At 38.3% G+C, this 72,089-nt stretch overlaps 1 protein-coding gene, 1 long non-coding RNA gene and 2 other non-coding genes across 5 annotated transcripts; 1 reads left to right on the top strand and 3 right to left on the bottom strand.

The window, feature by feature from the left end:
- Positions 1-16,286: 16,286 nt before the first annotated feature.
- LOC132091892 (uncharacterized) lies at positions 16,287-18,119 on the bottom strand. Of its 2 annotated transcripts, none has more exons than XR_009422157.1 (5): positions 17,746-18,119; positions 17,322-17,387; positions 17,081-17,146; positions 16,771-16,843; positions 16,287-16,727 (listed from the first exon to the last, which is right to left on the bottom strand). It is a non-coding gene; the product is annotated as an uncharacterized LOC132091892 (long non-coding RNA). The 2 variants fall into 2 exon arrangements; XR_009422156.1 differs by having other exon boundaries at positions 16,287-16,488; positions 16,803-16,843.
- Positions 16,584-16,706, bottom strand: LOC132092961 (small nucleolar RNA SNORA26). The gene has a single exon (XR_009422337.1). It is a non-coding gene; the product is annotated as a small nucleolar RNA SNORA26 (small nucleolar RNA).
- LOC132092960 (small nucleolar RNA SNORA26) lies at positions 16,915-17,035 on the bottom strand. Its single transcript, XR_009422336.1, has one exon. It is a non-coding gene; the product is annotated as a small nucleolar RNA SNORA26 (small nucleolar RNA).
- A 256-nt stretch (positions 18,120-18,375) lies between the features above and the next one.
- LOC132092532 (ubiquitin carboxyl-terminal hydrolase 46-like) lies at positions 18,376-41,485 on the top strand. Its single transcript, XM_059498809.1, has 9 exons — positions 18,376-18,740; positions 28,466-28,546; positions 31,590-31,803; positions 36,056-36,297; positions 38,554-38,630; positions 38,740-38,823; positions 38,972-39,169; positions 39,509-39,587; positions 40,150-41,485. Exons 1-9 carry the CDS (start codon positions 18,705-18,707, stop codon positions 40,249-40,251), a joined length of 1,113 nt encoding a protein of 370 aa, XP_059354792.1. The 5' UTR covers positions 18,376-18,704; the 3' UTR covers positions 40,252-41,485.
- Positions 41,486-72,089: the final 30,604 nt, after the last annotated feature.

Raw genomic sequence — 72,089 nt, 5'->3', positions numbered from 1 at the left:
CTTATATATATTTGTGCAGGATCTTCATCTTTGTTTTATAGTCTCAGCCTTTAGTGTTAAGAAGCTACACAGCCTTTCAAAATGAGCTTGCTTAGCTGTGGGAGATCAACAGATGAGCTGTTTGTAATGATTAACTCCTCAATCAGACAAAAGAAGAGATGCTGCAAACAGTTATGAAACAGTATCCTGCTTGACTGAGATGTCTGCAAAGGATAATATATCAATAATTGTCCATAAAGTATGTTACTGTTGAAAATTTTGATGTCGGTATAAGGTTTTTAAAATGTTATTGAATGAAGTCTCTTGTTTTCACCAAGGCTACATTTGATCAGAAATATAATAAAAAAAAAAATAATGTTGTGAAATACTATTACATTTTCAAAATAAATATTTTCTATTTTAATATATTGTAAAATGTAATTTATTCCTGTGATGGCACAGGTGATTTTTAGGAGCCAGTCTTAAGTGTCACATGATCCTTATGAAATCGTTTGAATGGCTGATTTGGTGCTCAAAAACATTTCCAGTTACTATCAGAGTTGAAAACAATGTTGCTTAATATTTATATAAAAACCATGATACATTTTTTATTTTTATTTTTTGTTTTCATTTTGGTTGAATAGAACTAAACATTTTAAAAGAACAGCATTTAATTGAAATGAAAAACTTATGTAACATTATAAATGTCTTCACTGACACTTTTGATCCATTTAAATCAACTTGATAATATTAATGTATTACCATTTATATTTAAATGGCAACTTATGTTATTAGCATTACACTTCTGTCACAAAAACATAAAGCACAGAGACATTTTCTGTTTATGTAATCACAAATTTAAAGGCATACTTCACCCAAAAATGCCAATTCTGTCATCATGTATTTCCCCTTGTCTTGCTATGCTGCAAGATTTTTTTATGCACTTATAATGAATAGTGACTTTTTTTAATTTAAAGAAAACCATCATAAAAGTGGTTCCTTCAACTCATGCATTAGTGAAAAAGTGAAAGTCGTGACATTTGCCAAGTATGGTAACCCATACACAGTGAGTAGGGAACACACCGTGAACACACACCCGGAGCAGTGGGCAGCTATATCCAGCGCCCGGGGGCAACTGGGGGTTCAGTTCCTTAATCAAGGTCATTCAGCCGTGGGTATTGAGGGTGGATGAGTGCTATTCACAGAAACCTGGAATGACATGAATGTTAGTAAATAAATAATTACAGTTTTCCTGTTAAAGCATTTTGTGCTCAAAAATCACGATATGCATCAATTACTTTAGATAATTCATGATAGTGTTGTGGGGATCGGTCAAAGGTTAGTGACACACATTAAGATATGATCAGAGAGAGCAGTGACAGTGTCAATGGGCTAAACATTCGCACATGATCTGGAAGGGATAGTTCACACAAAAATGAAAATTCTTTAATCATTTACTCACCCTCATGTCATTCCAAACCTGTAATCAAACAGTTGGTGGTTCCCTTTGACTTCCATAGTATTTATTTTGCTATTATGGAAGTCAACGGGAACCACCAACTTTTTGATCACCAGCAATCTTCAAAATATCTTCTTTTATATTCAACATCAGAAAGCAATTCATACAGGTTTGGAACAACATGAGCGTGAGTAAATGATGACAGAATTTCCTTTTTTGGGTGAATTAATGTAAAAACATTCTGAGCACTTTATGTTTTGATCCTTCTTTATTTTCCTACTGTTTGCTGCTTCTTGTGAATGAAAATAATGGATAAGATGCTACACATCTTGAGACACACATACCCACACAACAGTCTGCTTGGTTTCTGGGACTCATACTTGAGTGATGTTCTGTTTCAGACATACTTGTCATTTGCCTCAGTCCTCAGGAGTTGATCGTCTAGCCTGATTTTACTGCTCTGGCTGCCGAGAGAGAGCAGAAGGCTTTAATTGTAGAGGTTTGTGAGCTACAGATGAGATAGTGTGAGATGAACATGACGTGGGGAGGGGTTGTCTTTAAGGAGGTTGATGATGATAAAGAAGAAATAAAATGAGAGCTCATATGAAGGCAGCATGAAAAAAACTACAGGTATACATACATATTTGTGTGGTATGTGCCCCTGTGTCAGGTAAACACTTATGTGCTTCATGTATCTCATAGGAAAAACATAACTGTTTTACAAGGTTTTGAAATTATTTCACATAAATATTTCATTTTGTGGAATTCATACAAAAACCTTTGATTTTTACAACAACAAAAAATGAGTGTGTGAGGTGAACACTTAGAAGCTTCATATATCATAGATCTGAGTTTTATGTCAGTATACCAATGTCAAACCAATCTAATCTCATGAGAAAACATCTATTTTACAAGTTGGTGATTTCAAAGTAATTGTGCAATGTTTGATTTTTAGAAGAAAAAAAAAATACAAAAATCTGCAAAACATAAAATATTTGTGAATTGCAAAAAAGTTTCATTGAATTACTATGGTTTTTAGACATGTTACCATGCAAGTAGCAGGGTTTCTTGACATACACCATGATATATTTTGAAGTACCACATAAATACCACGGTATAGAGCTTTTATGACTACTAATTTTTACTAGTCATATTATCAATGAGTCCATGTTTGCACATTATTTAAATGAGTCAATTCTTAATACATTAATTCATTTTTGTCTTTTAGAGGTTATTGTTGTATTAATATTATTAAAACTAATGATCTATAATTTGATTTATTTGATGAGAAGACAATCAGTTGTTTGCTTGCTTAATTTTGAAAAATGTCTAAATCTGTCTAAATTGTTTCATAATATAATTTAGTATTTAACTCAATACACAAAGTTGACTAAAACTAAATTACAAGTAAAATAGTTTTTATTTACTCTGGTGGTTTTAGACTATTTGCAAAATCTTGACTATGCTTTATATGTCTTTATTCATACAGAATTGGCTTTGATACAAAAGATTTAGTCCCAACACATCACCCTGTGGCACTGCTAACAGACTAGGCGTAACTAATCGTATATTATTATTGTGTGTTATGTCTGTGCGTTAAATGTTTTTCCATACTTCCTCAGTCATTACTGGCTTTGACTTGTGTGTTTGTGTGGTTGTGTGTTGGAGTACATGAGCATAATACTTGTTACTGTCTGTTGTTTGCATGAGAGAGTGTCTAGAGGAAGCCCATTTGTCAGAGACATGAAAGTCAGCAAAGAAACACTGCAGAGACCCAGGAGTCCTCCTCTTAAATCAGCCTTGCAAAAACCACACAAAAAAGAAATGTTTGCTAAAATGACTGCCATGCTCATGAATATGCATGATTTATTTGTTGCAAATGGATTTCCACAGGGTTTCAGAGGATTGATTTCCTTCAGATTGTCCTTTTTGTTAAACAGATGTGGACAGTCAAAAAGTGAAGTGAACTGACATGTTGGGTGGCAGTGGGAAAGACTGCAGGCAGACACAGTGGGATGTGGTGACACACCTCAGAGAAGATTTTATTTTTAAATAAAGAAACATAAGGTTGGATGGGGATGAAAAAAGTTTTACTCGTTATGCCAGGGAAAGAAGAGAAGGGGTTGTGCAGTGGGTGGTATAGGTCCAGAGATGCAGGTGGTCTGAACAACTAAATCATGCAGGGAAACACCAGTTGGGAATTTACAGCAGTGGTGATTAGGCAAAATTAACTGGCAGTTGAGTCTCTTCATGTGCGGCAGTCACAAGAGTCACCCACAGCTGTGCATAGCCTGACCTTGAGAGGATATATGTAGAATATATATATAATTACATACAGAAAAAGTTAAAATTACTTCATTTTTGCACAAATACTGTATTTTTAAGTCAATTTAAGTATAGAATTGTCAAGATTACTTAACAAAGTTATGTCAAATTAACAGAGAAAAGGTCAATTGGCCAGTTAGAGTTTAATTAATTTCTACTTCATTGTTTGAAGTTTACTCTGCGAGACTCAAGTACATTTTACATTTTAAGCCATTGTTTCTGAACTTTACTCTTACAACAAGCACTGAAAAAAAGCCATGCTTTTAAAGCTTATGGTATGAGATGCCTGAAATGTCTGTCTGGTTTGCCAAGGTAACTCTCTGAATGGGTGATTGCACATGTGTGTCATCGGAAATACGCTGTCCGTAGCTGAACAACAGAGTCATGTTAAACTGTGGTGTGTGTGAAACCCTTACAAACACACCTCCGCACACAGGGACCTGCAGTAACGTCACTTGACTTAATCTGATGGCTCCAGCATCATCTTTATCATCATAACTACAGTTGCACTGTGTTTCAAGGGAGTCATTTCAAAGGGTTTTTATGAGTTCAGTGTTCAACTACAAATGCAATTGTGAGTGGTTATGTAATAATATTATCATTGCCAAATACTTACATAAATATGATATATGTTAATGAAGATGAATATGTATATGTAATATATATGTCATCTTCATTAACATAATAGCCTACTTGCATAGTCAATTACTGATGATCTCCAGTTCTTATAGACTGAGAGGATTATGGGGTACATTTGAGTTATTTTTATGCCCCTCTGGAGTGTCCCTGAGGTAGATTTAACATAACTGCAAGCATCTCTTCAAACCAAAGAGTCAAGATTTGGCTGACTCATTCTAGCAAATCAGTTCATCCTAAATGTTTTCATATATAGCATTGTAAAATCTGATCTCCATCTCAAAATATACTGTTGGAAAGGCAAATTCAAGCGAATTCTTCATCTATAGACATTTTCGTATGTTGTTAGGTTAATCGAAATAGTCTTTATTAATCCAACACAGGAGTAAATCCAACAGGTAGAAGAGGAGGAAGACACATGTATGGAATTGGTAGACCCTAAAAAAACTGAACAGAAAAGGACATGGGCTTATAAAGGAAAGATAACGCGGAACAGACAGCTGCAGGGAATCAATTATAATTAAAACTAAACAAGGACAGGAACCAGACCAAATAAGGAAAAACAGGACCTGACACACATGACAACAGGTCCAATCCTGACATTTTGCCTCCCTTCCAGAAGGTGCATCTTCACACCAAATACAACAACAGGAAGAGGCATAGGTGGGAGCTTGGGAGGAGTCTCCGGTGGAGGACGGACCCCCGGGAGGGGGCCAACAAACAGGAATGATGGAGGGAGGAGCCAGGGAGGAAAAGATGAAGAGAGGAGACAGGAGAAGCTTGGAGCAGGAGGATTCCAGGTGGACCCAGGCCACAGCCATAAGGCAGCCCAAGGGGAAGCCGATGGTGGGAAGAGCCATGGAGGAATGGCCGCCAACTCATGGGGGCCAACCAATGGTGCCTTATCAGGTGGAGGAGGAACCCGAGGCAGAGAGCCAACAAGCCAGGGGGATGCCGAGGATCCAGGGGCCATGGTAGAGCCAAGGGCTCTGGCAACCGAGGTGGAGATCCAGAGATCCACGGTGGAGCCAGAGCGACTGAGGACCAAGGTGGAGCTGGCGGGAGAAAGAAGCCCAATGGAGCGACTTAGTGCAGCCAGTGGAGAGGAGTCCAGAGGAAATGGCTCGTCAACGCCCGATCAAGGCGGAGACGGCAGGACGAGGGAGCCGATGGATCCATGGTTGATGGTGGAGGCGAGGGAGCTAGGACCCAAGGTGGAGTCACTAGGACTACGGGCCGAGGTGGAGTCCAGGCCTCGGAGGCTGCAGGCGGACGTGAGGGAGACTCTGACTATGACGACGCTGGAGGATGGCAGTCCTGCGGGACTCGCACTGCATAGATGGTGGGCTGAGTGTGAGCAGAGGGGCTGCCAGATGACAGCAGTGGAGGAGGCTGCAGCGGGTGGGAGGGTGGTTATTTTGGAGGAGCGGCCACTGGAGGGCACATTCTAAGAGCAGGCACTAGAGAACTGGAATCCCCCTCAGGGCTGGGACACCACTTTTGGTGTTCCATTAGTCTGCTCACCCTCAGCAGTAGTGCAGGGGGCTCCACTTCACTCCATGCTAACACCGTCCACGGCTCTCTCCCTTGCGCTGTGGGCACTGTAGCAGGCTCTCGCACCTGGTCTGACGGGTTGGGCTCTGGCTCTCAGATGGTAAGAGGCGACCCGTTTCTCGCCAGAGTCCACCCCACAAAGGTGACTAATTCCTCCCGAGGACCATCTTTGGATGACAACACTCTGCACTCGGCGCTCAGGCTCGAGTCATAGAAAGTGCAGAGGGAGTCATCCAGGTAGCTGGTGATGTGAGCTAATAACAGGAACTGTCTGGTATATGGTCCTTGAGATATCGTCGTTCCTGCTCCAGCAGGAGGAGGAATTCAGGGCGAAGGAGGGGATCCATGAAACACAACAGAAAGAAAAAAGACACTGAGGGTAGACACGCAAGTTACACTGTTAAGGTCGAGTCTTCTGTCACACTACGCTGCCAGAAGGAACACGAAGCCAAGGATAATGGAAATAGTCTTTATTAAATCAACACAGGAGTATAGACAACAGGAGGAAGACACACGTAACTGGTACACCCAACAAAACTGAACAGAAAGAACATGGGCTTATAAAGGCAGTATAACGAGGAACAGACAGGTGCAGGGAATCAATTATAATTAAACTAAACAAGGACAGGAAACAGACCAAATAAGGAGAAACAGGAACACATGACAACAGGTCCAATCCTGACCAGGAGTGAGCAGCATGGAGAATGAAGGAAATAAATGGGCAAGACAAAAGCTGACCAGAGCCTTAGCAACTGTGTTGTATAATTGAGTAACTGAATCAGGTGTCTCTGTTAAAACATGGTGTACCCCTTAAACCACATTAGTGCTGTGAGAGGACAGGAAATGAGCCGGTGTACATCACTGAGATGCACCCGCTGAAGCCACTACATGTCATCTTCTAAACTAGCTGTGTGAGACATCAAAATTGGTCTCTTTTATCATTTCAGCTTTGAATGGGCCAAGAATTAAAGCAGTATTGACTTTAGCTTCCTGTTACTGGATTACTCTGAAACATCATAGGTGGAGAACACTTAGAGGAAAAGGAGTCAGTTGATCAAGTTTTTAGCTGGACAAGTACAGCAGTCTTTGCAGTGAATGAGGAACCGATAGAAACTGGGACAAGCAGATATATTGACAGACCACTTGACCTTACAACTGTGCAACTAATAATGCTTGAATGATTCAAATTCAACAAATGATTGTATAATTAGCTAGTGTGCATGCAGGCAGTGGGGCAGCCAGAGATGAGGAGAGGGATAGAACAAGAGCAGATGATTTGGAGAAAAGTTAGGCCAAAGTCATGAAAAGAACATGTATTAGGTGCTAATCAAGACAGTAAAGTACTAACAAAAGGCAGGTGAGGCAGTCAGATAAAGTACAGGACCAGCTTGCATCCATTAAGCCTTTATGACCAGCTAGCACAGTCCAAAATGCAATAAAAAGATGGATCTCTGTAATGTAGATGCAGTTATTTCATTGTTCAAGTGTTTGACAGGTTAATGTAGGTTGTGAGTCTGTATTTGTGAGGTAAAAAAATTAGGAATCACCGAACTGAAATTGTGAGATGTAAACACCAGCATGAATAAGCTCTGATGGTGGCAAATACAACCGTTCATCATAGAGTTTGTTATTGATAAGGTGTACGTTGCTGAGAAGATTGTGATCCTCAATCTGATCACCAGTAAAAAATGCTGGTCAGCATGGTTTGTTTGTATAATCATAATCATTAGAGAGCTCTAATCTCTCTTTTTTTTAGGTCTTTGAAACAAAAAGTCCAAATGCATTATGCATGCTTACACACAGATCTATAATTATATTGGCCTTTATCCATTCAGGTGAAGCACTGGAAAGCATGCGTCATCTTTATTTTTAACACTTAAATTGCTTTGGCATAAACTCAAATCTGGCCTTTGCCACTTCCTCTATCAGCAGCACTCACACACACGGTGACACTCTCAGTGTGAAGTAGTCAGGGTGAACTCCTGTGCCCCTGCACACATTTGATTCTTTGTTACACTGTTGCTATGGCAGCCATGACTCTCAGGTGACTGAATCTTAATATGTCACATTTCAGGTCCTCCATGGGAATCACACACTCCTCTTTATCCTTGATCCTATTTTCTTTCTATTATTGGATATAATTTACCTAAGTACTGAAAAACAACATGAAATTACATTTGCAATACATTTTGAGAAATGTGACATTTGTATATTATGATATTCAGAGACAAAAATGCATGTCTGGTTTGACATAAAACATAATGCAATTGTTTCATAACTTACATTGTACAGGTTATTATGTCAACCTACAGGCACATGCATGAATAGATTACAATACCGCAGTTATGTTTTTAGAATTACATCCGATTTAGGATACTCTCTCTTTTTCTATCTCTGCCATTAATTCGATGGTTGAGGGGTGTCACAGCGATCATGAATTCAAGGATACACAAATACACTGTGTGTTTATAATGTAAGACACAGCAGGGCACGTTCAGATGGATTGCAGATGGGTCTTGGGAACAATATGTCTTCTGGTTGAAATACACACACCTCAAAGCTACGATTTGAAATGAGTCACCCCTCCTTTGCTCTCTCTCTTTTTCAGGTGTCCCTTTGCAACATATCACATTTTTATGTTTTGTTTTGTTATTGCATACTTTACTATGCTCCTACCACCTCTTATGTATTTAATTTCAATAAACTTATTGAATATTCTATTTTATATATTTTTGGCCTATGCATAAAATAAAAATCTCAAATAAGTCTCAACAATAGAACGATTTAAAATATGACATTTGAAAGTAATTAACTTCTTAATAATTCATAATGTAACTTGAACTGGTTTCTTAAACTAATTAGCTTTCATAGCACAGCTCTACCTGTATTGGTATTGTAGGAACATTTTATTTCATTTTTCCTGTGAGGTTTACATTTAGTTGTCCAAATGAATACCAATCCATTTTAAATTGATGTACACTTGCACAACAGGACTTTCAATCACCTCAAGTGACCTCTGTAAACTAATCATATCTGTTTGGCCAGCCTAAACAAGGGCTGTGCGTAACTTTACTTTCATCAGAAGGCCCAATCAGAGCCAGTTAGCCTGAATGATGTGCTACTATGCAGTTATTCAGGCTATTCAGCAATAAACATATTGTACACTCATGCAGTGTTCATAAAAAAGGATAAGATTTGTGAGTCTTAAAGGACCAGTTTAACCCCTTAGCACACACACAAAATAAATGGGCACAAAGCCTGTCCATTTCTGTCTTAGCATTGACATAAGACTTTGTGAATTTTGTTTCAAAATGATTTAGACTAGTTTTCTTCCTTTAAAACTGTTCCTGAAAGGAAAATCAGGCATTAATTTATATTTATAAGCAGGTTTTTTGTGTTTAGACAAGACAAACATTTCCAGTTCCATCATTCTTTGGTCAGCTTCTTCATGCATCTGTAGGCCATCTTGCAGACTTTATACTTCATTGGTCTTTTTTTTTTTTTTTTTTTGTGGAATGACCTGTCCAACTTAATCCACGTGGAGGCAACTTGACCCTCTACCTGAACACTGGCGATGTCTTTACTTTTTCTATTCTGTCTACTTGTTTTCTTTTTAATTATTATAAAAATAATTACTACATACTCTAACCCTAGCTCTGTCTGATCTATTTATTTTCTATCTACTTTTTATTATTATTTATTTTATTTTTTTTACTTGCTATGTGAACTGTTATCACAGCATTTATATATTGTTGCTCTTTTGTTGGTTTAATTGCTTTTATTTGTGAGTCGGTTTGGATAAAAGGCATTTAAATTATAAAATGTAAATGTAATGCAGTCAGTTTACAGTCAATGGAAAACAATAAAACATTTTTTATTTTTATTTTATCTGTATCCTGCGAAATTTCACCCAAAGCCATACAGAAGGCCATTAGTGACCCATTAAATACACATATTGACATAAAGAAACTCAATAAATTTTCCTGAAAGGCTGGCAGACATGTTCATGCTGTGAGAAGAACCGAGCAACTGCTCAGTGTCACTGGAAACCTGGTATATAGCAAAATCTATGAAAAAATTAAATCAGAATCTGAGGTTTTAATGTAAATAGCAAGTTAAAGGACGTGTAATTCTAAGTGTATTTGTGGGCAATACACAGTGCTGGAGTGCTAAATCTCCCTCGTCAGACTCAAATCTCTTATGACTAAATATGGTTTTCACTTCATTCTGCTCCTTTGAACAATCAGCATCTGTGAGAAGGTACAGAACATCAAATCAAAACCACATGTTTAATATACACAGAGTCTTTCGACATTTCTCTTGATTGACAGAGCTTACTAATGTCCAGCATTTTGGACATTTCATTCTGGCAGCAACTGTCACTTTCTGGGCCCGGACACTTGAAAGTAAATCTCAGTGTCTCAACTTTGGCTCTTTTATGACATAAAAGCTTACTTTAACCCAGCAATCTTTTTATTTTTATTTTTTTATCTTTAATGTTTTTTAAGTGACTTAAGTGACATTATACACTGGCTCAATTTAAAAAACCATACAATACTGATCATACTATTTTTGCCATATAAAGATGTTTATTGTACATCACACTCACACTGTACACTATATACCAGTGTTTCTAAACCTTTTTGACCTGAAGGTTATTATTCAACATGTTGTTTGAACTCCCACCATTAGTTATTTATATTTATATTATATTTACCACAGTATTTCTACTATAATTATTACAAAGCTGTTATATATATATATATATATATATATATATATAATGTTTTTTTTTTTACTGAGTGTTGAAATTCAAGTAGGCTACTTAGCTCAAATTTATTTCTGTAATTCCAGATTTAATTTTCAAGAATTATAAATTATAAATAAAAAATTACAATACACCCACTGCAATACACTGAGTCTGCCATCCAGTTTATGTTTTTATTATTATTATGATTTTTACAAAGTAACTTTCACTGTTTTTCAGTTAAGGGAAATTATCCTTTAATTTGCTGTCGCTCTTAGCTTTAGCATGTTAGCTTAAACTGAGACCTCGATCCATATGAGGGCTGTTTTTAAAAGCATTTTTATATGCAAATAAAATCACACAATATGAGGTTATTAGCTAATTTGTAAGGTGCTATAATCTCCATAGAATATGGATATATTTTTTCAGGCCAGCTCTGTGGTTAAAGAGCTAGGCCTAGATTATCTGAGTGTGGATATACACTCACCTAGAGGATTATTAGGAACACCTGTTCAATTTCTCATTAATACAATTATCTAATCAACCAATCACATGGCAGTTGCTTCAGTGCATTTAGAGGTGTGGCCCTGGTCAAGACAATCTCCTGAACTCCAAACTGAATGTCAGAAAGGGAAAGAAAGGTGATTTAAGCAATCTTGAGTGTGGCATGGTTGTTGATGCCAGACGGGCCGGTCTGAGTATTTCACAATCTGCTCAGTTACTGGGATTTTCACGCACAACCATTTCTAGGGTTTACAAAGAATGGTGTGAAAAGGGAAAAACATCCAGTATGCGGCAGTCCTGTGGGCGAAAATGCCTTGTTGATGCTAGAGGTCAGAGGAGAATGGGCCGACTGATTCAAGCTGACAGAAGAGCAACTTTGACTGAAATAACCATTTGTTACAACCGAGGTATGCAGCAAAGCATTTGTGAAGTCACAACACGCACAACCTTGAGGCAGATGGGCTACAACAGCAGAAGACCCCACCGGGTACCACTCATCTCCACTACAAATAGGAAAAAGAGGCTACAATTGGCACGAGCTCACCAAAATTGGACAATTAAAGACTGGAAAAATGTTGCCTGGTCTGATGAGCCTCGATTTCTGTTGAGACATTCAGATGGTAGAGTCAGAATATGGTGTAAACAGAATGAGAACATGGATCCATCATGCCTTGTTACCACTGTGCAGGCTGCTGCTGGTGGTGGTGTAATGGTGTGGGGGATGTTTTCTTGGCACACTTTAGGCCCCTTAGTGCCAATTGAGCATCATTTAAATGCCACGGCCTACCTGAGCATTGTTTCTGACCATGTCCATCCCTTTATGACCACCATGTACCCATCCTCTGATGGCTACTAGGATAATGCACCATGTCACAAAGCTCGAATCATTTCAAATTGGTTTCTTGAACATGACAACTGTACTAAAATGGCCCCCACAGTCACCAGATCTCAACCCAATAGAGCATCTTTGGGATGTGGTGGAACAGGAGCTTCATGCCCTGGATGTGCATCCCACAAATCTCCATCAACTGCAAGATGCTATCCTATCAATATGGGCCAACATTTCTAAAGAATGCTTTCAGCACCTTGTTGAATCAATGCCACGTAGAATTAAGGCAATTCTGAAGTTAAAAGGGGGTCAAACACAGTATTAGTATGGTGTTCCTAATAATCCTTTAGGTGAGTGTATAGTGCTCACACTACTTACACTACAAAATGTGTCATATAGTATTCCCAAAGTATGCAAAATGTGACAAAGAAATCTGGTTCAGACCAGTCTAAAAAAGTAAAACAAGACAGTTTAAAGGACAGAATGGCATCTAGCCACACACATATCCTGTCTGCCCACAGCTCAACCTCCAAGATGAGGTGAAAAGTGTGTACATGTCTGACAGCGATCCACTGAGAGAGATGAATTTCTGTTTTGTCCTGAGAAATGTAAAATGATCCTACATAATTCAGCTTTGTTCCATCAGTGACCTGGAGAAGATCAAAAAATATTTGTTCTCCATTTACCAGCAGACTTCAAAGGACTTGTATGTGTTTGACAAAGAATATGTAAAACTGTGGGTTGCACTGGATGAAAGCGATCATCATTCATGTGAGAGAAACACAAAGAGACAGATAGAAGGAGGACGGGAGGGGAAAGGAGTAAGTATTTTTCTGTATTAGAGACAGTAGTGAGAGTTTATTTATGTGATGGTCAAAGCTGGTTTATGCTAGTTCAGTGTTGGTCTAGCTAGTGCAGCCACTTTTTCGCCTGTAAATAATGTCTTTCTGATTTATCTTTCTGATGAAACTGGATGACCAAGCATTCCAACAACTTAAGTTGGTGCATCCAAAACAAATGAGCTTGGATATAAATATACTTGTTGCGGCACCCCTTGATGAAGGGTAGTAGTTTTTCACTGCTGTGTTATCCAAACACATCTTGTCATTCCACTCTGAAAAATGTCCAAGTCATTCAGCTCTGAAACTGTTTTCCTCAGGAACAGTTCCCTCTGCCAAAAAACATGTAGCTCTGCCTTATCGTGGCCTGTCCTGTCCAACCCTGAGCCACATTTCACATCTGGGTCACATCAAAGTAAACAGACATGGACCGTGGAAGACAGCCAACTGGCACTCTGGTTCAAATCCAGTCACATTCCTGTGAGTATGGCCCAACTCTTCAATCCCTCCGCAGCCATGGCACCAGTAAAAATAAGATCACAATGTTCTTGTTTGGGGTTAAATTTCATGACATAGGCCTAGTTGTTGTTTGTTCCTCTCAGAGTGCAAAGCTAAGGGTAAAACCTGGAACCAAAACACGTTCCATGCCATTAATGCTTCTCAAACGTGCATTCTTCTGCTTATACAGATGAAACACAGAACTAAATTAACCTGACAGACTTACTTTCTACAATGGCACCACAACTCTGCAGCAGCCTGATTTCCAAAAGAATGACAAATGAAATCAAATAAACACAACTAACTAATCAGTGTAGTTACTGACTCATTGTTTGCATGATGCACATGCCTTTTGTCAGAAGAATTTTATAAATATTTATTGAATGAAAAATTATGAAATATGCATGTAAACATGGTGTAAATATACCTTATCAAGAATTTCTTGAAATTTATTTTTTATTGAAATTATCTCATCATTTGGCAATGGAATTGTATTTATTTATTTATTTTTATGTATGAATATATTTGAAAATATTAAAATATTTAATATACCATAGGAAGCAGAATCCTGGTTCCTCCTGTAAATGAAAAGCTGAATTGGCTAAATAATTAATATGAGCTACATTCACAAAGTTTAGAAGAACAAAAGCCACAATGGTTCATAATTATGGACCATTACTCAATCCAGTGAATTGAAACCATGTACTCAGGCACAGTGTATCCAGACAGCTTAATTGTTTATGTGTCTGTTGAAAGTGATTCACAAATAGGCCACAGAAAGCAAAAACCTGCCAATCACGAAATTGTTAGACTATTGGAACATTTCCTAACATCAAGCAAAACATTCAAAACAGTAGTATCTTTCCTTGAATTACAGATGCCTTTCCTTTAGAATAGCTGTCTTCCTGTGCGGAGGCATGCTGAGTCTTTAAGTGTTCAAAACCTGTGGTTTCCTAAAAAAAAAAATAGTTTTTCTTCTTTACAAAATTAAGTAACATCTCCATTACCATAATTTTTTATGTAATTTCCTCTTCCTCCTATCTGTTCACAATCACAATGAAGTCTTTAATCATTTCTGTCACAAAAAAATGCACTTCACTCTGCATGTTAGATAACCAGTGTCATTTAGTTATGCAGACATCAGTTCATTGTCTTAATAGTGTTTTTTTTTTTTTTATAAAGTGTCATCTGTCATACCTCCCTCTAGAAAACGTACATCAACACAGAATGAAGCATGCATATAAATCATGTGTGGTAAACTGAGTGGCTGTGCTATGCAGCTCTGAAACTGTTTGTTAGTTCAGATAATGTTCTTAATTCCCTCTATCCCCTTATCGGGTGTTGTAATTCAGCATTCCTGTTATTGTACAATTTCAACAGTGGCTCTCAAGTGGTAGATCATGGGGGGGGGGGTGGTAACTGGGAAAAAATGCAGCCATTCTGTTTTTCTGTGCAGTTACAACAGCGAAATGTATTATCAAATAATAGTTAAGAAAAATGTTCAAATATCCTTTACTGTTAATTCATGTCAAATTAGACCGGACAGGTTGACACCCCCATTCTTTAAATCAATGAACAAAACTATGGAAAATTAACCAGATGAACATTACAGGTTCCGTTAAAATTGTAATAAACATGGTTTCTGCAGTCCAGACATCGGCTTTTGCATGGTGCCAATTACTGCTGCACTGAGCCTAAACCAGACGACAAAAAAAAAACACCAACCGAAAGTGCAAACCCCAACCAGATATGTCTGCATATTGCACCTAGGTAATTCAATGTAAAGTTTCTAACGCAACTAAATTTATCAAGCAGAATCACCAATTTTCCACTAATATACAGCATTACATCTGGGTTATGAAGTAAAACCAGGTGAGAACCACTGTACCTTCAACAAAAACTAAATCTAGATTTCAGGTCACTTTTAATAACACTAGACTCTGAAACAATTCTATTAAATACACATTTCTATATTGCATTTCATGATCACTGCAAAGCAGCTGCACAGAAGGCACTAACCCCAAATGTACCTTGAATTTTGAAAACACACCACTTTTAGACTCTTAGACTTACAAAGAGACAAATAGTGATCCAACTACAAACTTTTGATTCACCAACCTCCCATTTGGATGGAAGCAAAAGCATCAACCGTTAAACTGCCAAACATTAAAAGGGTTAGTTCACCCAAATATTAAAATTATGTCATTAATGACTCACCCTCATGTCGTTCCAAACCTGTAAGACCTCCGTTTATCTTTGGAACACAGTTTAAGATATTTTAGATTTAGTCCGAGAGCTTTCTGTCCCTCCATTGAAAATGTATGCACAGTATACTGTCCATGTCCAGAAAGGTAATAAAAACATCTTCAAAGTAGTCCATGTGACATCAGAGGGTCAGTTAGAATTTTTTTTAAGCATCTAAAATAGATTTGGGTCCAAAAATAGCAAAAACTACGACTTTACTCAGCATTGTCTTCTCTTCCGGGTCTATTGTGAGAGCGGAAGAGAAGACAATGCTGAATAAAGTCACCATTTTTGGACCAAAATGTATTTTTGATGCTTCAAAAAATTCTAACTGACCCTCTGATGTCACACGGACTACTTTGAAGATGTTTTATTACCTTTCTGGACATGGACAGTATACCATGCATACACTTTCAATGGAGGGACAGAAAGCTCTGACTAAATCTAAAATATCTTAAACTCTGTCCCGAAGATGAACAGAGGTCTTACGGGTTTGGAACGACATGAGGGTGAGTTATTAAATGACAATTTTAATATTTGGGTGAACTAACCCAAATATTAACTAATTAATAGAACCCATGCTAAAACACAGATTAACCTTGGCTAAAAAACGTAATTTCCTGGCAACATGGGTCATGATCAATGAAAAAAATAAAATAAAAAAGGACCCACTACAAGCAAGCATATTTCTTTATTGGTAACAATAAATGCATAACTTTCAAAATTGTGCAATACATCAACGCATGGTTTAACACACTCATTTTACATTCTCCAAACATGGCAATAAAATTGAGCTCTACTCAAGCTGCATCCCATCCGAGGAACAAGTCTGTCACTGGAAACATGTGCCCCGAAATGAAACCATCAATGGAATCTGTTAAGAGAAAAGGAAAAATCTCGGTTCACTTTAAACTCAAACAAACCAGGTTATGCATTCATTAAACACTGCCTGCATTTAAATTCTTATATGAATGTGTCTTGCGACAGGATCCAAGCACAGAGAAGTGACCTCTGACCCAGGTTTTAGCAAGAGTAGCTTACTCTACCCCCCTGATATGACCACTAGAAACACAGACAGCCTCCAGTGGGCAAAGCATAGAAGGGATCATGAGACTAGATCAGACTGGTTGCATGGAAAAAAAAAAATCTGAAATACAAGCAAAAAAAAGATATGCTCAAGTTACTCACCTAATGACTGTAGTTCTTACATTCTCTGCCTTTGCCATTGGCTGCAAAATACAAATTTAGACCAATTACCAAGCATCTTAAAAACACAATTATCAAGGTTAACGATTATAAAAATTGTTTCTCCCGACAGGATCCAAAGCAAGGAATGTTAAGCCAACACTTCAGGTTTTTGAGAGAATTAATCTACCCCTCTGTGTCGATCATTCAAGACATAATAGGACTTGAATGTGCAATAAAAGGGGTTGACAAAACTATCAAAATAAAAGTAAATAACTTACCAGTTAATGGTTACAGAAGGACTCTTCAGCACAACTGTGGCCTCAGGGCCAAACCAATAGGAGATCCTACATGTGAATTAAAAAGAAAAAAAAAAAGACAATTAAACCATAAAAACATTTACTAAGTTTACTGCTTTAGCACTGAGCATTCCGTTAAGCAAGATATAGAGCAATGAGACATAATTTATCTACTCTCTTTTGTTAGTCAATGAGAATTTTAAGTTAATAAATGCTTCCTTACCTTTACAGGGAAGACATAGTAGAAACTGGCAAGTTTCTCTTCAGTCAGGGGGTTCAGATGGACAATCTATTAAAACAGATGCAAATCAACATCAGCAGGCCGCACATTCACCACGTGCGTTACCGGGCAACACGTGGCTCTTTTTTTGCAACTTAATAGTTCAAGAATTACGATCAAGACTCGGCAGCAACTGTACAACATGTTTTATCGAGCATCTTTTGAACTATTTTAACACCTTTCTTTACACTTTTAAAGATCACTGTAACTGCTCTGGTAACGTTAAACTAAACCTGATTGTTTGCGATACAACTTGTACATGTTGTGCAAGTGTAAAATAAAACATAGCTTCAAGGAAGTAAGCAAGCAAGAAACCTAAACATAAAGAAATCTAGAACATAAAAGAAATCTAAACATAAAACCTTACCAACGCCCATACTGCGTCCGTCCATGCTGTGTCTGACCGATCGTGTGATCTTTGTGCGACTGTGCAGAAAGCAATGAACACGTGTGAGCGGTGTGAGGAATTCTGGGATATTTAAAGAGACCGCCTCCAGTTCGTTTAAGCGAATCGGCTCCTTCAGTTCCTTCAAAGATAAAACCCACTCATTAAAACGCTCGGACGATTCTGTGTGATTGATTAACAAATCACTCGACTAAAAAAACAGATCCAACTAAAAAAAAACACTATTATTGTTTAATCCAGCGATACAATTAATGGTTGGCAGCTGGGCGTATGAGACGGTATTTATGTTCACAAATCATTACTCCAGAAATTATCTTTTTATATACTTTCGCATTTAAACTACTGGGGCCTAATATTAGCCTATTTATATGTAAAAACGTATAGACTGTGTCATTTTGAGTTATAGTGTCCACCAAGTTAATTTTTTGAGCTTTGAATGTCCTGTGGAGTTGTGAACTTGTGAATTGTGCATTGGGACAACCCTTTATTTGAATTCTATTGGTCACAACGAAAGTTCGAACGCTCGTTTTCGACATTCATTGGTGAAACGATCTGTCAATCAATTGAGCAGCGTTTCGTGTCGTAGACGCCGAAAGCACCAATTGTGTCCCAGTGGGCGGGGTTTGACCGTTAATCCAGGATGTGATTGTTTCGTTTAGTACGTGTAACTAGCAAAGATGTTTAACATAAATATGTCCTGCATTTTTATTCTTAGTTGCACTGACCATGAAGAAAACAACTAGACAAAAGCCGCAGACGTTTATATCTCGATTTGTTCGCACTTTGCATGTGTGCAGTGGGGATTGAATGGTCACTGATTGCTGTCCTCGGTTGGGATTGCAGCTTGGCCCGTCACTGTACTGCTGTTAAAGTCATGTTTATTTCATAAAGATGGCAACGAGGGGCAAATTATAAACTAAATGACTGTCAGAAACATCGCCTCCATTTGTAATATGGTGAGTATAGCGTGCTGGCTTGCTCTTACGCAGAGGTGGAAAGTAACGAATTACATTTACTCGCGTTACTGTAATTGAGTAGCTTTTTTGTGTACTAATACTTTTTAAAGTAAATTTTTAAATCTGTAATTTTACTTTTACTTAAGTATATTTTGTTTAAAGTATTGTACTTCGCTACATTTTAAAACACATTAATTACTGAGTAAAAAAAAAAATCGCTCCCTGGAAACTACGTCAGTAAATAATGGGCAGGAGGGCAAACTGGCGCTAAAATCACAAGAAAGATGCAGACGGTAGTGGTGGAAATTATGATTCTTTCTAGAGATTCGTTCATTTTCAGTTCGTTCACCAAAATGATTCGTTCAGAATCGTTCACTGATTCGTTCAGTGATCATTTCTTGGTATTACACAAAATATGCCAGCAGGTGGCGAAAAAAGAGTGTATTATGTGTTATGTCTTTAGTCAACGAACGTATTCACTTGTTACAAAAACTGATCTGGCTTTATTAAAATGTGTGTATAATCGCATTCAGTATATAAAGTCTAATTAAGTTGTTCAGATGAACAAAGCACAAGGTTTTCTTGCCTAATTAGCATTTTAATTGTTTGGTCAGACAATTTGTATATTATATATTCACATTTTAAATCGGGGATTAAACGTGGAGTTGCTAAATATCAAAACAAGCGTATGTGCACAGTAACTGTAACTGCGCTTTGCATTTTGCGAGTTTGACATGCTAAATGGCAGACTAACCCAGTTTACTCTCATTCATTTTGTTCACAAACGAGATAAGCGATGTACCAGTTAATTTCATTCACGAACGACATGTATCCGTTCATTCAGGTTCACGAATGACATGTGTGCCAGTTCAGTCATTTCATTCACGAACGAGATGTACTAAATCATTCAACTCGTTCACGAACGATAAGATCTCTAGATCTTGTTCAGACTCATATGAAACTCGTTAATTGAAGGGCGTATTCGCTCACTACATTCAACAAATCACATGCTCTGTCACATCTCATACTCAAAGGCTATCGGCTCGAGGTTGTAACTCTTTGACAGGATGGAATGGTCGTTACTCGGTTCACTGAGCTGCGCATGCGCTGCTTATAGCGCCGCACTGCTGTGGAGGGAGTAACTTCAGTGGACGAGAAATATGAGTCAGTGGATTGCGTGAACGAGAACGATTCGTTCAACTAAAAGATTCGTTCAAAAAGAACGATTCGTTCACGAACGACACATCACTAGCAGACGGTCAAAACAGGCGTTAGTGGTGCAGACACTGCTGAAAACGAAACCCCGTCATATTCTGAAGTTGAACTCGAAGGAAATGAAGTGAACCCCTGGCCATATGTATGCTCTATTATGCAGTGTAAGCTGTACTTGCCTAGGAAGACCAAACTAGCAGCTTATAAAATCTCGACAAGACATCAACCCTTCGCAAGAATGTAGAGCTAAGCTAAATGATTGCATCGTTGCATTGGTGGTTAAAATGAAGCTTTGACATTTTAGCAAGAGGTTTTGCACAAATTAGCCAAAAAGACAGTGGTGAGGAGTGTGCTATATATATATAGTCTGCAATAATATCATATTTTTTGTTTTAATGATGTGCGCGTGCATTTATAGTGCGTTCTTTCACTGTGTGATTCAGTCTCCTAAAATGCATTTAGAATGATCACAAAATTGAAGATATAGGGGCAGAAAATTCACATATTTATATAATTTCATATATTAAATCAAAATCACACAAAGAATTCCGTCTTTTCCTCCAAGAATCATCATGAATATATACATACATACATATATATATAACAGTTCAGTAAACAAGTTAATTAAGAGACTTGCGTTTTAGACACCATATTGCCTTTTTTAGCTCTATTTCTACAACAGAAAATAATTCCAAACACAGCCACCAAAGCACAGTTTTGCGTCTCTGAGCAACGTGACAGTGATTCGTTCCTGAATGAATCAACCGTTTAAATGATTCGGTTCAATCGCAATGACTCACTTATTAACAGTGACTTGCTGACACATACTGGCCATTTTAATTTCACATTTAAAGTATCATTTTTTAAATAATGAATTTCTTATCATTTCAAATGAGTATTCAACATTTTATGTCTTGTATATCAAAACATTATTCATGCATTTGTAACTGCAGGTTAAATGCATTCTTGTCCTGCACTAAACAGTGTAATACATCTAAATGCCACTTCCAATGAATCTTCTGCATTTCCTCTGCATTAAAAGATGAGTTTGTTGATACTTATTTGCCTGGTAACAGCCCAAATGTTTTATTATTCTAAATAACTGATTCCTTTAATTAAATACAACTAGTTTGAGATTAATAGACCTATCCCAGGGGTGTCAAACTCAGTTCCTGGAGGGCCGTAGCCCTGCAGAGATTAGTTCTAACTCTGCTCCAGCACACATATCATGTAGTTTTCAAATAAACCTAAATGATTAGATTAGCTGGATCAGGTGTGTTTAATTAGGGTTATATCTAAACTGTGCAGGACTGTGGCCCTCCAGGAACTGAGTTTGACACCCTTGGCCTGTCCCATTTTTGACTCCCTCCCACTGTTAAAATGTAACTAAGTAATTTTTACTCTGAGTAAATTTTAAATGAGCTACTTTTTACTTTTACTTGAGTTGATTTTTAGACTGGTACTTTTACTTGTACTTAAGTAAAATTTCATTAATGTAATGGTACTTTTACTTGAGTAGAATATTTTTGTACTCTTTCCACCTCTGCTCTTACGTAATGATGATAGTTGAATGGCTTTCCTCACAATCAGGTGCATGACCTCATTATGAAAATTGTTGTAATGCACTGGTCGCTCCTTTCTATACAGTTTGAGTGAATGGGCACTGGTTATTTAAAACTTCCAAAAAGATGAAACAACACTATAAAAGCAGCCAATATTATCTTCTGAAGTCATATGATCGCTTTGTGAGCTGGACTCAAGAACTTGGATAGGTTTTATTTTTGCTTTTATGAACTAGATGTGTTATTATTAGTATTACAGTATTTATTCATATTTAGAATTAGCTTCTGTTTTTATATTTTCAGTTTTCATATTATTTTCAGTGTTATTTAAGTTTGTTAGTAATTTGTCTTGTGCTTTGTCATTTTTTTTGTCACAACTGCACAAAGGATAGAGAAAATCTAAAGTCAAAAGATTGAACAACGTCTTACATTTTTGGAGTTCATCCCCAAAAAAATCACATTACTTTTAATATCACCATCACTGTAACTAATTATACTATGTTATGCAAGAAAGATCCTACAATGTTGTATTTAAACTCTCTGTAGTGCTTTTCATTTGCCATTTTAAAAGTTTTAAGATGGCTAATGGGAGCAGAGCCCATAGTGTTATGTAATGCTGCTGTAGTTTAACAGAGCTGTTTCTGTGGGATATCTGACATTGCCTGAATATTTTAGTGGCAGAAACTAGCCTAAAGCCTATCACCACTGTCATCCTTAGATAACGTAAGGTATTTTGTCAGTCTGAGCTAGATGTGGTTATGAACAGGAAGAGTGAATTATTGCCAGCAAGGCCACACAACGTCTGTCTGCTGTTTAGCACTAGTTATGTAACCAATGACTGGACAGGGTTCATTTCTTCATGTGTGTGTTTGGGGCCACATCTTAGTGGCTCATTGACCATAGATACAAGGCAAGCTAATGAAATGTTATCCTGTATGTCTTCCATGTTCAGTTCTGCTTAAATGGCCTCAATTAGTGTGTGTTTGGTGCACACAACCGCAGACCTGTCTTTCGTTTGATAACATAGCTCAAATGGGAACATAAGCAACATATTGCCTTATACACTCACCGGCCACTTTATTAGGTATACCTGTTCAGTTGTTTGGTAACAGAAATTGCTAATCGGCTAATCACATAGCAGCAACTCAATGCATTTCGGCATCTAGATGTGGTGAGGACGACTTGAAGTTCAAACCGAGCATCAGAATGTGGAAGAAAGGGGATTTAATTGACTTTGAATGTAAAATGGTTGTTGGTGCCAGACGGAGATTCGCATTATCGATGTGCAGCCGACAAATCTGCAGCAACTGCATGATGCTATCATGTCAATATGGACCAAAATCTCTGAGGAGTGTTTCAACATTTTGTTGAATCTATGCCACAAAGAATTAAGGCAGTTCTGAAGGCAAAAGGGGGTTTAACTCTAGGGTTGGGTATCGATTGGGTTTTATTCATTGGGCCATTTCGATACTTTTAAAATGGTACCAATGCCTAAATGGTACCTGAATCGATACTTCTATCAAAATAAATAAAATGTAAAAAGCCTAAAAAGGATAACATTAAAGAACATTAAAAAGATTTAAAATAAATCCATAGCATTCATACGCTCCTTGATACTCTCATTTCCCAAGCTTCCCTTACGCTAATAAATGTATTTTACGATCTGGGTCATTATTTAATACAAAACCACACATACTGTTTTTACTGTATCTCAGTCTATCTCTGTTATTTCGTTAAAATGAGTGCTGTCTGTCCCTGTCTTTAATCAGTTCTGTGAATGACTGTATGGTAATTCTTTATAAAGTAGCAACAATGTCATTTGTAAAGTACAGTCTTAGGCACATTAGTATTTTCACCCAAAAAAAAGGTTTAAAGCCAGTTATTTATATCTTTTGCTTTAGTATGTCAGTAGGAAATATCAGTTTACATTCCCAAACATTAATTTTGCCATTAATTTTAATAATAATCTAGTGAGATTGTTGAATGCACAAGCAGTCTGACAACAGACTGCCTAAGACTAAGACTTTTGCACAGTAGTGTATGTATAAAGTAATTAGATTAAGTATATTTAAATAAGTATAATTAAAGTATGCATTCATATGTGTTAAAGGCTTGATTGTTGCTGGAGGAAACAGCTGTGGTGTGATGAGCGAAAACTTTACAGTAGATGAGAAACTGATTGCTCATTTGTGACCTTTTGTAAACTGTATTTATGACAAAGAACAGCACAGATACAGATATTCTAACAATCTATCGATAAACACACACCTTGTATCCAGTGTTGGGAAGGTTACTTTGGAAATGTTATAGGTTACAGATTACAAGTTACCCTATTTAAAATGTAATAGTAGTGTAACTTTTTTAATTACTTTAATAAAGTAATGTAACTAATTACTTTTGAGTACATTTTGATTACTTTTATAAATTTCTAATGAATGTTAATTTGCAACTGTTAATCATCTTCAACCATTTTACACCATGCAGGTTTAACCTTAAAGTAGTGCTCAATACTGTCAGACTTTCACCATCCTTCATTACTTGAATTAAGATGATCACATTTGAATACATCCACCACACAATCAGACTTTAGTACTGCCTTTTACTTAGAGATTGATCTGAAGTTCAAAGCAGATTTAAAATCAAAAGAAATAGTTTATAGATACTGTTTTTGAAACCAAATCTTTGCATAACTACAGGCATCTAACTGCATCTAACAATGGTTTGGGGAAAAATAGTTAATAAAAAAATAAAAGCATATACATCAACTCAAATACGGTTATCTAATAAGCATGTGTCCTATTTTGTGTACTAAACTCCTGAAACATTGGTGTCTTTTTGAAACACTGCTGTCTTTTTGTATATGATATGATGATAGTTTCTCAAAATAAGTAAAAAATGCTCATGAAGTGACTGTTCTAGAGATTAATTTCCATGAGGGGCGGACTGGGAAAAAAATAGGCTGGGAAATCTCACACTCATACACCCACAACCCATTCTGAAACATGGACAACCCTATTTTTTTTTTTGGACCTGACATGAAAAAGATTTGAATCCTTAGGTTGGGGGACTTGCAACGTAATTAAGAGTTCTCTCCTGAACTGCACATTCACTTCCATTATCCATCCATCTCTCTCATGACTTTAATACTGAAGATTTCTATTTGACTTTTACCATGTTTTGTAAGTGCAATTTTGTTTTTTTGGCAAATGAATTACCACTTGTATTTATTTTTACTACAAATTCCATAATTAAACCACGGTTAGTGCCATACCATAGGCTATATTAATTTTCCTAAGGGTTGTGTTTTTGTATCCACTAGCTCCCCCTAAACCTATGATAAAATATGATGATTTGTCTGCTAACTTACTACTGTAACATTACAAAAGATATTAATGACGTCGTTTATACAGTATTTTGAGTGATTGCGAGCAATGTGCTGCTGCTGCTTGACTAAGTAAACAAAGACAAAACTACAATAGCATCAGATGAAACTGACCTGCACCTGAAACCCTGAACAGAAGTGTCGCTTCTCTGCTCCAGCTGTGCGCTTACACAGTTCACTCCGGTCTCTCTCTCGCATTGATTACTCGGAGTCTGATCCAAACCGTTCGGCGGAGGCGCGGAGAGCGCGCGAGGCGCGAGCCCAACCATTGCCAGTCACGACTAACCGATTCATGATTTATTAGAAATTTAATTATCGAATGGCGGATTCGGAAATAATCGCTTTAGTATATTCGGCCTGCAATTATACAATAACAATATTAAAGTAGAAGGCCAAATCGTCTGCCAGGCCACCGGGAATAGTCCCGGTTCTCCCGATGTCCAGTCGGCGCCTGATTTCCACAGACACGCAGAACGTGCAGGATTCATTTTCAGTCTTTTTGCGGCTTAATATTCACAGACATCAGTCCATATCGGGTTTTGATTCAAGTGTACTGACCTACTTTTGATTTATTCGTCCAAAATGTGGCATATTGCGTCCGCGTTATAGGCTGAATTCCATTTTTATGACTCGATTCTACGAATGTGTTTTCCGCGTCTCGGAGATTATGGGCCATATGTCTTAGTGCAATTTGGGAAAGTATAAGCTGTATGTGGATGTGTGTAAATATTCAAATGTAATCCTCTTTGTAATCGTTACAATTTTCATAAGTAACTGTAATTTAATTACTCATTTTTTCTTAGTAACTGTAACTGATTACTGTTACATTTATTTTGTAATTAAATTACGTAACGCCGTTACATGTAACTAGTTACTCCCCAACACTGCTTGTATCCTCTGTCTGCGGATTGAAGAGCACGCTGAAAGACGGGGAGGAGACTGGTCTGCCGCCGTTTATATATGGAATCTAAGGGGACTGACTCTTGAGGCGATCGCAAATTTGTGTTCAGTTTATGGAGCTAAATGCTATAGCCCCGCTAAAAAAAAGCCTAGCGACGCCCATGCGTCTTGTGTATATTTCGGAGAACAAGGACAAATATTTCAATCGATCGCTCAGGGATTTAAGAGGCACCGAAATCTGCGTTCTTATTCGGTTCAGTGCATATCCATAGGTACCGGTGCCATATTGGTACTGTGTTTCGGTACCCAACCCTATTCAACTCGGTACTAGCAAGGTGTACCTAATAAAGTAGCCAGTGAGTGTATGTTTGTGTATGTGCTCATTGATGTGCTTTGGAAGGTTTCTAATCAGAAACAAATATGGCCTAGCTGACAGTTGTATGTAGACATCAAGAAAATATCCCCTATTTATAAAATGTTGGCAGAAGTATCTTTACATTGTTTAGCCAACATAATGGCAGTTATGGTAATTTAAAGCCTTTGAGCTCAGAGGATTCAATAGCCCTCATGAACGAATGCAACCCATTACTTGCCTGTTGTTATTTATTATAACCTAAAAATATTCAAGCTTTTAAGTCTGTCTTACACAATGGCGTGTTTATATTTCAATAGGGAATTTAAATCTATTAGTGCTGGAATTACAGGTCTTTGTGGATTCCTATTTCCTACAGATAAAAAGGTTGCTGTCTCGGTTGGGTTAATACCACAAAACTAGACGATGCACAGAGAAAGAGAGCAGCTATTATGGTCAGTTATGGTCTTGAATTCACTGGTGTATGACTTTGATCTCTGGATCTGATTGTGGTATTTAGTAGGGCTGGACGATTAATCGAAAAATAATCAAAACCGAAATTCATAACCTCTAACCGACGTAATTTTCCCATGTCGGTTATTTCGGGTTTTTAATCCTGTTAACACTTCCCCCTTAAAAGCATACTAGCGCGTGTGTAGCCACATGACTCTGCCCCGTCCAGTCAGTGGCATAAAAGCAAAGCGGTGTGAGCGGTGAGCCTTGCGTCTTCACTAAACTTTGTCAGTTGTATTTGTTTTATGGTTTGGACATTCAAGCGATTAGATGAACGGATGTGTATTCTTATATCGAGCTACCATGTTCACGCAGCTGCATTGTGGCACGAACACTCATATAAACAGTAGCTATGAAGATCGCGCGCACAAAGGAACACAGAAACTAGTTGTCAGCGCTGTCCTGTGATTTATCACTAAAGTAGCTTAGAATCTCCAAACTTATTATAGCATGTTTGTGTGCAGCGCACATGAAGCACAAGCGCGTGCATAGAGAGCAGCGGTCGCGCTGCGGGTTCCCGGTTTGTGTCCGTTCTCGGACTGTTCTGTGAATTTTAACTGTAGAAAAGGTTGTTCCGAGTCGAAACTACGATACAGAAAACTAACGTTACATCAGAATATCATCATAAACGCAGCCGTTTTTGTCTCTTTACGTGAACATAAACAGATGAGAAAGAAAAGACACATGTACAGTATTTTTGCTTAAAGAGACAACAGCCTAATAAACGCGCTGCCTGTCATTAATGTTAATCAAAGAACAAAAGAAAATCATTCACTGATCTTGACTGAATATATTTAATAACTTTACTTGATTAATCTTTATTTTATTTATAAAAAGAAAACTATGCAGTGTTTTTAAAGTTTTAATTACAGTTTCTGTACCTGAAATTTAGTTTAGTTGTATTTATTTATGATATTGTTAATTGATTTGTTTGTTCCTTTCTTATTACTGACCTATCTTATTACTTGTCTTTAACACTTTAATATTTGAAATTTATATAAATCTAGTTGTTTTTGCTATGGTATTTTTTTTTTTATCACAGGCAAAATTCCTCTTGCAGTGTTTTGTAGGCTGCTTATTTTTGCTCATGTTATTCAGCTGCAACAGAATGCTTTGTAAAAATGTTTGACATCTAAATGTTTGACTTAATTTTTTTTATATTGGATTTTTTATCTTATTGGAATCGAAACTAGGAATCGATAAGAATCAGAATCGATCAAATTCAAACGATACCCAACACTAGTAAGAAATGTTATGAACATAGATAAAATAACTGCTGATAGTCAATCATATTTACAGTACAAACCTTGTCAGTGAACTATGAGGGCAAAAAAAACAAAACCGAAAACAAAATAATCGTTCAATAATCGTAATCGAGGCAAAATGATTACAAAATGATTAAATCAATTAATCGAGGTTTTGATTTTAGGCCGTAATCGTCCAGCCCTAGTATTTAGTCATTACCTGATCTGCTCATTCAGAGTTATCCAGAGAAATCTGGGTTCTAAATATGGCTGGACCAGAATATTCGAATCAAACTTGCTTCTACTACTCTTTCAGCTATTAAAATAGTTCAGTTTTGTATAGTGCTGGGCGGTTTGACCCAAAATTTATATCACACTTTGGTGGCTTAATGTCACTTCATGCTGTTTAAGAGAAAACTTTAGACATAAATGCATTTAATTATAGCTGTGAGTCTTCTTACTTTGTCTTAAAATGTGATGTATGAGAATGAATATTCAATGTAAAATTAAAGTGTAATTGCCAAGTCTTTTATTTCTCCTCTCTCTTTCTGTCATTTCAGGGCACCAATGCCTCTGCTCTGGAGAAAGACATTGGTCCAGAGCAGTTCCCCATTAATGAACACTACTTTGGATTGGTCAATGTAAGTATCACTCAGCACCAGACTAACCCTTAAACAGACACATGGCTTCACACATGAGCCAGTGGTGAAGACCTGTTTACGGAGCAAAATAATTGTATACACATGGTAATGGTTTGCATATTTGTTCAGTGAAACATTGAGTAGCTTAGTTTTCTCATTTTTTTCATGTCTAACAACATTATTGATTGTAAATTTGAGGGACACCACAGCATCAAAACAATGAAATGTTGCATCGAGTAGGCAAAAACCCATTTTATTTGTTAATTTCAACAGAAGTGAGTGGTTTATTTGTACTCTTCATGCAAAATGTATAAGCATTTGATTTTCACTGTCAGCTTGACTGAGCAGAATTTCTTACTGCTGCCATCAGTGCATCTGGTATAATTAATGAACATGTTACTGTTCAGTCTTAAAGCTGAATCTTTCAGGTCAAGCTGCCTCTTTGTTTTGACAGAACAGTTAATTCAGTAATTCAGTGAATCGTCAGGAGATCCACAGAAATCAGCTCACAGTTGTTATTTTTCTTACTGTCACTTATTTCGTTTAGAAAGAGGTTCACATAAATTAGGTCATAGTTATTATCATTTATTTTTTCTTTATTTAGATTCATAGGAGAATTGTCAGTCAGATCAAGTTTATATCTATTTATCAAGTTTATATAGGCAAGTTTATATCTGTATTCTTTTTACATTTATGGATCAGGGTTAACATAAATTAATCAAATCAAATCTCCGTATGGACCATTCTGTAAATGTAAAGCCGCAAAAGATGGTTGAAATATGAATCCTGCATGTTCTGCACGTCTCTGTGTGTGTGTGTGAATGAATGAATGGCAGAGACGTGCGGGTTTGTTTACTACATAGACTGAGCGTGAAACTTGCAGTAATTTCAGAATCTGCCATCTCAATGAGGACATAAATACATAAACTACATCACCAGAACTGTTCTGAGTCACTTCACAAGCATTTTACTGTCTTTCTTCTGAGTAAAACCAGTGTCAAAATAAAAGTAGCCCGTCAAAATAAAAGTTCATTTTTACATAAAGGCATTGTGCTAGATATTACTATTATTTAGTAAAATGTAGTGTTGTCAAAAGACCCGGTACTTCGGTACCAAGTCGGTACTAAAAAAATTTAAATGTGACGGTACCAGGTTTCTTTAAGTACCGGTAGTACCGAGGTCCCGTTCAAACCCGGTTCAGCGCTATGATTTCCGCGAAGCAGAAAACGAGGACGGAATCTCAAAATCCAGTCATGAAAATGAAACTTACATTTTAATATGGACAGTCATAGAATTTGTCAAAGTTAGCATAAATTAATCAAATCAAATCTCCATATGGACCAGTATCTGTAAATGTTAAGCCGCAAAAGTTGTTAGAAATATGAATCCGTGTTCTGCGCGTCTCTGTGAATTAATGAATGGCAGAGACGTGCGGGTTTGTTAACTACATAGACTGAAGCGCATGACGCTTGCATTAATTTCAGCATCTGAGCTTCAGAGTTCTCTCTCCATCAAGCGATCTTTTCAGTTTCTCACACATGCAAAAGAGAGAGAGAGCGAGAGTCTTACCACGCTGAATCGACACGCTATATGTAAACTATTCTTTATTGTCTTTTCCTGTAATGGAGTTCATTTAGAATTATTCATATTAATTTTTGAACAAGCAGAAGACATACCGGTTTCTCCGGTAGTGGGCAGAGCTAATGCGCAAATGGAAATTTCATTGGCTGGCGCTGATTTAGTACCGTCCCTGTTTTGATTTCAGCAAATCAGTTTGACCGAACACAGACAACGTGATTAATATTCATGAACCCAGCAGCTCATCAATTCATAGTGCATTGTATATACATTAGTATGATAGTAGAATTAGTAGTAGTATTATCTTTTAATAATAATTAATATGAATAATAATTAATATGATCTATTACTATTTTTTTTAAACAAACCATCAATGACCAAAAATATCTTAAGCATCACCACCAGTTTTAAGTTAAAATGACAAATATGCATTCATTAGGCCTAAAAGTTAATTTTTACATAAAGGCATTGTGCTAGAAATATTACTATTATTTAGTAAAATGTATGTGAATACACTGCTACTGCTACTACTGTTGAAACATTTTATAAAACTTTATTTTTTAAAGAAATAAATCACAATATTTCTTACATGTTTTAATTTTAATAGAAAATCCCCTTTATTTACCAGAAATAAAATGTTTAAATTTCATAAATTAAAAGACAAATTAAATTTGGGTGAAACTTGTTTACTGTTTTTTATAATTATATAACTTGTAGAAAAACTTTAAAACCAATTGTAAATAAGTATAAAGAATGGCATTGGTTTTATTTTAAGTGCTAAAAAGTTTTATTTAATTACCATATTTTTGTGTTTTGCTTTGGTACCGAGAACCGTGGATTTTCACTGGTATCGGTACCGAATTCTGAAATTTTGGTACCGTGACAACACTAGTAAAATGTATGTGATACTGCTACTACTGTGGAAAAAATGTATAAAACTTTATTTTTTAAAGAAATAAATCACACAATTTTTTTCCATGTTTAAAATTTAAATGTTTACATTTCATTAAAAGACTAATTAAATTTGGGTGAAATTTGTTTACTGTTTTTCATAATTATATTACTTATAGAAAAACTTTAAACATAATTGTAAATAAGTATAAAGAATGATAATGGTTGTATTTTTTGTGCTAAAATGTTTTATTTTTATTATTATTAGAATATTTTTGTGTTTTGCTTTGGTACCGAGAACCGTGGATTTTCACTGGTATCGGTACTGAATACTGAAATTTTGGTACCGTAACAACACTAGTCTTTTTGATTGTAAATGTCCAGTGCAGATCCACATTTGGTTGGGATCTCTGTGTTTGACCCGTGTCTGCTTCTTCCTTGGCACATTTCCAGCATGCACTGTTCCAGATTTTATCTCTCAGTTTCGTAGATCAGATTTAAAAGTGTTCTTTGATTGTTTCGCGCCCAAGAACTCTGAAGCCTGAATGAATTCTCTCTGTTTCTTTTCCTCTAGTTTGGAAACACTTGCTACTGTAACTCAGTGTTGCAGGCTCTGTATTTCTGCCGGCCGTTCAGGGAGAATGTGTTGGCGTATAAAGTCCAGCAGAAAAAGAAGGAGAACCTTCTCACTTGTCTGGCCGACCTCTTCCACAGCATCACCACACAGAAGAAGAAGGTGGGCGTGATCCCTCCTAAGAAGTTCATCTCACGTCTGCGGAAAGAGAATGGTGAGGGAACCAAGTGATGGAGGGTTGGATGGTTAACATGGCCTAGTTAACTACTGCTCATAGATACCATGCCTTAACCATTATGAAGGCAAAAAAAGCATCCAAAGTAGCTGTGTATTTTGATAAAATAAATCTATTATTAGACATTTATAAATTATAAATTAGTGCTGTCAACGTTAACGTGTTAACGCATGCGATTAATTTTTGTCTGGTTTAACGTGTCAAAATATTTAACGCAATTAACGCAGCATCCGTATTTTCTGCCATCCGTTGGCTAGCTTTACATTATATGATCATGCTCTTATTCATTTAAATGCTTTTAAACATTTCAAGCGTGGCAAGACAAAAGAGAATGTGCTGTCTGTGAATGCCCTTATGTGACACATACACACGTACACACACACACACACACACACGGCGCCAGAATCCAGTTCTCTTAAGCGCTTGAACTAACAATAAACATCCCAAAGTGCCAGTTTTGTCGATTATCCTCATAAGAGCAATCTTAAATGATTTATATAAAGTCTAAAATGAACAAAAAGAGTTGTGAGAGAATGAGGCGAGATCCATAGACAGTATATAAACGGTGAGATCCGCGTGTCTGTCTGCTCTTAAAGGGACAGCAGCCAATAAAGCTTCCTGTCAGTAAACTTAAAGAACAAAGGGAACAGAGAAAATGCTGTTCTCGCTGCTCTTGACTAAATAACTTTTGTAGCTTTAATAAGGATGAACTATTTAATTTATAGTTTATGCAGTGCAGACTGCATATAACTTTGATAACTTTATTAAATTTCTGTATATTTCCTAACTGTTAAGACAGGAAGGGCAGGAGTAAACATGACATTTATTATGTTAGCATTGTTTTAAGTTTACTTAAATTAAAACCTGTTATATTTTTGAAGCCTAATAATAAATGCAAAAAATAAAAAAAAAATCAGTAGCTGTATTGATATCAGTAATACTAGCCTTCATTCATAAAAAGATGCCATTTAAACAAGTATTTAAAATATACTGTCTTTATGTTGTTTCTAAAATTAATTTGATTAACTGTGAAATTATTATATTAAAAACGTACAAAAACATTTATTTTTTTATTGCGATTAATTGCGATTAATCACAGAAAAAATGTGTGATTAATCTACACACATCTAGTTAAAGTTTTTAATCGATTGACAGCACTAATATAAATGTTTTAAGAAATTAGCATTTTTATTCTGCAAGAATACATTAAAGTGATCAGAAGTGACAAAATTAAAAGTGAGTAAATAAAAAAAAAAAGTGACTAGAGTAATGGCTGCTGATAATGTAGCTTTTTATTTTAACATATTTAAATAGAAAACTTTTTTTTTTTTAAATGTAATACAATTTCAGAATATTACTGATTTTACTTTATTTTTGATCAAATAAATGCAGAATTCGTGAGCATATAAGACTTTAAAAATCTTGAACATTAATATATAGTTTTGGAGGGCTTTTAATAGCATAGAATTTTTCTAAATTCCTAATTTTCCATTTAAATTTTTGTGGGTTCCTTTTTAATTATTGGATTAAATGCTAATAATCAAAAAGCATTTCAAATCAAATCTGTTTTTAGTTGTTCATTTCATTTTATTTTTTCAATTTTTATTTTAATATTTTTAGGATTTAGGATCAGAACTATAGTAATAAAGTTTTATATATTCATACAACACACATCTTTTTTTTGCCAAATTCCATGACATTCCACATTGATATTTGTTTTAATAATTCTGTGATTCTGTCTGTGTATTCCGCATCCTGGAAATCATAGGCTCTTAATTCCTGTGGTGTCATCTGCCAATCGGCTTCATCACAACATAATTGGCAGATTTAAAATTACATACTTTCATTGTGCAACCTTCATGAATGCAATAGATTGCTCAGAAATTCATGGAACAACATGTTTTCAATGTTGACTGAACAAGTGACGCATTCAAAAACGTAAGACCGACTGTATTTCTTCACAAATTTTTCCTCCAGATAAAGTTAAATACACTGTCTCCTGTTTACTTTTCTACTAATATGTCAAGCCAGAATTTCAATGAACTGCTCAAATGTTTTCAGATTCACTTGGTTGTTGCAAATACTGTGGGTATAGAAAAGAATAAGCCCCCTTCTTTTTAAATAATCACATTCTATTGCTTTGCAGCCTGAAATGAAGACGGATACAGTTTTTGTTTTATCCAGCTGTATTTACTCAGTGCAACTCATAACGTCCAAGTGAAAGATAAAACACCATCATGTCAAAAAGTTGGAAAAAGGATCACCCCCTTGTGTTAGTATTTTTTGTTGAACCACCTTTTGCTATAATTATAGCCGTTAGTCTGTTGGGATAGGTTTCTGTCTCTACTAACTTTGAAAATCTAGACTTTGCAATATTTGCCTTCTCTTCTTTGCAGAACTGCTCAAGTTCAGTTAAATTTGATGGTGAGTGTTTGTGGACTGAAGTCTTCAAGTCATTCCACAGATTTTCAGTGATGTTAAGTCTGGGCTCTGACTTGGCCATGCAAGGACATTCAGATTTTTTCTCTTTCAACCACTGTGTGCTGAGTTTTGCTGTGTGCTTTGGTTCATTGTCATGTTGGAAGGTAAACCTTCTTCCCATTGACATCTTTCCATCAGAGGCCATGCCAGGCCAGACCTCCATGCTTCATGTAGAAATTACGTTATTTGGATGGTGAGAAGTACTGGATTTCTGCCAGATATATCGTTTGGTGTTGAGGCCAAATAATTCAGTTCTCATCTGCATCAGAATCTTCTAGGTGTGTTTGGCAGTGCTTAGTTGTCACTGCATGTGGCCTTTTTTGAGGATTGGCATTTTTCTTGCAACCCTCCTATACGAGCCATATTTGTGAAGAATCTGTGATATTGTTGTCACTCTTTGTCATAAATTCCTGCAGATGCTTCAGATTTGCTTTAGGCCTCTTGGTCGCCTCTCTGACCAGTTTCTTCCTGATTCTTCAATCCAGTTTGGAGCGACGTTCTGATCCAGTGAAGTCAGTGTTGTAACACATACATTCCACTTCTCAATAATAGACTTCACGGTGTTTCTTGGCATTGATAAAGCCTCTGAAACTTTTTTGCATCCATCTCCTGACTTGTGCCTGTCCACAGCTTTATCCCAGAGATCTTTTGACAGTGCCATGCCAACCAAAGTTGATTGTTTGCTTCAGTTACACTACCAAGGACTGAAAGGCTCCAGGAAAGCTTGTTTTATGCTGAGCTAATCAAAATAACCACAGCTGATCACAGTTGAAATTCAAATGGCTTTGTGTGCCATTGAAGAGGTGACTAGCTACAACTGATTGAGTCATGAAGTCATTTTTAGGAGGTGGGGTAAACGGTTTTTCCAACTCCGTGATTGTGTAATTTTATTAAAAATTTTCTGACATGTTGGTGTTTCTTTCACTTGGAGTAAATATAGCTGAATAAAGCAAAAACTGTGTCCATCTTCATTTCAGGCTGTAAAGCAGGGTTCCTCAAATCTTGCACTGGAGGGCCAATGTGTTGTCACAGAATGAGTTTAGCTCCAACCCTGATCAAACTCCTCTACCTGTGATTTTCTAATGATCCTAAAGACATTGATTAGTATGCTCAGGTGTGTTTGATTAGGGTTAGAGCTAAACTCTTCAGGAGAGTGGATCTCATGGGCCAGATTTAAGGATCCCTGCTGTAAAGCAACAAAATGTGATTATTTTAAAGGGGGTGACTCTGTATATGCAGAAAAACATGTTTATGTGTATATGCAAAGTTGGATGGTGAAGATTTCAACATGAGTTTTTAGGCAACTACTAAAGCAGTAGCTAGCGTTCAGACAGAAGACTGTGTAAAATCAAACCTGTCTATGTTAACAGTAAGCCTCTGTGCGTTACGCTGAATGAGAAGCAGGTGTAACAGATCAGGTGTGTGTGTGTTTTGAGGGAGAGGGGAGGGATAATATGTAGTATAAAAGAGGATTTGTTCTTCTGTCTCATTCCAGAAAATGCTCTCGCTATGAATTAACAATACAGACCTCTATCAGAGAGACATCACTTCACCAGCTACATGCACTCACTCACACAGTTAGTTATATGATTGCACATGCTAGACAAGAGTTAATTATATTTTTAATAGCGTTAACTGAAACAGCCTGAAGAATACAGGTTTTTAAAATGATATGCGCTAAAGAAGTTATTACAGATTTGAAATATGCTATTGAAATATTTCTATTTTTGATCTCGGATTCTTCCTGTAGACCTGTTTGATAACTACATGCAGCAGGACGCCCACGAGTTCCTGAACTACCTGCTGAACACAGTGGCTGACATCCTGCAAGAGGAGAAGAAACCTGAAAAACAGAACGGACGGCTAAAGAACAATGGCACTGCCATCACCACGGACACCGAGCCAGAACAGAACAAGACTGAGCCCACCTGGGTTCACGATATCTTCCAGGGCACGCTGACCAACGAGACGCGCTGTCTCAACTGTGAGACGGTATGAGTTTTGCTATGTGAAGTGTTTGCTCCATAAACAAATGCAAATATTGTTCTGCATTTCAGTTTACATACCCCTCGCAGAATCTGCAAGATGTTTCTAATAATAAAAAGAATGATCCCATATCTATTTTGTATTTTGTTTTACTATTTATTGTATTATTTAGTTTTTATTAGGGCTGGTAATTTTATGCGTTAATTAACATTTGACGCACTTGCCCCGCCCCAGACATATGTGGATAATCTGCCATTTCATACAGTCCATTGATGACTAATATGAGGCAGGGTAACAACTTACTGCGTGATGGAGCCTAGAAAATGTCCCTAAAATTCAAGATATGGGGCAAAACGCCCATTTGTGATTGTGTCTCATATTTATCACATATATATATCACATAGTTAAGAAATATCGCACAAGCTGTAGGCTAAGTGCAATATCACACGAGTGTAAATTTGATACTCCTCTTATGCAACAGTTCATTAAGAAGTTAATTTTGTGTTATTTTAGACACAATGTTGTCTGTTTTGCTAAATTTTGCCAACCAGAAGATAAAGACAGAACTGTTCATCCCCGAGCAACATTCAGCGTCATTTCATTTCTTAATCCACGCTTTGAACGAATTTGTTGAACCATTTGGCGTGTTGAACCATTGGTTTATGCGTTGGCTTTGAAGTGGCGCTGCACCGACCGATCGGTGTATGACAGCAAAATTGCGGTTCTTTGATGTCACACACCGATCTGTCTGATGGTGATGATCTGCTTCAAGTCGAACAAGCCTAATGATTCAATGAACCATTCATAAAGAACCATTTACTTCACTCCTGAATGAATCATCCTTTTGAACAAATCAAATAAATGAATAAATGACTCGATGACTTAACCATTAAGACATTTACCACCACCTACTGGCAGTTTTAATTTATTATTAAGTTTATTATTTATTTATGTAATATTTTCATAGTAATAATGGTAATATTAAGAAAATAAATTATTAAAGTTATAGTTCACCCAACCAAAAATGGCAGTTATTTCATCATTTACTCACATGGTCCAAAAGAGTATATGTAATACATTTTACTTTGCACAAAAAGGACTTTAAATTATATTTTGGGAGTCATTTCTCCAAATTTAATGCACGATTAATTAGATTATTTAATCACCACATCATGTAATTTATTAGATTAAAAAAATGTATCACTTACAAGCCCTAGTTTTTATTTTATATAGCTATTGAAGCTTGTTTCTGTGAATGGATTAAAAAAATAAAGGTAATTGTGACTTTTTAACACAAAATTATGGGATATAAACTCAGTATTGCAAGACAGATAGTCACAATTACCTTTATTTATTTTTTATTCCATGAAACAAAACTCAGAATTGACTTAGAATTCAGAGGAAAAAAAGGTCCAAATTCTGATTTTATATCTTGTATTTCTGTCTATTTAAAAAAAGAATTCTATAAAATGTATAGAATCAATAGGAAAAACAGGATAATTTATTTTTAATTATTATTTAATAATCTTTTTTTTTTTGTCTTGCAGAAAATTCTGAAATATGTTTTTCAGCATCTTCATGGACATAGAAAATACATTTAAATGTCATATTTGAAAATTAAATGTAAAATAAGCACTTTTTATGACTTTTTAATATTAATAAAAATAATATATAATTAAAAACATTCTAAACATCTGAATTCTGCAAAGGATATGTAAATGTATGAGCAAAGCTGTATTTTTTGCAAAAAAAAAAATTCAAACTTGTCTTCTGTTAGACAGCCACAAAATATTATTGTGAGTGGTCTTATACAACTACAATCGACCAATCGTTTGGACTTTGCAGTGTCTCTCTACCATGTGGCCCACTTTTCAGTCTTTTCTGTTGAATAACCGACCTTTTCTTTGCATTAACACATTGCCACTAGAATGCAGTTGAGTGCTAACACGCTGTCACATGCCTGTGCTTTAACACATCCTCGCTTGTGTCTTTCTACAATATGTGCAAGACAACAGGAGACAATCAGGTCAACAAAGTGCAACCCGTTAACCTTAAACAACTGAAACCATTCGTAGAAAAGGGTCGCCAACATGCGTGATAAACATCTTTGCAGAAATTAGTTCCCACTAACTCTGCCCCTTGAAGATGCTTGACAACTAATATTGTCCCTGCGGGTGGCGAGATCTGTTTCTGAAGATATGTTTTTTCTTCTTTCCCAACACATAAGTGCTTTGTGAACTCGCATGCCCTTTGTTTTTACAGGTCAGTAGCAAGGATGAAGACTTTTTGGATTTGTCTGTAGATGTTGAGCAGAACACTTCAATAACACACTGTCTCAGGTAAACATATACACACTGCATATACCATAACATGCTAATGTACACAACCAGTTGTTTTCCTCATTGTTCATGCCCTTTGATAGATGTGTTTTGTCTGATGGTTTTACAGGGACTTCAGTAATACAGAGACCTTGTGCAGTGAGTATAAATACTACTGTGAAATGTGCTGTAGCAAACAAGAGGCACAGAAACGGTGAGAGTCAATGTGTCAGATACACAAAACCGTTAACAATGTACTCTGCCTCAGCTATGAAAATGCATTGGTGATGTTTTATACATTAAAATATGAATGTATACGTACTAATGATTTTGTTTTATTATCATTTGTATATGTATTGTAGTATGCGTGTGAAGAAGCTGCCCATGATCCTGGCTCTTCATCTGAAGCGCTTTAAGTACATGGAGCAGCTGCATCGGTACACTAAACTGAGCTATCGTGTGGTCTTTCCACTGGAGCTCCGCCTCTTCAACACCTCCGCAGATGCCGTCAACCTCGACCGCATGTACGACCTCGTCGCCGTGGTGGTCCACTGTGGCAGGTACGAGAACTGTCAAACATGTACTTCTGCAACATATATAAACAAACTGTCTTAACACAGTCTGCCATGTAGGTACATTAAGTCAAATGTTATAAATACTGACCTTATATAAGCAGTATATTTAATATATTTGCCATAGTGTGAAAGTACACTATTATGGTAATGTTTTTCTTTAAGAATAAAGCAGGATAAATTAATCAGAAAAGAGAAATGTAAAAAATAATAATAATTTTATTTACATTTTTATTTTATGGTGATTTTGTTTTATGATCTAAATATTTAAAATATAAGTTGATTTCCTTCAAAAGTTTAAACACTGCCTTTGTAACTGTGTATTAGTGGCCCAAACAGAGGGCATTACATCACCATCGTGAAGAGTCATGGTTTCTGGCTGCTGTTTGATGATGACATTGTGGAGGTATGCACCTTTTTTATATATATGTCTATTTAAAAGTTTGGGGTCAGTGGGATTTTCTTTAAAGAAATTAATAGTTTTCACAAGATTTCAGAATGCAAGAAATTTATCAAACGTGATGGTAAAGAAATGTTATAAAAGATATACAGTTACACAAAAATATTAAGCAGCACAACTGTTTTCAAAATTGCTAAAAATGAGAAATGTTTCTTGAGCAGCAAATCGGCATATTAGAGTGATTTCTGAAGGATCATGTGACACTGAAGACTGGAGCAATGATGCTGAAAATGCTTTGCATCACAGGATTGAATTACATTTTAAGATATATTCAAATTATACATTGCAATAATATTTAACATTTGTACTGTATTTTAGATCAATAAATGGAGCCTTAGTGAACAAAGTCTTTCAAAAACTTTTTTTTTTAAATGTTATCCCAAACTTTAGATTGGTAGCAAACAGTCAAAATATAAATCCTAATGCAAGCAGAATACAACGCTCCTCTTTTATGCTTTTTCACACCATTTTTTTTCCCTGTATCTGTTCCTTTCCATTTCTCTCACAGAAAATTGATGCACAGGCGATAGAGGAGTTCTACGGTTTGACTTCTGACATTTCCAAGAACTCTGAGTCGGGATACATCCTGTTCTATCAGTCAAGAGAATGAAGGAGCAGAGGAGGGACGCGAGAAGAGACCAAAAGGAAGGGTATATGTGAAGATGATATCCGCTAGATTCCTTTTCCACATCCCTCTCCTTTTCCTTATCTCATTCTCAGGGTCTCCAGCTGAGACTGAGTTGCCAAAATCCCTCTGTAACCCCATTTTGCCAATATGACATTTCCCAAAATTTCCATTTTCCCAATCTCGCTGCACCCTGGGGGAAAAAACACCTTTTCAAATCTGACCCTCAAGTCAGTCACCTGCATCTGGAAGGCACTTTATAAACAAAAACGACAATAAGTAACACAAAAGCAACACAAAAAAAATCACAACATATTCAACTACAATACTTGTGGAATCAAACTTGAAGGAATCAAAAAGCTACAAAAAGAGCAAAGAGTCCTGGTAATCTAGCAAGAGTCACTGCTTCTGTTTGTTTAGTGCCCTGGAAAGTGCCTCTCATCTTGGGTATCTGAAACCAGGAGGAGGGTTTCTCTCTCAATCTCTGGCTTAAGGTCATGGAGCCGTTTCGGGTCCCTTTAGATGTTTCATACTGTGATGCCTACTCATCAGTCGTCCTTCATACGACTTTTACCCAGTAGCTGGTGAATCCACACATCCTAGTTCAGTCATTGGAGTGGCTGTTTGCACTGTGTAACAATTTGTTTTGGATTTTGGCATTTTGTGGAAATTAGATTATGATTCTGAGCAGTCTGTTACATGAGTGTGTGTGTGTGTGTGTGTGTGTGTGTCTGCATTTAGTCATGCAGGCAGCTGATGTGATGTGACTGCTTTTCATCCAGAAATAGTTGCAGTCTTGTTACCGAGAGAGTTTTCAAAAGTTGTGCAATTTGAATTCTTTGCTCTCTTATAGTAACAAAGAAAAAGGGCAGAAACGCAAGGCTGAAATGCTGCTTTTGTCTTCTTTCCATTCTTATCTATCATTGTTATTAACTTCCATGGTAGGTAATGGCCTTACATAGACACGTGTTTCAACAACCTTGCAGTCAACTCTTGTTAAGTTCAACCAAATCTGCCGGTCCCAACTGACTTCTAGTTTCTAGTTCCTGCTTTAGTTACTCAAGGTGGGTTGAATCCATCTTTTTTTCTCCTAAATAGATGTTGTAACTTGTAAACATGGTCATTTTTTAAAGCAAAATGATGTGGCATTTAATTTTATCATTACTTTTAGGTGCTAAAGGTATAGTTCACCAAAAATGAAAACTTGCTGGAAAATTTACTCATCTAATTTACTCAACTAATTTACTTACGCCATCCAAGATGTAGATGAGTTTGTTTCTTCACTAGAACAGATTTGGAGAAATTTAGCATATCATCACTTGCTAACCAGTGGATCCCTATGCAGTGAATGGGTGCCAGCAGCTGATAAAAAACATCACAATAATCCACATCAATTTATGACAACTTGTGAACATGCAAAAATGAGTTTGCAAGAAACAAATCAATTATTTAGATGTTTTTAATTCTAAAATATTGCTGAAATTCCAGCTTATTTTAGCTGGAAACAACAGTTTGAGTTTAAAATGTCTTAAATTCATTATTACAAATTTAAAATATTTGTTGCTTCACACAACATTTATTTATAGAGTCACCTGGATTACTTGAGGGTTATTGTGATGTTTTTATCAGCTGTTTAGACTCATTCTGACGGCCCCCATTCACTGCAGAGGATCCACTGGTGAACAAGTGATCTAATGCTGAAAATCTGTTCTGATGAAGAAACAAACTCATCTACATCTTAGAAGTTCTGAGGATGAGAACATTTTCATTTTTTGGGTGAACTATTCCTTTTTGGACACAGATGTGAGATCAGTGGTAGGAGAAACTTGAGATGCACCAGTCTTGAGATTGCTTCAATGCTGTCAGTAAAGTTTAGGTTTTATTGAAGTATCTGATAGGTTGTTGCTGTTATAATAAGTGGCATTTATCTGGGAGGGCTTTTACTATGTAATATATGTTGTAGAGTCAGGTAAATGGGGAACTTTATAGAAGGCGATACAGAAACATACTGATAATCCTGACATTTAATTTTGTACATAAATGGGAGAGATTGACTTGAAATGGTCACCGAAGGAAAACAAGGTGCAATACAGGGACAAGATGAACATTCCACACTCATTTTACACCAACATTGCTACACATTATTTTTTTTTATAATAAACTAAGCTTATAGAAACCCTAACAACTGATCGGTACTCCCATTTATTTAGTGTATAGCTTTTTTTGTTTTAATTTTAGGCAAATGTATAATTTACCATTTTATTCCCTCAGAAATCATCATACTCTTAAGGAAAAGTAGCTCACAACTGAAAAACATGATTTATTTGCCTTTTTTGTCTGTTCACATCACATTCATTGTAACAATAGAGTAAATGATTAGAAGGAAAAAAAACTGGTGAAAAGGATTTATAATATTCATTCATTCTAGGTCTGTGATCTGCATTTTCACACTCCTCAAATAAGATTGTTTAATTATATATTAAAGCCACTCTACATGCAATATAGATGTATGAACACTGTGTAACAACTGTGTGAGATTGACTATGCAGTGTTTGTGTTTGTCCTGTTGTTCCCTGAGCCTTGACAAATGCTGACTGATTATTTTGACTGTTCTTTCATTTGTAGTTTCCCAGTGACGCCAGCAAAGTGTTGTTTTTCAAAAAGAGGAGCATATTTGGTTGTTTGAATATGTTTTATTGGTACTAAAACCACATATCTCTTCCATGCCTGTTCTTTTGGCTGGTTTATTAATGATCAAAATCAACAGAAATGTGCCAAAATTGTAACGGGAAACACACATTCCTTCAAACTGGAAAATGAAATAGATATTTCTGTCATGAAACTGTACATAAATATTATGTAGATATACTGGGTCAGAAATAAATTATATTTTTTAAAAACTAGAAGATTCTATTCAAATTGACCTGTTATTCGTATAGGGAAGTCATGGATAAAAATGAAGAAATATAAGCTGATGAGTGTTTGTCAGAGATGGTCTGATTTCAGTCAGGTCTCTTATGGTGACCTGGATCATTTTGAAGTTTGTTAGAAGAGTAGCCTAACCTAAAAGTACTGCTTAAAACTGTGGAATGAATCCCCACACACATGAACATCTGGATATGTTAAGATCCACCTATTATACTGTCACTTTTCACAGTTACACACCTTGTATGCAAAAACACACCTGTCTGTTTTGTCTCCTTTTAATGTGTGTATTTTTTAGGTCCAGAAAAATGTACAATGTTTGTGTTTGTGTGTCTGAGAGAGAAATACCAGGACTCAAACTCAAATGGAAAGTGTGATAACTGTAAGTGCACTTTATCATCGCAGAACCAAAAAGATTTCAAAAAGGAACTGGAATCCTGACTGAGATTCTTTTGGTTTATGTTCCTTTCCTCAATAAATTAAACACAACTTTACCAGCTGTGGCTCAGTTTGTTTGTTTGTTTGTCCTCCATGTGTTCCTTTTAATTATTCTCCTGCTTTTTTTTTTTTCCTCTTTGGGGTGACTAATAAGACAAACCATGACAATTTTGTACAAAGACAAAAGGCCTTGGGCAAAGAACAGGAGGCAGAGGGAGTGAAAATGGAGATGGAAAGATTTATCGATCGATTGAAATGACGAGAAATGAAAATATTGTTTACGGAAAGTCATTTATGAGCCTAAAATGCTAATGCATCAACTGCAACAAACATTTTTAGAGATTTCCTGAGGGAGATGTTTGACTTCGTGTGTGTGTGTGTGTGTGTGTGTGTGTGAGTGAGAGAGTGTGTGTAAAAACAAGGGCCATGTGTGATGTCTTTACAGTAAAATAAAAGAACACCTGTGACAGCGAGTCGTGGAGAGTATGGAGTCGTGTTCTTCTAGATAATCAATGTCTTGTGTTTGTGTGTGTGTTGTAAGACCACAACAGATGCGTGATCATACATGCATCACAGTATGTGCATCACATGTTGATCAGCATGAAAACTGGTGAAGTGTGTGTACATGTTTATTTATGTGTGTGTGTGTGAGAGAGAGAGCGAGAGAGAGAGTCCTTGACAAATCTGTTTCTTTTAAACTTTGCCTTGTTTGTGAAACATGATCTGGTTTAATCAAGCAATGCTCTATCATATTCCTGTGTGATGGAGGGATGTGCTTTTGTTCTCCAGCTGTCTGCTGTCTTTTCACCTGACACTCTCCACAGCTAGAGGGAGAGCAGGAATAGTTGTAAAAAATTAATGTAACATCAGGAAAAAAAAACTGCACTCACAGTGATGACCGCATTGGGTCTGTACATGAACAATTCAGTGCTCAACATAAGCAATGAGTATTGAGGATAATACAAATAAAATAACCAGTAAAATATTTTGTAATTTTTGGTTTTAGAGTAAAAATGCATAAATTAAATTTATGCATTTAGCAGACGCTTTTATCCAAAGCGACTCACAGTGCATTCAGGCTATCAATTTTTACCTTAATTTTTACAATTTCTCCAAAATGTGGATCTCAGAAAATTAGAATATTGTGAAAAGGTTCAATATTGAAGACACTTGGTGCCACACTCTAATCAGCTAATTAACTCAAAACACCTGCAAAGGCCTTTAAATGGTCTCTCAGTCTAGTTCTGTATGCTACACAATCATGGGGAAGACTGCTGACTTGACAGTTGTCCAAAAGATGACCATTGACACCATGCACAAGGAGGGCAAGACACAAAAGGTCATTGCAAAAAAGGGCTGGCTGTTCACAGAGCTCTGTGTCCAAGCACAATAATAGAGAGGTGAGGGGAAGGAAAAGATGTGGTAGAAAAAGGTGTACAAGCAATAGGGATAACTGCACCCTGGAGAGGATTGTGAAACAAAACCCATTCAAAAATGTGGGGGAGATTCACAAAGAGTCGACTGCAGCTGGAGTCAGTGCTTCAAGAACCACTACGCACAGACATGGGTTTCAGCTGTCACATTCATTGTGTCAATCCACTCTTGAACAACAGACAGCGTCAGAAGCGTCTCGCTTCAAAAAGGACTGGCCTGCTGCTGAGTGGTCCAAAGTTATGTTCTCTGATGAAAGTAAATTTTGCATTTCCTTTGGAAATCAGGGTCCCAGAGTCTGGAGAAAAAGATGGGAGGCACACAATCCATGTAGCTTGAGGTCCAGTGTAAAGTTTTCACAGTCAGTGATGGTTTGCGGTGCCATGTCATCTGCTGGTGTTGGTCCACTGTGTTTTCTGAGGTCCAAGCTCAACACAGCCGTGTATGGGTATAATAATATTATGATGTTCTAACATATACAACCAGATGTGTCGTCCCATAATAGCAATTTTATTGTGAAGTATCTACTGCGAATGTCCTGCCTGAAGTTTCCAATCAAAATGACCATGGTGGTGTTCTGATAGATAAAGTCATATTAACAAATTGAGAAATGCTCATTATGTGATCTTCCGGAGTGATCCTCCTCCTCAGGTATGGATGAAAGAAACGGAGTGAAGCAGAATGATTCTATTCAGTCTCAAGGCTGTGAGCAGCAAGAGATGCGTCACACTGAGAGCTGTGGTGGTGGAAAGAAAGAAAGAAAGAAAGAAAGAGAGACTGAGAGAGAGAGAGGAGTGATGTTTGATCAGAGAAAAGGTCTGGGGTTACCTGAGTGCAGATGGAGGAAATGTTTACGCCACTGCAATTGTGCACTTTATGGAATCAGTTACGTGTTTTCCAGCATACATTTGTATCCAGCTATTGAAATCTCATATACTATCATTCAGTCTCCTCTCTTACTCAAGGTGGAAGTGCCATATTTGTAGCATTAAGTCAAATCATCACATAATTGCGTCAGAACAAAGATCACAGAGCTGTTATGTGTGTATTCCGCATCAGACATTAACAACCTCATTATGAATGTTAATGCAAGAAGTCTTTGAACTGTAGTGCCACACTGATAAGCAATCAGTGTTCTGACCTGAACAGTGACCAGTGTTCTGATGTGCCTTGAAGGCTGCACTTTCCAATAATACTTTTTTGGCATTTGTTGTCCTAGTTCCCAGAAGTGTACAAAAAAAGAGAGAGATTGGCTTTTATACTTTATAAAGTGCATTTTTGTGAGGACTCTGAATTCCAGAGTAGCAGCCCTGCCTATTAACTATAAGGGAAACCAAATTGTAAAAAGCTTCAGTCTCCAAGCTTGTTTCCCTCTTATGTCTATGTTCAAAAACCTCTTGAGAATTTCCACAAACGCAAAACTGTTTACTGGCTTCGTAAAAATTATGTTTTGTTGTGTAAGAATGGTAAAAGAATTCTCAATAAGAATGCATTATCATTCTGTGTGTGTGTGTGTGTGTGTGTGTGTGTGTGTGTGTGTGTGTGTGTGTGTGTGTGTGTGTGTGTGTGTGTGTGTGTTTTATATGGAGTAGTCTATAGAAAAACAAAATGAGTGATGCAGGCTTTGACCAATATTATGTAATTTTAATGTTGATGGTTTTCTTATTTTTCTCTGGAGCAATCATCTCTGGAGATTGATTTAGTCAATCCTTGTATTCTGTAAATAACTTCTTGATTACATGAGTGTGTAATTTCTTGTCACAGTATTGTGAATCCACTGTTGAACCTTCAGTTTATTCTTGAGGTGCAATCATGGATTTATTTGTTGTTTTATTATTTATATGTTAAAGGTATCATCACGTAATACCGTCTATATGTATTCCTTCAATCACATTGGCCCTAATTAACTTTTAACTTTTAGTTACATTAAAACTGTGGATGGTCTAAGATGGCCTTTTTTATGTGTGACTGTGAACTTATTATGGGCAGCATGGGCCGACTACAATCCTTTATCACAAGGTAATGAAATCCTGTCACAGTAATGTTCAGGCCTCCTCTGTATTTATATTTAATCGGCAGTTGTTCAGGTCTTAGTAAAACACCTCAAAGCTTCTTCATACATCCAGTCATCTCTGCATGTGGAAGGACAGGTATGTGGCACTAATGAGCCGCTTGGGTAACTAGTCTTCCCTTTCAGTTGGTAGTGACCTGGTTGGTCTTATGGTGACGGTGAGGAATTCCCCTCCGAGGAACCAACCTCCAAGGGCTCCTCCTTCTGCAGACACTTCGCATTCAGTGGAGTTGGCCAAGGAATGGGCTGAACACTCCCATGGGTTCCCACTTGTATCCTTCGGAGCAAGATGGTGGTCCAGGAGCGCCATCTCTTGCTGTGTCTGGCTGACATGAGAGAGACTGACAAGACTTCGTTTCTAAATGCCCCTGCGACCCAGAGATGGAGGAAGCTGCTCTTTCGGGAGATGGAGAACACACCACTGCCTACCCTGTAGGAAAGGCCGTGGTGGAGAATCTTTTGTTACATTTTTCCCCACCACTGACTTCATAGTCAGTGTTACCCAAAACCTTGGTAAAAGATCAATTTCTTCTATCTCTGGGTCCCCAGAGGGTATGGGAAATTATGGACGGGCCAGTGGGAGTCTGGCTAGTGCTGCCCAGTCCGTCTCATTGGCTTCTTCAGTCCATCTGATTCGGCTATGCGATATGGTTTGCCCGGGGGTCCAAGTTCAGGGGCTTCCACTTTACTTCTGTGAAGGCTGCAGAAGCTGCTGTCTTGCATGCAGAGATCGCAGTCCTTCTGGCGAAGTACGCAATAGAGCCGGTCCCTCCAGGCAAAATAAAGATGGGGTTTTACAGCCCTTACTTAACTGTACCCTAGAAGAACTGTCTAGCTGATTTGGAGATATTTCACTCAGGTAGACCTGTTTGCCTCTCCAGAGACCTCTCACTCCCAGTTGTTTTACTCCCTAACTGAGGGAACTCTCTGCACAGACACACTGGCACACAGCTGGCCAGAGGGCCTGCACAAGTATGCATATCCCCCAGTGAGCCTTCTTACACATAACTGTGCAAGGTCAGGCTGGACAAGAAGCAGGTCCTACTTGTGGTGCCTTACTGGCCCACTCACACCTTATCGCTGGAACTAATCCAGAACTATGGAAACTTCATGTCTGGTCCCTGGATAAAATGCGGAGGTTCTAGGTGTCCTACCCCAGGATGTAGTTGACACCATCACTTCGGTGAGAGCACCGTCTAAGGGAGGGGAAAGTAGAAGGGAAAGTGGAACCTGTTCGTCGAGTGGTGTTCTTCTCACTGGAAAACCCCCCGGAGATGCCCAATCAGGGTCATGCTTTCCTTTTTGCAGCAGGGGTTGGAGCGAAGGCTGTCTCCCTTCACCCTTAAAATCTATGTTGATGCAATTGCTGCTAACCACGACCCATGGAAGGGAAGTCACTAGGGAAACATGACTTGATTGTCAGGTTCCTTAGGGGGGCTAGAAGTTTAAATCCTCCCCAGCCCTCCTCTATACCCTCTTGGGACCTGTCTCTAGTGCACAACGCACTACAGCAGGGCCCATTTGAGCCTTTGCTTCATGAAGAGGGTAGGGGACCTGTATACATTTTCGGTCGACGAATCATGTATAGAGTTTGCCAACTGATTCAGAGTTAATAGTGAGGCCCCGGCCCGGCTATGTACCCAAGGTTCCCACTACTCCTTTCAGGGATCAGGTGGTAAACTTGCAAGCACTGCCCCCGTAGGAGGCAGACCCAGCCATATCCCTGCTTTGTCCCGTCCAATGCCTTGAGATGGTACGTAGACCAGACAGAAAGCTAACTTCAGATCAGCTCTTTGTCTGTTTCGGAGGCTGACAGAAGGGGAATGCCATCTCTGAGCGAGGATGGCCTAATGAATAGGTAAATCCATCACCCTGGCTTATATCAGGCACATATTATATACAGGCTGTTGGACAGTGTTTTCTCTACTTCCTGTTGGCCTTCTGTAGCTAATTGTAGATCCATGTAACTGTTTTAATTTTTTATTTATTTTTTTCACTAGAATCTTTATCTTACTATCACTCTCTGTTTTTTAAAGTGATAAAATATAACCTAATTCACACCATATTTCTGATATTATCGATCAATCTTATCAGATTAATTTTGATCGTTCACTTTTATTTTATACCCGTGAGTGCAGTACACCTGCAAAGCGTTAGCACTCGTTAGCTTGTCATTAGCGTTTTCATTTGAACCTATCGCTGTTTTCTTTTCTCCTCTCCTCTGTCCCGCTCCAGTTTTTCACAAGTTCATCAAACAAATGCATTAAGAATATTTCATCAAGCACGGTGAGTAATGGCTTCTCCTGCTATTATTATTTGAACCTCTTGCCACATGTACAGTTTATCTATCTCTGTCGCAGATGAGGGATTCACATGTTATAAATGCAGGGAAATGACCGAGAAGATTTCAGAATTAGAGACACGCATCCAAACTTTAATTGAGGACAGTAAGAATGTGAGGGCTCTAGATACGGCTTTGGATGCGTCTAGCTCAGGGATTCCTGTACATTGTTCGGTTCCGGCAACAGAGCCCCTGCAGCAGGGCAACTGGGTGACAGTGAGGCAGCATAGTCGTGGGTCAAAACACCGCTCTTCTGTTCCGATCAAAACATTAAACAGGTTCTCCCCACTCAGTGATGCACCCACTGAGAAACCTGATGAAAGTGCTCTAGTTGTTGGTGATTCTATTGTACGGAACGTGAATATAGAGACACCAGCCACCATAGTCAATTGTTTACCGGGAGCCAGAGCATCTGACATCTTGGCAAATTTAAAAGTGCTGGCTAATGCTAAACGTAAATACAGTAAGATTGTTATTCATGCCGGCGCTAATGATGTTCGACTTCGCCAGTCGGAGATCACTAAAAATAACATTAAAGAGGTGTGTGAACTTGCAAGCATGATGTCAAACACTGTAATATGCTCTGGTCCCCTCTCTGCTTACCATGGTGACGAGATGCATAGCAGATTGTCATCAGTCAATGGCTGGATGTCTAAGTGGTGCCCACAGAATAACATAGGATTCATAGACAATTGGACGAGCTTTTGGGGCAGACCTGACCTGTTGAAAAGAGATGGTCTTCATCCCTCCTGGGGTGGCGCCACTCTTCTCTCTAGAAATATGGCAAATAGTCTTAGTGTTTATACTTGACTAACTGGGGCCCAGGTAAGGAAGCAGACAGACTGGCTAAACCGACCATCTGCTAGCTGCCTCACGTCACAGAGGTCAGCTAATTCTCAGCACATAGAGACTCTTTCACATAGATATCACACTATAGAGACTGTGTCTGTTCCCCGAACTAGAAAATACAAAAAACGTCCAAACCAAGTTAAGATTAATAATTTAATTGAGGTTCGACAAATAAAAAACAGATGCAATATGGATAAACAAATGATAAAGCTTGGCTTATTGAATATCAGATCCCTTTCTACGAAAACACTTTTTGTAAATAATATGATCACTGATCATAATATGGATGTGCTCTGTTTGACAGAAACCTGGCTAAAACCTGATGATTACATTATTTTAAATGAGTCCACCCCCCAAGATTACTGTTATAAACATGAGCCGCTTCTAAAAGGCAAAGGGGGAGGTGTTGCTTCAATTTATAACAACGTTTTCAGGATTTCTCAGAGGGCATAACTCGTTTGAAGTAATGGTGCTTCATATAACATTATCCAGAGAAACAAATGTTAATGATTAATCCCCTGTTATGTTTGTACTGGCTACTGTATACAGGCCACCAGGGCACCATAAAGACTTTATTAAAGAGTTTGGTGATTTTACATCCGAGTTAGTTCTGTCTGCAGATAAAGTTTTAATAGTTGGTGATTTTAATTTCCATGTTGATATTGAAAAAGATGCATTGGGATCAGCATTTATAGACATTCTGAACTCTATTGGGGTTAGACAACACGTTTCAGGACCTACTCATTGTCGAAATCATACTCTAGATTTAATAGTGTCACATGGAATTGATGTTGATAGTGTTGAAATTATGCAGCCAAGTGATGATATCTCAGATCATTATTTAGTTTTGTGCAAACTTCATATAGCCAAAATTGTAAATTCTACTTCTTGTTACAAGTATGGAAGAACCATCACTTCTACCAAAAAAAAAGACTGCTTTTTAAGTTATCTTCCTGATGTATCCACACAATTGACATTTCCCAACACCACAGCAGTAATGACTTTATGAACTACTTTACTTCTAAAATCGATCCTATTAGAGATAAAATTGCAACCATTCAGCCGTCAGCTACAGTATCGCATCAGACAGTGCACTATAGACCCCCTGAGGAACAGTTCCACTCATTCTCTACTATAGGAGAGGAAGAATTGTATAAACTTGTTAAATCATCTAAACCAACAACATGCATGTTAGACCCTATACCATCTAAGCTCCTAAAAGAGGTGCTTCCAGAAGTCATAGATCCTCTTCTGACTATTATTAATTCCTCATTGTCATTAGGATATGTCCCCAAAACCTTCAAACTGGCTGTTATTAAGCCTCTCATCAAAAAACCACAACTTGACCCCAAAGAACTAGTTAATTATAGACCAATCTCGAATCTCCCTTTTCTGTCCAAGATACTAGAAAAGGTGGTATCCTAAAATAGGACCTAAAAACTCTGCTTGTAATAACCTAGAACACTGTCTAAGACTTGATGGTTGCTCTGTCAATTCTTCTTCGTCAGTTAGGAACCTAGGTGTGCTATTCAGAACTCAGGCAATTTGATAATACCTAGAATATCAAAATCAACTGCGGGCGGCAGATCCTTTTCCTATTTGGTGCCTAAACTCTGGAATAACCTACCTAACATTGTTCGGGAGGCAGACACACTCTTGCAGTTTAAATCTAGATTAAAGACCCATCTCTTTAACCTGGTTTACACATAACATACTAATATGCTTTTAATATCAAAATCCGTTAAAGGATTTTTAGGCTGCATTAATTAGGTAAACCCAGGGCCGGATTAACCATACGGGCAACTGGGCAATTGCCCAGGGGCCCAAGACCTCTAAAGGGCCCAGGGCAGCATGGGCACGAGCAAAATACTGTATCTGGTAATCTCCCGCTTTACATTAAACAAACTGTCAACACGGGCTTTTGCGCTGCACAGAGAGACGTTGCGCTGCCTATGACTTTGAACGTGAGTTGAGAGCGGTTGAGAGTCAGTCTCATGCGGAATGACCAATGAAGAGAGGGCCTCAAGTTAAGACCCTCTCCTCATTGGTCAGTCGCATGAGGTTGGTCAAATGTTACGCCGAGCGGGTTACGTCAGGGGTTGCTACAACAGAAAAAAATCTGACATGGAGAAGCTAAGTGGGAGCGCAAAGCGGAAATTAAAAAAGGAAAAGGACATCAGAAACGCAGAAAATATAAAGTATATACCTAAAATAGGTAATTTCTTCACTCCTGTTAATGTTGCCGACAGTTCTGTTAAGTCAGCTTCCGTCAACGACGAGGACAACTCAGCTAGCCAGGACTTTTCTACAAGATGCCAAATGAAAGCAAACATGCACTTCCTCATTATTTAGGATTAAAATTGTGTGTTTTGCCAGGTTTTGTAGTATTTATTTTTATCTTGTCTTCTAGAGAGAAATTGTGTCACAGACACGGCTCTGCACTTTCTATTTTAGCTATTGGACATGAACTTGTTAGTGGCCTTGATTTTGAAGATGTTATACTGTACACCAGTTTGCACAGTCAAAGTCCAGAAAAAAGCCATTGTAAGATGTGTTTGCCAAATGAAGGCATTTCAAATTCAAACATGCACTTCCTCATAATTTAGGACTAAAATTGTGTGTTTTGCCAGATTATGTAGCATTTATTTCTGTCTTGTCTTCTTCAGAGAAATTGACAGAGGTGCCAGCTTTATTAAAATGCTGTATATTGTTGTGGAGGGATAACTGGCAGATTTCAAATTGTTTGTGTTGGACTAATAACTTGATTGCCTTGTTGAATTCTGAGGAAACAGGGTCACCCTGTCAGGGTGATTTCTGCTTAAAATGAGCTGAGGGCCAAAATGTTTCTAGATGTGTTGTCTGTGGTCTTCTGTTATAGCTATATCAATTCAATACATTTCTATTGGGAATAAATGTTGTTAAATAAACAATGGTTTGAAAGTGGTTGCTTATTTATTCATTTTTGTGAAAATGGAGGATATTTCCCTCCCTCTCAATGTAGTGGGTCAATTTTACCAGATTATACAGATGCTGATGTGTTTTGTTTTCATAGCATCATATGTGAGTGAATGTCTTTGATAGGGGACATAGTAGTGCATTTGTAGTTCTATGAGCATTTAAATATTTGTAAATCAAAATACACCTGATGACAGTTAGAATTTGAAGTATTGAGTATATTTACTGTATATTACAGTAATATATTCTGTATATGACCATATTATGGTGATCCTGGGGTTGTGATGATGGGGCCCTTGAATATTGTTGCCCAGGGTACAACAAAGTGTTAATCTGGCCCTGGGTAAACCGGAACCGGGAACACTTCACATAACACCCTATGTATTTGCTACATCATTAGAAGAATGGCATCTACGCTAATATTTGTCTATTTCTCTCTTATTACGAGGTCACCGTAGCCACCAGATCCAGTCTGTATCCAGATCAGAGTGTCACTGCAGTCACCCGGATCCAGTACGTATCCAGACCAGATGGTGGATCAGCACCTAGAAAGGACCTCTACTGCCCTGAAAGACAGCGGAGACCAGGACAACTAGAGCCTCAGATACAGATCCCCTGTAAAGACCTTGTCTCAGAGGCCCACCAGGACAAGACCACAGGAAACGGATGATTCTTCTGCACAATCTGACTTTGCTGCAGTCTGGAATTGAACTACTGGTTTCGTCTGGTAAGAGGAGAACTGCCCCCCCAACTGAGCCTGGTTTCTCCCAAGTTTTTTTTCTCCATTCTGTCGCCGATGGAGTTTCGGTTCCTTGCCGCTGTCGCCTCTGGCTTGCTTAGTTGGGGTCACTTCATCTACAGCGATATCGTTGTCTTGATTGCAAATAAATGCACAGACACTATTTAACTGAACAGAGATGACATCACTGAATTCAATGATGAACTGCCTTTAACTTTCATTTTGCATTATTGACACACTGTTTTCCTAATGAATGTTGTTCAGTTGCTTTGACGCAATGTATTTTGTTTAAAGCGCTATATAAATAAAGGTGACTTGACTTGACATGGTGTGCCCTGCCCACTCAGGTTGTGAGCCCACTTTACTGGAAGTGTTGCTTCCTCCTGGGCGCTGGCGCGTGGTGCCTCATTGACAGATATTTGTAGAACTGCAGAATTGGCAACCCCCAACACGTTCGTTAGATTCTATAATCTTCCTGTGGAGCTGGAATCCTCCTGTGTTCTCACCTCTAACAGGTAGAAGCACTGAGAGGCCCCGGTTTAGTGTCGACTTGCTAAAACTGCTCCAGAGAGTCTGTACTGTAGACCCTGTCGGGCTCCTCCATCCTCTCGGCAGCCAGACGTGGCAGAACATCTGGTGTAATGCCCTCACTTGGTGAATCTGTGAGAGCCGGTAGAGTGCTGGGTTCCATATGTAAAGACCTAAGTGGATCCCATATGTTCATACATAACCGAGATGTTCTAATGAATAAAAATTTGTGTGGCCTGCTGAAATTAATGGCAAGAACAGGGACTTGTTCTTCTAAATTTCAACTTTATGATTCAGGACAAGAAAAAGTATATAAAGCTGACAAGATGTAATCTTTAAGACTGAGAGGGAGAGAGAGAGAGAGAGATTATATATAAAATTTCAGTCACTGTGGATAAAAGATTTATCTCATAGATATACAGTACTTCATGTCTGTTGATTTCACCTAGAGTATGAACGACTTGGCTTTGAAAAATTATGCATAGCTTCTGTTTGATGTGTCATGCATATTGTCATGTCTAGAAATGAATTATTATGCTAGAAAAGAACGTGGATTAAAAAGTTACCACTAATGTTTTTCAATGAACCGCTATTTAAATTTGAGTTATAAATTATCTGCTGATAATACTCAATAATATTTGATAATTCAATAATTCAATAATATTCATAATATCAATATTTCAAAATACATTCCAGTCATATACAATTTCTTCACTAAATGAGCACACATTCTATTCTAAGGCAGTATTATAATTTGTCGCACACATTATCATTGCGATAGGCATATATCTCTTATCTCTCTAACTTCTACGGAATGTTGAGCTCCATACAGCAGGCTTCAGTCTTGACTCATGGCTATTTCTGTGCCACTCAGACATACACAAACACAACCCAGGACTCTGCAGTGATGCAAGGCTATAAATGCTGATAGAAGTTGCCTAGAAAGTCTCCTGAACTTGACCCGAGCGCATACTTTTGGGAATGTTTACTCCACAACTGTTACTTCCGACTATCTGTCCCATAAGCGCTGGACCTATGGAAAGCCTTTGTAACATTTAATCTATAAGCTGTACTAGTATCTTTTTTCAAGTTACTAGTACTTATTTTTAGATACTAGTATCTTTTCCATTTAGTACTAATACTTATTCATTAAGTACTATTGCTTATTTTGTAGGCACTAGTGCTTATTCTTTAGATACTACTGTCTATTGTAAAGTTACTAGTACTTATTCATTAGATACTAGTACTTAATATTGGATACTAGTACTTATTCATAAGATACTAGTGCTTATTTATTAGGTACTAGTACTTATTCATTAGATACTAGTACTTAATATTGGATACTAGTACTTATTCATAAGATACTAGTGCTTATTTATTAGGTACTAGTACTTATTCATTAGATACTAGTACTTATTCATTAGATACTAGTACTTATTCATTAGATACTAGTACTTATTTATTAGATGCTAGTATTTATTTATTAGACCCTAGTACTTATTCATTAGATACTAGTACTTAATTCAATAGTGACTAGTAACTTTATATTGTTACTAGTAACAAATGTAACATTTTTGCTATTGACTTCTATGGGGTTCCGCCATTGAGATATTAACTATTGAGTTTTGACTAGTATGTATTCCACTAGTGACTAGTACTTCATTTTTATGTACTAGTAGTTATTTTGTACTAGTATGTATTTTTTAGATACTAGTACTCATTCATTAGATGCTATTACCTATTAAATAGACACTAGTACTTATTCATTAAATACTAGTACTTATTATTAGATACTAGTTATCAATTAGATACTAGTACTTATTTTTTAGATACTAGTACTTACTAGTACTTTTTCATTAGGTACTAGTGCTTATTTAATAAAAACTAGTTCTCATTCATTAGATACTAGTTAGGCTACCTATTAGATAGATACTAGTACTTATTTAATAGATACTAGTACACATTTATTAGATTTTCTAAATGTTACTAGTATGAATTTTTATTTTACTAGTAATTTTTTTGTTGAACTCTACTGTAGCCATTTGGACTAGTCATAACATAAGACGAGTAAAAAAGCAGATCTGACTAGTAACATAAGAATAGTTACTAGTAGTGATTAAAAAAGGTACCAGTGTCTAAAGAATAAGAACTAGTACCTAATGAATAACTACTAGTATCTCTTAAATAAGAACTAGTATCTAATGAATAAGTACCAGTATCTTAAAAATAAGTACTAGTATCAAATTAATACTTACTAGTAATATTTAAATAGATACTAGAAACTATTGCAATAATTACTAGTCAGAAATTAAAAGATGATTTCAAAAACAGAATAACTCCGAGTCCCTGTTCTTTTGGAGATATCTTCAACCTCATTAAGAACAAGTGAGAATGCATTTGGAGATATCTTCATTTAAACAGATCATTACATAAACATGAGTACCTCTCCATGGTCCAATCAGAGTCCACATGGTAATACAATATGCAGAATAGATTTGCATTAGGATTGCATTTTAAACTTTATTCTTATAAAAATACGCACGATGGTTTGAAGAGCAGAGATAAAAGCATATATTGTCGCAGTCATTGTTTATTTTCATCAAGTTTCATCAGTAAAACATCTATCTGAATGTTATTCAGCTACATCTACAACGAAAGCTGAAATTCCTGGAACTTCATCAGTGAGTCTCACTTGTGGAGTTTCTGCACGAGGGCGCCCTCCGGCGACGAGTATGAATTTAAAAAAAAAATTAATTGAGTACTCATTATTGCTTGCAAAACCCTAATTTGAGTTAAATAGCTAAAATAATTAAGAACTTTGAGGTAAAAATTTGCAATTCCTTACGTTCTTCTCCGGGGTAAAGAAGTGTGCATTTTTGCAGCTATATTTATTATTATATTTATTCTTATATAGGCTACTCAGTTTTGTATATTATAGTGAAATAGTGTTATTACAAAAGTAATATTCGTTATTTTGTTTAGTGTTTTTATTTAGAAATAATAACCATAACCATTATTAGTTTTGTTGATACATATATATATATATATAATTAAAAAAAAAAACACTGGGCAAAATTGTGCAGCCCTACAAGTACAGCAAACCTGGTGTTTTAATAAATTAAAATTTTTATTAATACCTTTTGGCCTTCTTTTCAAATAAAGGAAATGTTTGTCTGAAAACTACAAGGTTTGGATTTTGGGTGCCCTGTACAGAATATTAATGTAAAAACATTCAGTGTCTGCAGCACCAGTGTGTCCTGTACTGAATATTAATGTAAAAACATTCAGTGTCTGTAGCACCATTGTGCCCTGTACAGAATATTAATGTAAAAACATTCAGTATCTGCAGCACCAGTGCTACAGTCATGCCCAAAAATATGGACACCCTTGGTAAATATGATCAAAGAAGGCTGTGAAAATTAATCTGCATTGTTAATCCTTTTGATCTTTTATTCTTTTATTCTGGATTAACAATGCAGATTAATTTTCACAGCCTTCTTTGATCATATTTACCAAGGGTTTCCATATTTTTGGGCATGATTGTATGTGCAAAAAGTAATAATAATAATAATAATAATAAAGTTAACATACAGCTCGTGTATGATATTTATTGTTTTTAATGGAGGAAAAATAGGAAAATAACAGCTAATAAAATTGGTATCTCCATCCTGCCACCAGAGGTCACTCAAACACCAACAAACACATTAGGCTACTATATTTACGAAATTACAGTTAAAAAACTGACAAAAATACGTTTTCTATGTGCTTATGTACAAATAATTGTTTCTTTTCTATTTGGTTTTCTAAAAAAAAGTACATCCATCTTGTTTCAGTTTCCTGTTTAATCTCTCTCCTATATGTTGATGGCTCATTAATATTCAACATACAATTACCATACTGGGCAGAAATGCAAAAGTACAAGTATCTATTAAGTTCAGGATATCTCTGGTCTAAAAAGTTACTAGTAACTAAAAAATAAGTACTAGTTCTATTTTTTGTTAACACGAATAGTTTAATTAAATACTAGTCACTATTGGAATAAGTACTAGTATCTAATGATTAAGTACTAGTATCTAATGAATAAGTACTAGTAACTTTACAAAAGACACTAGTACCTAAAGAATAAACACTAGTACCTGAAGAATAAGCACTAGTGCTTAATGAATAAGCACTAGTACCTAATGAATAAGTACTAGTACTTAATGGAAAAGATACAAGTGTCTAAAAAATAAGTACTAGTAACATGAAAAAAGATACTAGTACAGTTTATAGATTAAATGTTACAAAGGCTTGCCATACTGGACCTGCTCTTGTGACTCTCGGCTCATGCGCGCCCTCTATAGGACAAACTATGCACTTACCTTTGATTATTGATGCCGTTGCTGTTTACATAAAACTAATGAATTTGGTTATATATTATCATATTTGAGTTTGAAGAGTTGTTATTATCGCATTTGCCTCTCTTTCAGCTTGATTTCTCTTCTTCCTTCACAGCATATCTACCTCTGGTGTGAGAGGTGTGAAAGTGTTTTTTTGGTAACTGTGCTGAGGGCTACTGTATGTGGGTCATTCCTGTTATGCAGTAGTTTTGTGTCTCCAAAATCCATTTTAAAAGAAGTAATAACAAATATTACTGGTATTTCTTCTTCTTCTTCTTCTTCTTCCTTCATTGCCATAAACATTTCTTAAGAATTTTTTAAAGAATATTCATGGAAATATAATTTTCTATTGATAATCAGTTATGATTTTCCCTGCCCTTAATTTTGTTCTCCATCCCGTTAGTCATTTGTAATATCCCATTAACTAACCAAAGCCTTGTCCTTAATGACATCATCCTCCAGGATGTGACATCATTTTGGTGGGAAAACAACAGCACAACCATAAGTATGAGCAATGGGTTTGATTAACTGTGTCTTGTTTTATTATATTCGAGTGCCTCACAACAAATTTCCTGTTTTAATAAAATTCTAGACATATAGGATATCAACATTTTAACTAGTTTAAATTTTAAACTTATTCATGTTTAAATGTTTGAGCAAAGTTTCTGTAACCGAGTTTTTATAGAAATATGTCCTTAACATAAAAAAGCAGAAGCAATCATAAAGTGCAAGGCAAACGTTCACACGTGTGTGTGTGTGTGTGTACCTGGTAATCCCTACGTTATAGGGACCAAATGTCCCCACAAGGATAATAATACCCAGTAAATCCCCATAAGAAAAACAGTTTATAAATCATACAGATATAAGTTTTTTTTTTGTTGTTGTTGTTGTTGTTGAAAATTTTAAAATGCAGAAAGATTTGTGTGATGGTAAGGTTTGGAGGTAGGGTTAGGGTAATCAAATAGACAATTCAGTTGGTGCAGTAGCCTATAAAAACCATTACACCTATGGAATGTCCCCAAAAGTCCCATAAAACAGGGACTTATGTGAGGATCCTGTTTGTGGACTTTAGTTCGGCTTTCAACACCATCATCCCAACAACCCTCCAGACCAAACTGACCCAGCCATCTGTTCCTAGCTCTATCTGTCAGTGGATCACCAGCTTTCTGACAGATAGGCAACAGTTAGTGAGACTGGGGAAATTCATGTCAAACAGCTGCTCCACCAACACTGGTGCCCCTCAGGGATGTGTTCTCTCCCCTCTGCTCTTCTCCCTGTACACCAACGACTGCACCTCTAAAGACCCCTCTGTCAAGCTCCTGAAGTTTGCAGACGACACTACAGTCATCGGCCTCATCCAGGACGGTGACGAGTCTGCTTACAGACAGGAGGTTGAGCAGCTGGCTGTCTGGTGCAGTCTTAACAACCTGGAGCTGAACACGCTCAAAACAGTGGAGATGACTGTGGACTTTAGGAGAAACCCCCCTGCACTTTCCCCACTCACCATCATGAACAGCACTGTAGCTGCAGTGGAGTCATTCAGATTCCTGGGAACCACCATCTCTCAGGACCTGAAGTGGGACAATCACATTGGCTCCATTGTGAAAAAAGCCCAACAAAGGTTGTACTTCCTTCGCCAGCTGAGGAAGTTTAACCTGCCACAGGAGCTGCTGAAACAGTTCTACTCAGACGTCATTGAGTCTGTCCTGTGTACTTCAATAACTGTCTGGTTTGGTTCAGCTACAAAATCAGATATCAGAAGACTACAGAGAACTGTTCGGACTGCTGAAAGGATTATTGGTGCTCCCCTGCCCACCCTCCAAGAACTGTACACATCCAGAGTGAGGAAAAGGACTCAGAAAATCACTCTGGATCCCTCACATCCAAGTCACCCCATCTTTGAACTTTTGCCATCTGGCCGGCGCCTCAGAGCCGCAAATACAAGAACAGCAAGGCACAAGAATAGTTTCTTCCCCCAGGCAATCTACCTCATGAACAGTTAAATGTTTCCCACTTAAACGTATGCTTATGCAAAAATGTGCAATATCCTTATATTTATTTGTTACCCCTCCATCCTAGAACATTCCTGCATCTCACTCAATCCTATTCCATTATCATTTATAGCACAATTGTTTATACACTTATTTATTTGCCAATTTGTAAATCTCCTGTAAATATTTTTTTTTTTTTGTCTGTGTGTTGTTGTCTCTGTTTACTGGAAGCTTATGTCACTAAAACGAATTCCTTGTATGCGAAAGCATACTTGGCAATAAAGCTCTTTCTGATTCTGATTCTGATTCTGATTCTGATTCTAATAGGAATATCTGTGTATGCATGTGCGTGTCAGTTTTATTATACTGTTTTATATCATCAATGCAGCTAATAATGCAGTATGATGTTAAATTTGCATCTAGATTATTATTCTGTATTTAAAATGTTTAAAGAAATACTTTGTGTCATAAGAGAGCAGTGTGATGAAAATATTTAATCAGGGAACTTGAGTCACATTGTCATCTCCATTATCATTGTCATTAGGCCTAGATGTCATGCGCTGTGACTGTGAAGCCAACAGGATGCTTGACAGCGATCTAGACCTTTAATAGGCTTAATTCACTAAAGGGGTAGTTCTCCACAAATGTTAGTTATTATTTACTTGGTCTAACTGCTACACAGAAAAAAAATTGCAAAAGGGTTTACAACATCACGTTTTTCTCCCTCTGTGTTCTCATTTCTGATTTGAATATAACAGAGTGACATTAGCATGGTTATTTTCAGTGGAGCAGACTCTAGATGAGTATTTTAGTGGTGTAAAATGGAGGTAATACAGTGCTCCAGTGCACTGAAATAGAGTAATCTGCCAATTCAAGTTAAAGCTACAGGAAATGGATCTGATCCCGAAGTAGGTCAAGGAAATATACAGAGACCCATAAAACAGCCATAAAATTAATAAGCAAATAATTCAGTCAGTGCAGGCATTGCATCTCTAACTGTGTTATGTGTGTGTTTGTGTTTTATTGAAGAACAAAAACTCCAATGTGAATACTTTGTTGGATATTAACAATTGCGGATACTTGATATTTAATGACAGCAGAGACAAATAGCATTTTATTGTTTTAACGGCTTCAGTGCCAGAATTGGGGTTATTGCGTTGTCATAGCAGTTGGGGTTTTGCAGCCTTGCAGATGTTTTGGGTAGTTCTGAACTGATTCTGTTCTGTCCTACAGTGGGCCAGTGAAAACAGGACCCACCCATCAGTGTGTTTGTGTTCAGGCCCAGGACCTGCTATTGCACTGAAGCACAGGGCCAGAATCTGATCTGGGATCAGATACAGTCAAATGAACTTTAAGACCCCCTTTACACAGTTAGTTCATGTGACAGGAATGCAATAATCCATCTATTCAGAAACATAGTGTTCTTGTCATGATCTGCCTGGCAAGCAGTGTCCAATTTTTTTTTATTATCGTAGATATAGAGAGAAAGATATATTTTTATTCATTAATATTATCATTAATATTATTTAATACATAATAATTATTATTTCACAGAATAAAAATGTTCAGTGCAGGTGAATAGGTTGTATAACTTGGCAGAACAATTAAGTTACACAAATCTTCAAGGCCCTTAAAGTTGACTGTGAATCTGCGAGCGTCAGTGCCTGTATGTGTTTTTGTAATTGACAAGTGCAGAGCACCCAGAAAAAAAGTCAACCATTCAATATTTAAGAGCATTAATAAACCATCAAATTAAAATTCGCGTTGATTTAGATTATGCAGGGCTCAAGGACCATTTCTGAAGTGGTTTCTCAAGTCATCACTGCACATTAAGTGGCTCTAAAGGTTTGGATTACATTACATTGCACTTAGTGTACATTTATCTTGTGCTTTGATAAAAACGTTTAACAATAGGAGACTAGAAAGTATTTTACATTTGCATAATATATAAATCAAAAATATATTTAATGTTCTGTTTTTTTTTTAATATAAAATCTCATTCTGCATGCAATGTCTTACCATCAATAACAATAGAAAAATACTTTCAAAAATATCCCTTTTTTTTTTAGCTTCAGCTGTAATTGTGTTCTTTCCCCCCCTGCTCTTTAGAACCGTTTTTAAAACCTTAAAAACCATCACTGATATAATCTCACACACATGGAAACACATGCAGAGGTGCCAGCACAGAACGCTCTGAATAGGCCATTCATCTTGGTGACATGCACACACATGGATTCTGCAGCTATAAAAACACCAGCAACATGTCTATGTCTGCATATGCAATCTGTCAATGTTTTGTTTTTTTGAGAGTCTGCTAACCAGAAAAGTTTAATGAATTTGATCAGACTTTAAAGAACTTTGTCTTGTTTTTTACTTTTAAGTCTATCCAAAGACTGATTGAAACTCTATATCATGCCTTACAAGCCTCAAGAGTTCCAGAAAGACCGACAATCGGTGTAGAAAACTATCAGAACACAGACAATCAAACCTTGACACATAATAACAAACAGTAAGTATTATGGCCACCTGGCTATTTGGATCTCAAACAAAGTGTTCCTCAGTTTTCACACAGAAACCACCTCGATGGAAACTGTTTCTAAACAACACACAGACATATTCTTTACCCTTTGTATTGTGGCCATCACAAACTCACAATCATTCTGATCTCAAAAACAGTTCTCCACCATGACAATAGGTTCCCTGTCAAAGGCCTCATTGAAATATAGACAAACCCTATGAGCACTGCCCATGACCATTGACCGTGATCTCCTAATCTGGGGACCTTTAGCGGAAGAAACATTACTCTTCCTGTTCCCCTGGGAGTGCTGGATACCATGACAAACCTACAGTGATCTTTACCTCATCTGACAGCATCCAAATGCTCTAAAATGCTTCTAATCTCAGCACTAGAGCTCTTGTGGGCTGTTAGTCTGAAGGATAACTTTACAGCAGCGATGGCTTCACTAAACTACGTGAGCCAAAAACAATCCACACTAAGGTTGCAAGGGACACACAATACTGTACATACCATCTCAAAATATTCATTGAGGTGTCACAACAGCCCTCCAAAACAAGCACACAGCTTCAAAAGTGTTCATCTACAGTTATATTTAGTCTTCCAGTAGATATATAGTGCAAAGGTCTGTATTTATGAGCGTGATCTGGTTCTGCATTTAAGGCTGGAGGCCAGACACATGAACTAATACTGATTTAGGATCAGGTTGTTTTATGTGACCAGTATTAAAACTGATTTTAGATCAGTTATTTATTTTAAAAATATAATGGAACTCAGACATGTTGATGAGTTTTGCTAAAGGTCACCTTAGGTTATGTGTCCAAGCAATAGTTGGACTTCTGGATTTAGTTTAACAGGGTTTTTTTTGTAACACACTTATGTACACTTTTGAAAACTGCACTTTGAAATGATTCAGAATTACAAGGACATTGAAGTACATTTTAAATCATTGTTTTAATAATCTTTAAATATGTTGGCATCAAATAACATACTAAAGCAGACGTTAAATAATTGATTATATTACTGAAGTGTGCAGTTTGATATTACATTTAAAGTTCTTTTTTTTATTATTATTGCAGCTTAATCATTATGAATGTGTAATTGCAAATATATTTAAATGCATGACGTACATATTTCAGTAGATCATTAAACTATATAAATGTTTGTCAGTGCATTTGGCAGTTAACCATATTTCAAAACTAATTTCTGCTAATTGCATTTAATATGTATTTATTATAATACATTTTCCTTTTATTGTTAATAATATGAAAACATTCAGTTTACACTCAGGTGTTCATTTGTAGCATATTATATCTGTAACAAGTGCTCTTTTTAAAAAGTATGTTAAAGTATACTTCTTTTTAAACTGACTGCTATCCGATAATGCCATCTTTTCATAGAAAACCAATTTCAGACAAAGACATTGTTAAATCTAGGCACAGGAAATGAGTTTTGACCTAATTTTGTATCCCCTCCAGATTGTTGCCATGGCTGCTCAAGCTAGATTATTAAAACCCTGTCAGCATTAGTAATCATCAGCTTGTTCTTGTCAGGAGAAAGCAGGCTGGATTCAGGTGCGGGTAAACTCAAGGCTTTATTCACAAAGCGGAGACAGAGAAGAAAGAGTCACGCTCCACAGGTTTCACTCGCAGTGACAGGATGAACAGCAGATGAGTCACGTTTCATAGGATTCACTCGTAGTGACAGGATGAACAGCAGATGAGTCACGTTTCATAGGATTCACTCGTAGTGACAGGATGACCAGCAGATGAGTCACGTTTCACAGGATTCACTCGTAGTGACAGGATGAACAGCTGAAGCTACTAGGAGCTCTGGGCTTGTAAGAACTAGAGCAGAGAAATAAGCCAAACACACTGGAGCCTGAGGACAAGACACGACAGGGTGAGTACAAAGAACTGCTGGATGATCGGAGCTATTGGAACGAATAACAACAGTCTGACAATAGACAGAGAAACACAGGGAATAATAAAGGGGAAAAAATTAGAAGGACATAGAGAACAGGTGGCGAGCAATTATGGTTAACCACGGGGAACAAGGGAGGCGGGGAAAACACAAACAGGCAGACGTGGTGAGCAGTCACCATCCCAACACACACCCACACCAAAAAGACAGGTGATTAGCCCCGAGACCCGACAGTACCCCCCCTCCCAGGAGCGTCACCTGGCGCTCTAGGAAGGGGCCTACCTCGATGCCGCCGGAAGTCCTCAATCAACGAACGGTCCAGAATGTCCCGGGACGGCACCCAACACCTCTCCTCTGGACCATACCCCTCCCAGTCCACAAGATACTGAAACCCCCTGCCGCGGTGCCGCTCATCGAGTAATCTCTTAACCGTATAGGTAGGAGATCCATCCACAAGACGAGGGGGTGGGGGGGTGGGGCGACTGCAAGCAGGATTAAGGGGGGAAGAGAACACAGGCTTGACCCTGGAAACATGAAACACCGGGTGAACCCGACCAAGAGTAGGAGGGAGCTTGAGCCTGATCGCCACCGGACTAACCACCTTGGTGATGCGGAAAGGCCCAATGAATCTGGGTGCCAGCTTACGAGAAGGCGCCCGGAGAGGCAGATCCTTGGTAGAGAGCCAAACCCGTTGACCACACACATAGGTAGGAGGAGAGGACCGGCGACGATCAGCTGCAGCCTTGGTTCTGTCAGAGGCTTGGACCAAAATCCTCCTGACTCTCTCCCAGGTGCGACGGCAGCGCTGGACGAAAGCCAGGGCGGATGGAACCGCTGCGTCGGGTTCCTGTGATGGGAACAGAGGTGGATTATAACCAACAGCACACTCAAAAGGGGACATACCTGACGCGGCCGCAGGAAGGGTGTTATGGGCGTATTCTGCCCAGGAGAGCTGCTGACACCAGGAACTCGGATTGTTGGATGCTAGACAGCGGAGCATTCTTCCTAGATCCTGGTTGGCCCGCTCACACTGCCCATTGGTCTGAGGATGAAAACCAGATGACAGACTAGCAGAGGCCCCAATCTGTCTACAAAATTCCCTCCAGAACCGGGAGACGAACTGGGGACCCCTATCAGAAACCACATCCACCGGTAACCCGTGGAGACGGAAGACGTGATCCACCACCAGTTGGGCGGTCTCCCGGGCGGAGGGTAGCTTGGGCAGGGGAATAAAATGAACCGCTTTGGAAAAGCGATCCACCACCGTGAGAATTACAGTGTTTCCCTTCGACGGAGGAAGCCCAGAGACGAAATCAAGGGCAATGTGTGACCAAGGACGGGAAGGGATAGGGAGAGGATGCAGTAGACCATCAGGAGGGCGATTGACAGGCTTACTTTGGGCACATGTGGGGCAGGCCAACACAAACTGTCTAACATCTGCGGCCATAGTAGGCCACCAAAAACGCTGTCGGATGGCAGACAACGTTCTCCGAATACCTGGATGGCAGACTAACCTGGATGAGTGACCCCACTCAAGGACCTCAGAGCGCAGCGCAGCCGGCACCAGCAACCTGCCCGCCGGACACTCTCCCGGCACCTGCACCCCTCGACCGGCCTCCTCAACTCGCTGCTCGATACCCCACGAAAGAGCCCCGACCACCACCCCCTCAGGAAGGATGGCCTCGGCCGCAAACTCTCCCCCCGGAGCACCGAACAGGCGAGAGAGGGCATCAGGCTTGGTGTTCTTTGATCCCGGCCGGTACGAGAGGGTGAAATTGAATCTGGCAAAGAAGAGCGCCCAGCGGGCCTGACGCGAGCTCAGCCTCTTGGCCGAACGGATGTATTCAAGGTTCTTGTGATCCGTCCAGACCAAGAAGGGCTGCGCTGACCCCTCCAACCAATGACGCCACTCACCCAAGGCCAATCGTACCGCCAGCAGCTCTCTGTTGCCGATGTCATAGTTACGTTCTGCAGGGCTGAGACGACGAGAGAAGAATGCACAAGGATGAACCTTCCCATCATGGAGGGAACGCTGAGATAGAACTGCGCCAACCCCAACGTCAGAAGCATCAACCTCGACAATGAACTGGGCCTCCGGATCTGGAACCATCAGAATAGGTGCAGAGACAAAACGGGACTTTAAAATGTCAAAGGCTACCTGCGCTTCCCGGTTCCACCTGAAAGACACCTTAGTGGAGGTTAAGGCTGTCAGCGGTGCAGCGATCTGACCAAAATTCCGGATGTAACGCCGGTAGAAGTTGGCAAAACCCAGGAAACGCTGCAGAGCCTTCCGGGAGTCAGGGACCGGCCACTGGGCAACAGCTTCAATCTTAGCGGGATCAGGCTTGATCCCCTCCGTAGAAATAATATGGCCAAGGAACGTAACAGACTCAGCGTGGAATTCGCACTTCTCCGCCTTGACAAACAACTGGTTCTCTAGTAACCGCTGGAGAACCCGTCTGACATGCTGGGTGTGTAATTGGAGAGAAGAAGAAAAAATCAAAATATCATCCAAATACACAAAGACAAAATGATTAATCATGTCACCCAACACGCTGTTGACGAGTCCCTGGAAAACGGCTGGAGCATTGGTCAGACCAAACGGAAGAACCAAGTACTCGTAGTGTCCCGAAGGGGTGTTAAATGCCGTCTTCCACTCATCCCCCTCCCGAATGCGCACCAAGTGGTAGGCGTTGCGCAGGTCTAACTTGGTGAAGACCCGAGCTCCCTGTAACAATTCAAAAGCAGAAGACATTAAAGGTAGGGGGTACCTGTTCTTGATAGTAATGTCATTCAAACCTCTGTAATCAATACAAGGGCGCAGGGAGCCGTCCTTCTTCTGAACAAAGAAAAACCCTGCACCAGCGGGAGAGGAGGAATGGCGGATGAGCCCAGCCTGAAGTGATTCACGTATGTACTTGTCCATGGCCTCTCTCTCTGGACCTGAAAGGGAATATAAACGACCCTTAGGCGGAGAAGAGCCCGGGAGGAGATCAATGGCACAGTCGTAGGGGCGATGCGGAGGTAGCGAGGTGGCCCGGGCCCTACTGAAGACCGCCCGAAGATCGTGGTACTCCGCCGGAACACCAGTCAGGTCAGAGGGATCCTCCTGAGGAACACAAGACACAGAGACAGGACAAAAAGCAGCACCCAAACATGACACGTGACAAGACTGACTCCAGGCTAAAACAGAATTATAGACCCAATCAATGTGGGGATTGTGCTTGTGCAACCATGGGTGTCCCAGAACTAAAGGAGCCTTAGGGGAATCAATAATAAACAGTTCAATCCGCTCATGATGACTGCCAGCAATATGGAGGTCTATCTTGGGAGTGACGTGGGTGATGGTGGTAAGGGGACGGCCAGCTAATGACCATGCTGAAACGGGGCTGGCCAAAGGAACAAGCGGGATCTTCCAACGTTGAGCAGAGGCAGCATCAAGGAAGTTCCCCTCAGCCCCTGAGTCCACAAGGGCGAGTCCAGTGTGTGAATGACTCTGGAAGGAGAGTTGGAACGGCAGCTGAGTGCGTGTTGCAGGAGAGCTTGAGCTGAGAACAGTGCCCACCAGGACGCTCCGCCTCACTGGTGGACCCTGGCCCTTTAATGGGCACTGAAGGGCGAAGTGGCCTCCCTTGCCGCAGTATAGACACGCCCCCGACAACAGACGCTCCTGCTTCTGCCGTGGTGTAAGCCGTAGACGACCCAACTGCATGGGCTCCTCCTGCGAGGGCTGTCGGCTGGCTAAACTGGCTGAAGAGAGCTCTAGGTGGCGCCACGGGGCGGGTGTTTGCCGTTGTTTGCGGCGCCGGCTGAGACGACCCTCAATGCGGAGCTCGAGACTAATGAGCCGATCCAATTCCCGCGGGAGTTCTATGGCCGCGAGCTCATCCGAAATGGCGAAATCCAACCCCTCAAGAAAACGAGCGCGCAGCGCGCTCTCATTCCAGCCGCATGCCGCAGCTAAAGTCTGGAACTGGATAGCATAGTCAGTCACGGAGCTCCTCCCCTGAGACAGTCGTGATAACTGGGCCGCCGCCTCGTCACCCTGAGCAGAGCGATCAAACAATTTGGCCATCTCTTGACTGAAAACCGCGAAGGTGGCACAACAGGGAGCCCGCGATCTCCAAACGGCGATACCCCATTCGCGGGCACGGCCCGAGAGGAGTGTAAGGACGTAAGCCACCTTGGTCTCTTCATTAGCGTAACGCCGGGGCTGCAGAGAAAACACCAGCGAGCATTGGGAGAGAAACGCTTGACAGGCGTTAGGATCGCCATCGTAGACCGGTGGATTGTTGGCATGGGGTTCGGACTCGTGTGACATACCGGTGTGAGGAACGGGACCCCGGCTCGTTGCCTCTTGCTGAAGATCGTCCACCCATGTGAGGAGTTCGGAGACTCGGGCACCGAGAACTTCCACATCCAGCGCGGTGGTGTTGAGCTGAGTGGCATGCTGCCCGATCAACACTCCCTGTTGAGCGAGAGCCGCGCGAAGCGGACCAGATCCCGCTGAATCCATAATATGGTCAGACTGTTCTGTCAGGAGAAAGCAGGCTGGATTCAGGTGCGGGTAAATTCAAGGCTTTATTCACAAAGCGGAGACAGAGAAGAAAGAGTCACGCTCCACAGGTTTCACTCGCAGTGACAGGATGAACAGCAGATGAGTCACGTTTCATAGGATTCACTCGTAGTGACAGGATGAACAGCAGATGAGTCACGTTTCATAGGATTCACTCGTAGTGACAGGATGACCAGCAGATGAGTCACGTTTCACAGGATTCACTCGTAGTGACAGGATGAACAGCTGAAGCTACTAGGAGCTCTGGGCTTGTAAGAACTAGAGCAGAGAAATAAGCCAAACACACTGGAGCCTGAGGACAAGACACGACAGGGTGAGTACAAAGAACTGCTGGATGATCGGAGCTATTGGAACGAATAACAACAGTCTGACAATAGACAGAGAAACACAGGGAATAATAAAGGGGAAAAAATTAGAAGGACATAGAGAACAGGTGGCGAGCAATTATGGTTAACCACGGGGAACAAGGGAGGCGGGGAAAACACAAACAGGCAGACGTGGTGAGCAGTCACCATCCCAACACACACCCACACCAAAAAGACAGGTGATTAGCCCCGAGACCCGACAGTTCTGCTGACAGTAAAGCAAATCCCCTCTGTGAATCTGTAAAACCTTTCTCTGCTGTTTCTGCGGTCTCTGGTGACTCAGTCTGATGTTTAGTCAGAAGCTGTAATTGTATTTGACAGGAAATGACATAGGAAATGTCCTAAATATGCTTTAATACCTCCGCTTGCTATTTATCAATAGTAAAATACATGAATTACCTTGAATATAAAAACCTGATGCATATCCGGATACCCTCTGGGAAGTTAAGCCGTTAAGGTTTCCAAAATAATAATTTTATCACATTTATTGGTGAGATGTTATATGGCAGGTTTCCACAAGCAGCGTGGGAGTGTTTGTGAGTGTGTTTGTTTCAGTTCTTGAGCAGATTCCTGGAGACGCTGTCATGGAGTTACACTGCCATCAAGTGTTGATGTTTGGAGCTGCAGTGCAAAATACAAACACCAGTTGTTCTGTGCAAAACCACAGAATGGAAACATTTCTCCAGCGTCTCTCTAATGTTCCCCGAGTGCCCTGCTCACTCTCCACTGTGGGACATAAATAACCTCACACATAAAGGCTCCCAGTCCTGCTGTAAGGAAATGCCTTTAGTTTGATTCTGCTCTAGAAGACTCACTGTCTGAATGTGTTTGTGTCTGATTGAGTGTGTGCAACTGAAAGAGTGTTAAAGAAAGAGCAATGAAACTAGTGTTATCATGTTTGCTAGTGGAACGTCTGAGTTAGGAGCTATCTTTACTTAGCAATGCTAAGGCATTGAGGGTTCAATTCCCAAGGAAATTCACATTTTGGTGAAATGTGTGCACCTTCAGTGCACCCCAAGATGCTAACAGCATTTGCCAACTGAAATATTTAGTAAATAAATATCAAATATGCATTGAAACACTGCTATAGAGGACTGACATGTATTCAGAACTCTGCATGTCTCAGTTGGATATTTTCTCAGTTGGATATTAGACTCCTAATTGTTGACTACATCTCTGGCATTTTTAAGGTCCAGTTTTCATATTAACTATTAGCTACAACTTTTGCCTCAATAAACTCCTAATTACTGTTTATAGCTAGTAAGGTAGTTGTTAAGTTTATTGGGTAGGATCAAGGATGTAAAATGTCATGCAGAATATATGCTTTATAAGCACAATATTCTTGTAAAATGCATGCTAATAAGCAACCAGTTACTAGTGAGAATTGGTCCCTATGCTGAAGTGTTACCCAATATTATAGTTTCTGTCCATTTATCATCATTACCCTTTGACATAATCAAATATCAAAACAAAAAAGTATGAACCCTATCATTACTTGCAAACATATAGAAAGTAGATTCACAATGTTTTGGTCCCATGACTTTCGTCAGACATAGGATCTTGTGGATCTTAATTAGGAAATGGTTTACACATAAACATGGCCATTGTTTCAGTGTGACTCAAATACTCTCTTCATCTCCCACTGGTTCTTTGCTGTGGTCAGTGTAAATGAAAGCTCGTAATCTCCAACCTATAACAAAGAAAACCAAAACTGTTTGACTCATTCTCACAGATCTGAATCTAATGCTGGGAAAAATGGACTCGAAACAAACCACGACCCCTAAAATTAGCATCAGC

The sequence above is a fragment of the Carassius carassius genome, chromosome 18 (assembly GCF_963082965.1).
Source record: "Carassius carassius chromosome 18, fCarCar2.1, whole genome shotgun sequence".
In the NCBI taxonomy this organism is placed as follows: Eukaryota; Metazoa; Chordata; class Actinopteri; order Cypriniformes; family Cyprinidae; genus Carassius; species Carassius carassius.
Note: the sequence above shows the minus strand (reverse complement) of the source record. Positions and strands in the feature narration are given on the sequence as shown.

Bases quoted from the DNA above. Each gene is read 5' to 3' on its own strand.
- LOC132092532 (XM_059498809.1), top strand. From the start codon at position 18,705: ATGACTGTCAGAAACATCGCCTCCATTTGTAATATG. The intron at 18,741-28,465 runs GTGAGTATAGCG...CTGTCATTTCAG, and splicing joins TCGCCTCCATTTGTAATATG to GGCACCAATGCCTCTGCTCT. The intron at 39,588-40,149 runs GTATGCACCTTT...TTTCTCTCACAG, and splicing joins TTGATGATGACATTGTGGAG to AAAATTGATGCACAGGCGAT.